The sequence below is a fragment of the Chrysoperla carnea genome, chromosome 2 (assembly GCF_905475395.1).
Source record: "Chrysoperla carnea chromosome 2, inChrCarn1.1, whole genome shotgun sequence".
NCBI lineage: Eukaryota > Metazoa > Arthropoda > Insecta > Neuroptera > Chrysopidae > Chrysoperla > Chrysoperla carnea.
The window spans coordinates 71,448,756-71,520,844 of NC_058338.1; the positions used below are offsets into that span (position 1 = coordinate 71,448,756).

At 29.4% G+C, this 72,089-nt stretch overlaps 1 protein-coding gene across 1 annotated transcript; it reads left to right on the forward strand.

The window, feature by feature from the left end:
* The first annotated feature begins 14,717 nt into the window (after positions 1–14,717).
* On the forward strand, positions 14,718–15,818 carry LOC123292904 (testis-specific serine/threonine-protein kinase 3-like). The gene has a single exon (XM_044873618.1). The coding sequence runs from the start codon at positions 14,805–14,807 to the stop codon at positions 15,816–15,818; it is 1,014 nt and encodes a 337-aa protein (XP_044729553.1). The 5' UTR covers positions 14,718–14,804.
* Positions 15,819–72,089: the final 56,271 nt, after the last annotated feature.

Sequence of the window (72,089 nt, forward strand, 5' to 3'; positions counted from 1 at the left end):
ATTCATATACAAAAAATGTTTGTTTTTAAACATACAACTTTTATTTGATACATATTTGAAACTCAGCTTTATAGGGTTATATGTAGGGTACACTTGTGTACCTTGGATTATCCTTCATTTTCTGATCAGCTATGAGATGTTAATTGTAATAAGATTTACAAAAATTCAATTTTGAAGCATGGTCGTGATTTTGCCTTCGCTTTCACCATATGCTGTATACAAGCCTTTTTTAAGGTACTAAAAATAAAAATTGAATTGCAAGATTCCACCCAAACAAACATTGTTACACACATACATTGAGGTGCTCCGAATCATTGTTGATATTTTATAGTGAGCGCCTTAAGCTTGTGTTGTATTAAGCTCATGTATGAGTGATTCCTAAAAAAAATTATTTTTTACTCTTATGTACATAAAAGCTTGGCCTTAAAAAGTATTTTTAATTTAAATTTTTATCTTCATTGAATTTATCGAACTTTATACACTAAAAAGTATTTCAAAATGATTTGAAATGATTAAACGAAAAAAAAAAAATTTATTTTATAACTTAAAGTTTTTCAATGTTATCTAAAAATTTTCTGGAAATATTCCAGAAATCTAACTAGTTGAAGAACAGAGACAGTTTTTCCCGTAGAACAAAATAAACTTTATATAGATATTATATTTAGGTTTTAAATAAATTACACAAAATTCAACTCAATTTTTCTAAATTCGATCATGAAATATAAACCCATCATCTTGTTGTACTCCCCAAGCTCTTCTTCCAACAAACATATCAGTTGAAACGTATGGGAAGTAATACTTACTTACTGTTGGCTCTTACTGCTCACCGCTCGGGTTGTGACATATGAAACTCATTTATGTTATAAAATACCTTTCTGTTTATTGGTTTCTTCTTTTTTTCATCGGTATGAGTATATTATTTTCTGATAACTATATTACTTCGAATATTGCTTTTACTTTATTGCAGTTATTTTTGATAAATTTACGTTGTTTCAGAATAAGTTTATGTCTATTTGTGTACAGGATGATCTGAAACGATTTAAATAGTTGAAATTTTTTAGAAATGAGTGAACATACACAGGGAAAAGTTTGCAAAATTTCTTGAGGACTTTTCAAAACTCTTTTGACGTGATTTTGTTAAGTATATATATAAGAAGGGCTTCCACGAAGTCAAAAAATTTTACGTCAATAATTTAAACATTTTTTTTAGCTTAAAATGAAAACGAAAATTCCAAAAAATTTTCTGAATAAACAATTGTCTAACTTGTTGGAAAATTAACTTTAAGATAAATTTATAACGCTAATAAATTCTTAGTGTATAGAATACACAATTATTTTTTGAAATTTTTAAATTATTATTTAACAGCTTAAAAAATAATTTCGTGTGAGATACTTCGTTTTTGACGATATTACAATAATCTAAAAATGATGCAAAAGGACCTTTTTCCAGCGGAGTGGGAGTTTTTGATTGGAAGCCTCTTCTTTAAGAATTTCTTAAAAATAAATATTTTAGGAAATATTGACGAAAATCGAAATCTTTAATTGTTTATTGATAACTGGGAGTTGCAATTCGCCAACTTTCGATAATAAATCGTACTAATTAAAATCAGAAGTAGACCCGAATTCAGTAGTTACAATTTCGACTAAAAGATGGCAATACTTGTACCTACAATTTTTTAAGGTCAATAAAAATATTCAAATTCAAATCGCATAAATTCCGCACACTGGCGATAAAAATTTGTACTATTAAACAGGAAGTGGATCGCTTTTTCAGTAGTTGCCATTTAGACCACCTGATTACTTAATATTTATCAATAGCTTTTGCAATTTTTTATGTGCTGAAAAACGACGTTAATACATACACATTTTTCTAGACATTCCGAATCCAACGAGCTATCACACGTATTTTTACGACCAGTATTTCTATATTTCACCAGGTTGAACTTATCACTGATACAAATCGTTTTTCTAATTGAAGGTACTTAGCTATACATATTTTGAAGATTTTTGTCCTGAAAATTTTAAATTATGTTTGAAACTGCTCATCCAAACTTTGCTCTAGCACATTCAAATAATATCCAATTTTGATAATAGCACAAAAGTGATTGGAAGGGAAAAACCAAAGATGAGAAGTTTGATTCAAAATTGATGGTCAAAATCCAAAAATTTAATTGTGTTCGGTCACTTCCAAGTTATATCAAATTTGGATAAAACAACAAGGTATGTAATCCTATTAAATTTGGGTAATATTTATAAAATTTCTTGTTAAAATTATTTTATTTTTAGTTCCAAGAATCTGGATTTTTGACCTAGATTTTACCACAAGAAATTTTTTGTTTTTAGCTTGGAAATAATAGGCAGCCAAATCTTCATTATTTTTGGAGCACTATGGTTTTACCTTCATTTTGTTGTTAAAATAATAATAATGTAGGTACTGATATCGCTATAGTGTTACAAGCACCTATTTATATTACAGTGATGCTGATGTATAATCATATTAACAGTTATAAGCAATGAGATATAATTTAATTATTCTATGACGAGAGAGTGAAAAAGGGGTGTGTATTGGTGGGAGTGTTGAACTAAAGTAACTTCAAAGGTTTATATATATATATATATATATATATATATATATATATATATTATCATTTCTATTTAGTTGATTCCTATTAGTAATAATAGGGGAGAGTGTAATACCGGTAACAAATGTTTTGTTTATATGTTCGTTTTAAAGCTATTTATTAAAATATTCCAACGGAAATTGAACCTCATTATACAATCTACATACTATATATTTTCGAACTATGTTCCTTATCGCACATTATGATTTGTTTGCTGCTTAGGAGGTAAAACCACAAAAAGTGCAAAAGAATCCAAAATTGGACATGTAGTTTACTTAGGAAACTAAAACTTTTTTAATCGATTCAGCTTGAAAAGAATTTGTAAAAGAGAATATGAAAAAACATTTTCCAATCTGTCAATTTGTATTTTTTTCCCAAAATTTATGTTTTTAATTCAAAAAAATTAGTTGTAAGTTATCAAAAGTAAAGCATAATAGAGATAATGTAAAGTAAGTAAGCACAAGAAAATTTTATGTGATGTCATATTAAATATCTTGATCAATTGAATTGTGGGTAATGGACGCACATATTGGGTTGACTACTAAATCAGAAGTATGTCTTTTTTAAACAAATATTACAATTAATTCATAAAGCATAGTGTTAAAGTAGCTATAATATTTAATTCTTTAAACAATAAAAAAAGTATTTGACTTCTTAAATTATCACTTTAAATTTTCAGAATTACCAATGCACAGATATGCAAACAGTATCGTGCAAGAAAAAATGAAAAAAAAAGCAAATAAACAATTATAAGAAACTAAGGACACTAACCCTGTAAGGTAGCGTTCCAAAAGATTAATATTTTTTTTTTTTAACTTCTAATATTTATAATTAATTACTTATACAGTTATTTGTACGAAATCAACATAGTTCCTACCGAATATCCCAAGACACCTTCCTTTTTTTTGAGAATTAAACCCTACAAGTTTCTCTTACAGGCATACATTTTTCGTATGGATGTCAGACCCACACTGGTTGGCGATATTACTGATGCTAACATAGATACTATATGTATATGTTTCTATGCCACACCACCACACCAGTATTGTAGTAAACGCAATGGATTTCTTACCGTGCAGTAACAGCATCGACTAGTATGGCTATAGATTCTGAATGAAAGTGTTTTCTTTTTTCCACTTGTAATATGAACGTATACATGATAATCAATCACAAATGACAAATTAATTGCATAATTTAGTTTATAACATTTATCAGTAGTACAGTACGTTGTTTGATCCAAAATACATGTCGGTGCGTCTTTTCAAAAACTTCTTAAGATTTGAGTTAAAGCAAGCAGTGATTTAGGCCGACTGAGATATAAAACACACACAAAAAATCTGTAAGTGAATGAACACAAAAACAGCTTGGTATTGTTCCAAAGTATATTGATATCCGGGGTACTATATCTAAACCCTACTATATGTATGTAAGTTAATTAGTGCCGCTTTGATCGATGTTACCTTTACCTATTCAGTACCAGAGAAGTAGCTTTACCTATATAAAACAAGCTATTGTAACTCTAGGTAGATATACATTAACTATTATCATCACATTTCATTTGAAATTTGAATAAAAATATTTTATGTACAATGTACCTATTATTGGAATCAATTAATGCTCTTAGTCAGGGAGCTACAGACAATCTGTAATGTGACAATAGTCATAGCAGAGAATATAGTAAGAGAGCTGGAAAGTTTTGCGAGAGTTTATTTTAAGACAAGTGAATGTCGTATATTTTTTTCCATAATGAGCTTAAGAAAAGGTTAAGTACGTCTAGAAGCTGAAACCAGAATCACATAGTAACAACGCTTTATGCGCCTCAGTGAAGCTACCGAATTTCTATTTGGCAAACATCATTGAAAGTAAAGCTGAAAAGACCCTGGTACAAAACCCAGTTTGGGGGCTCCATAATAAATCACTCTCTATAATAATGTTATGGAAATGCAAAGTAAAATAACCGTATTTTGTAGATCTAGATATTTTAACACACTTATACAAACTTGTAGAAAAAATCATTATGCTCATAATGTTGATATATTCACAATGCTTTACAAACGCAGGTGAAATCTTAACGTCATTTAACTTTTAAATGTCAAAACACTTTTTCGGATTCGAAATAATTCAAACACAAAGTTCTAACTTTTTGACGATTCGAATAATAAGTTCCAAGTTAAAGAACATATTGTAGAATAGAGTAAATAGTAGAAAAAAGGCTTTCAAATTTTATCCCTTGAATCTAAAATTACTATATGTACTTTGTTTTTCTACGTTACTCGTTTCTGTACTTTTGGCATTATTAGTCTCATCGATTTTTCTCTTTTTTTACTGGAAACAACTGAAGTGATAACCAAAACTGAAACCAAAATTGTACTAGAATTATTGAAAACAAAAGCGTTTATATTCTTAATAAAGGTACCTGGTATAATTTTACCACTCTTCCAGAATATAGTTCACAATCGAGCATATGCTAATGCTATCAATATTTATAATATTTATTTTACAAACTTTGCTTTTATCCTTATATAGGTAACACCTAAATTATATGCTTAGATTTAGATACATAACTGACGTTTATTCATTGAAATTGAAGTGAAGTTGGAAATAGTTGATAGAGAAAACGCTAGGGGCGCTATATTTAAATTTAATCTATGGTATCAACAGCAAATCATTTTGTCCGCCAAAATAAAAAAAATTTAAATAATTGATTTGGAAAAATTATTAAAAAGGAGTCCATATCGAAGTTTTGGTCCTGTTTACAAATTTAATTTACAGCCACACTAAAATGATTTTTTTTATAATTATTAGAATAATATCGTGGTGTTAGCAGCCGCAAGACTGTCTGACAATTTTAGTTTATATTACCTAAAGGACATGAAAAATGCTGTTTTAAAATGAATTCAAAATCAGCGATCTTAGCAGTATCTCTCTCTTCTCACTCTCAGGTGCCCGGCATACTGTCTTTCTACCTAATTTTTGGATAACAAAAGAAATATCCAAAATCCAACCGTCGTTAAATATACTTTTCGCGACGTTGCTTGGTCTTATTATTAATTACAAATTTATAGGCATTATACGGATACTAAATAATGGTGTTTCACACCCAATATTTTAATTATTCGAATACAAAATCGGTGGTACCTGGTACATATCCGAAAAGTTTGTTTATATAAAAAACGGAAATTATTATTTATTTAAAAAAAAAAAAATTGATGCTGAACGTATTTACTAGCCGTAAGCCCATAGTCAAGTAAAATTTCTATGATCATTTATGGTTACCAGTTGAAGGATTGATAAACTGTAGTTCGAGTATCGTATTTATGGAAATTGTCTTTTTAGATTTTCATTCTTAGATATTCTTATTTTGACAATTTGTTGTTGCTTATTATATCGGCCGTTTATGTGAAAAGAAAATCATTGACAGGATAACACGAAGAAAGAAGGGACAAGAAGTTTGCAACTGTTAAAGAGGGTGGAAAATGGAATACAATTTTCAATTTTTCGAAACTATTTTTCAATGGTTTTGACATTTGCAAACATCTTGTCTTTTGTTTCTACTAACTATGAATTTCTCTTAACACTAAAACGAAAAAAAAATTAAAACGAAATATCGTTGAAATAGAGCACTCTAAATCAAATAAATTTGGCTTGTTTGTGGGCTCACGGTCTGTTTTGCAAGTTAATTAATGTTTATTCGTTGATTGCGTGTTTAAAATGAAATTATTAACTAATAAAAGTAATCGTTTTACATTTTATTCATTCAATAATTTACATTTTATTTTGTACAAAAAAAACATTTTTAGACAAAAGTTTTAAGTCCTTTGTATTTCCCTTCCCCACTTTACAAAATATGATATTATTCTTATTAATTATTATGTTGAAAACTTTGGATCAGTTGGATTCGTGCTGGTACGTAGAGAATATGCAGGGAGATCGAAAAATGAAGATTCCGCACGGGCTACAAACGAATTTTCTTTACATAATATAATAATAGTGCAGTCTAGAAATAAAATTGGTAGTATTAAAAATATAAAAAGTGTACTTTATTTTATCAATGTATTAGGTTTGAGTGAGGGCAAATTTTTCAATACGAAATTAAATATTTAAATTAGAAAAATTTCTATTTTTATTTTTCACTTCACAGAATTAATACAAAATATTATTAAACAACAGCTACTACTGTGGGAAAAATAGACGATTCGATGGAAAAACCAACAACAATCGTTTTATACGTCAGCATGGCGCACGTAATGGATGGTGTAATTGGTGCATTTTTCTACTCAAATAGAAAAAAATAAATACCTTCTACAGGAAATATGAAAAAATAAAATCACGTCTATAGTAGTTACATCAAATATTGATCTTTCGAGAAAATCTTTTTTGCTACGAAACTTGATGATACTTGTTACACATAGTAATTTTAACTTAGATAAATACAAACACAAACGATACGGAGAGTAGTTTTTGCGAGATCTTGAGAAAACTTTTATTTTAGAGATTATCTTCAAAATTACTCAAAATATATCGACAAAAAGATCTTTGTCTTATGAGCAAAATTCTTATGCTTTTTGGTTCTAAATTATCCTATATTTGAGTGAATGTATTCTATTTTGACCTATAGGGCTTTTCATTTTAAAATCACGAATCACTTTTGTTTCGTACTAAATGGTTTATAACTAATGTGATAAAATGAATAACAAATATCTTCTATCTTAGTCCAACTTATTGCTGTCAGTACGAAAAAATGAACCCTGCATTTGCGCCTATAACATGATGAAAAGGCCTATTGGCTAAATATATTGTTTAACCATTGTGAAATTTCAATCATTTCTCGTCAAATCAATAAATTTCTTCGATTTTATATTTTTTGGGTCAAAATTACTTTTGAAAATAATAGGAAACCCGACTGTCAATGTATATATGTATGTATCAATTTAATTACATGTACATTTGTTTGTTTTCTTTATAACCTCGTTTCTTCACAAACGCTTGGATGGATTTCGACAGATGAGGCATCTTTAATTTTAAACTTTTTATTATCTATTATTTATCTTATTTATCTCATATATTTAAACGAGCAATTCTTGTATATATACCTGAAATCTCGGAAACGACTCGATTTTCATGAAATTTAGCATGTGCGGGATTTTTAGAGCGAAAAATCCATCTAGTTACGTTTTATTTTTAGAAAACGTCGTTTTATCCATGTTTTCAGGAAAAACTGAAAAATATGACTCTCCCTGATATCTATTGGAGAGTAGTAATTTTTTTTTTTAATTCGGAGCAACTCACTGTTTTACCGACACAGCCGCTCTGAAGCTAGATTTCAGTAGATGGCGTTGTTAAGCAACACACGATTTTCTCGGTCATCCAGGTAATTCAAAATAATTCAAGAAGGGCCATTCAATACTTTCTATACAAGGAATTACAACAATTGTACTTGTTTTATTTCATTTTTTCCTGCCTCCTTTATTTCATTTGTTTTTCCTCCTGCCTCCTTTATTTCGTTTGTTTTCTGAAATCTCTGAAATCCTGCACTTGTTTATAGAGCTTATTATGGAGTAGAATTGGGAATGTTTACATTGGAGAACTTAATATGGAGCAGAATTGGGAATGTTTACATCTGTATGAAAAATAACTATAAGAGTGAACGAAAAATTTAATTTAACGTGTCAAAAACAAACGAATTTACTTCTGAAAACAGGAATCTGCCGAAGGAGTTCCTCTATACATAAACCAACTGTCAGTGAAGTTCCTCTATATACATGAATCACACTAAACATACCAAAAGAATTTAATAAAGTAAAAACACAGACACAGCGTTATACATCCACCGTCACAAACATCACAACATACCATCACAGAATTTTACGCAATGTGTAAGTCTAAGGCCAGGCGTAGTATTTGATATTTTAGAACAGTTGGAAATTTGAGAACTGATTTTTCTTTCAGGTAACCGGGCATCTTAGGGAATACTGAAGTTTTAAGGTTTTGGGCAACGGACCTACCGGTCTCTTAAGAGCTGAACAAAACGATTTGTGCATTTTTGGAACTACGTTCCTTATCACACGTTATAAGTGCAACAAAAAAAATTGACACAAAAAATCGACTATATATTTTCTTCATATATTTTCTTCTAGGTTACCTAGGAATCTAAAACTTTCTCATTTCATTTAGCTTGCCATGAATTTTGAAAAAATGCATAAATATTTTTATAATTGCCAATTTGTATTTGTTGTTAAATTTTTATGTTTTATCATTTGAAAAAATTGAGCTGTGAAAGTTATCAGAAGTTAAAAAAAACAGAGATAATTTAAAGTAAGTACAATGAAATTTGTATGTTATGTCATAATAAATATCCTGATCAAACCAATCGCAATGTACGCACATATTGGATTGTCTATTAAATCAGAAGTATGTCTTTTTTAAACTAATACTACAATTGTTTCATACAGTTTCATAAAAAATAAAAGTAGCTATAAAATGAAATTTCTTGAAGAATCAAACAAGTATTTGACTTTTAAAATTAATACCTTAAATTTTCAGAAAAATATCTTAAATAAATATCGTAAATAAAAAACTAAACAAATAAATTTATAATGTACCAAGGTACGAAAAGAGTTGAGTGCGAATTTTTGTACCTTCACTACTATTTTTTGATTTAATTTATTTAACATTTACTATATCAATTACATGTAAATAATTGTAGGCGTTTTTAAATAAAACGTGTGGTTTATTGAAAATTTTATGAGACTGCACCGGTGTGATCAATTTAGCTGCCCCTTCTACCTACTTAGCACATAACAATTTAGAATTTCGTTCTCAATTAACAATCATAAATTTAATCTAGAAGAGAAGTTAATGAGAACTTACCCAAACAAAAATTGTTATCAAAAATTACGCTCTGAACCCAGGACCAGGGTTGTAGTACATATAAAGTCTAAAATACAGTTGGTTTTTTATTTACTATTAGAACAATTTTTATACAAAACAATAGAAAAAAATTACACAGAACACATCATAGTTGATGGTACGTTTTGTCTGATTGTGAGGTTCAATTCAAAGGAATGTGTGGTTTTTTTTTTAGAAAACTCTACTGTTGAATCGAGCATCATACAAATCATACAAATTAAATATTTTGTTCAATCAAAATAGCAGTGGTGTTAAACAAATGATTGTTTACGAATGGAAAGGAATTTAATCATTTAAAAGAAAAAGAAGATTGGTTGTCTATATTTTTATCGTCATATATTCTGGGTAATGAGGAATTTAAAAAAAACTACTGGAATCGTAGATTTAAATTGCAGAACATGCCACTATTGCACTGATATTACGGCTCTTTGGAACCGCCAGAAAAGTTTGGGTTGATGATTTTTATGAATAGAAGGAAAAAAATTATCATGTAACAAATTATTTGAAATATCCTTTGGTAATGCATCTCGACCAGAGTAGATGCATCCAATTTTGGCATTTTCTTTTGAAGAATTACGTAATCCAACTTATTCACGCCATAGTATAACAATTATGGTACTCGTACATTAAATGTAATTTAAAAAAGAATATATTTGAATTATTGTTCATGGATAGACACGCAGATAGGCAAAAAGAAATGGTAGGTCGATTCCATATCAAAACATTTTTTCGATCAATATTTCTTAGCGGTACAAACTTTGTTAGTTTATATTTCAATTTCATTACCTTGAATAATTTTCCTCGAAGCGTCGACGAAAGTCACTATTTGATATTAGTAACTTGTTTAATTTTATATGCAACAAATTTTAAATTAATTATTAAAATTAAGAAAACAAAATTTCTCAAACGATATTAAATTCAACGGTTAGTCGTTTACTAAACGAAGTCGTCTTTAACTATTCAGGTATAAGATGACTACAAGCGTAGTATGTACACTTCAAGTAAAAAAATTTGAAATTATACATTGATATTTTTAAGCATGGAGGCGACATGTCTAGTGATTATTGTAATTAAACGAAACTACCAGATTATAGAGTACCGAATAAAAGTGTAGTGTGTAGTGTAGTGTAGTGTAGTGTAGTGTAGTGTAGTGTAGTGTAGTGTAGTGTAGTGTAGTGTAGTGTAGTGTAGTGTAGTGTAGAAAGGGAAGTGAGTTTTAAAAGCAGGAAAAGGCATAATAACAAGAGACTCAAAACCTTATGTCAATCAGGTATAAATTGACATCGTTGTGTAATAATAGGAGTTATTATTCCTTTATAATGAAAACAATTATAGGAGAAACAATATATATTAGTAGAACATGGATTTACGTTTTTGCGTTCAGCTCAACCCCATTAGTTGAGCGTTCTTCTTTTAACGAAAGTTTAATAATTTTCCATGTGGCATATTTAATTTCAAAGCTCTGATGAAGTATCTAAAGCTCGGCTATAGAGCCTGCCGTTACACTAAATCAGAAATAGGTCGTTCAAACTCATATGTAACATATAAAGATCTACATTTTTTTCGTGAAGTACCAAAAAGTTTTTCGAAAAAAGATTTAAACAAAATTGTAAATATTTCTTCATAAGAATCAACTTTCTAATTTAAAGTGTTATTATATCTCTTAGCGTTTAGAAACTAAATTGTCTATTAAAGAAACCCGAGGAACAAGGTCCAAATGATGTCAGAACGAGCTGATTAGGTGTATAGATTAAAATGGCTCACCCTGTATATATGAATCAATATCTTAGAAATTTTTCCACGAATTGAAAGAAAAATTAATTTTTGAAATATATGGTTGCATTTTTACTAAACTAAACAATTCTTCAGTACAATACCTAAGAATTCTTTACGATACGTTGAATTTTGATGGCACACATTGTATTTAGCCTATCTAACTAAAATTAAAGTGGTACAACAGTTGGAGTTTAGGGAAGAGGGAGAGGGTTTGGTTGATGGTGCATCATTTGATATGCACTAAAATTTTGTACTCTTATAATATCTTCTGTTAGCATATAGCATACATACATAGCAGTAGTTCTCTAAGATATTCATTATAGATGCACAAGATAGAATAGAATGAATTTCTTAGTACTTTTACTCTTACCTTGCTACACCTGATCTCATTAGTGTATCTATGTATTATAGTGAGTAGTTAGTTTGTATTATTACTTCACTACTTTTATAATATTCTCATTAGTTTACATCCGCAATAAATATGACAAATTTCAATTTCCTTACTACTTATATTACACTTCTTAAACATAGACCGAATTTATTTCATAGTAACGTTATAATACCCAAGGGAAAAAAATGTCTCCTCGCACACGGTAAGAAATGCAATGCGTTCATTACAATGCTGGTATAGAGACAGATACTATAGTGCCTATGTAAGCATAAGTAATATTACAGTATTAAATATGGCTAAATATATCAGAAGTATTGTGATATTGCCAATCAATAGGGGCCTGACTGAAGGTACTTAAAAAGCGACGCTTACATACAAAACTGTGTTTTGCCAGAAAGAGACAGGCTACGATCTTTGAATTCTTAAAACTATTTCGTTTTTTAGTACGAGCGCCAAGGCAAGTTTAGACTTGTGGTAGATACTATTTGTACCTTATTTTCAACTTTGATGATGAATTTTGTTATAACTTCATGAATGTATACAAAAAATAAGAATAAACTTTTTCGATATATCCCTTGGTTTTCAGATTATCGAAAGCTAAATTATTAAACAAAATTTTTAATTTTCGATATTTTGAAAATTACTCCAGATATCCAAAAATTGTATTCTTACTTTTCGTCTTATATTGTTGGGTTATAACATAATTCACCAACAAAATATATTTTTTAATTTGTGTCCCCACAAATTAATTAGTCGGACACAACAGTTTTTTTATGTTTTCAATAATTTATTAAGGCTTTAACTTTAATTTATGTAGTTTTTTTGAACTAGTTTGGGAGAAGTTTATGAAAACATTTCATCCATGTACCGTTTTCCCATAAGACCAATGTTAAATAGGCCTTTTTGAAGTCATTTATTTATTTAAATAATGAGGCAACCCTTCCTCCTAAAATTTTCAGAATTGATTTAGACTTAGTCCTACTTCATATTAAAAAATTAAGGCTTTTATCCAAGATTGCCCTGGCGCTCGTACATCCTTAATCAATTTAAATTTTTTATTTTGTTATGGTATCAAATCTTCTTTTACATTTTTATGGGTAATGCGGCCATGTCATTATCAGCCATCAAACCAAAGTTATTGTAGTTGGAATAAAGTCAATGGCGTTAGAGATAAAAATCGAAACGGGTGACACATCTAATACCATAAACGCTGTTTTTCGTGATTAATTACCATAAATAAGCCTTAAATCATTAAGAATCCTTAGCTTATACTAACAAATTTTCAATTTTTTAAAGCAGATGTTTTCGCAAAATAAAATTTCAACACTCCCTCTATAGAAAAGGAAATTTTTCCGATTTTATGTGTGTTGAAATTTTTTTAACTGAATCCATCATTAGATGAAGCGCTCATGTGATAGCTTGGACCATTCTGTACAATATAATTTCCGGTATGTATAATAATAATATATTTCGTTTATTTAAATAAAGATAAATTAGTAAGAATTAATAAAAACAAATAAAGATGTTGAATAAAGTGAATGAATAAAAAAAAAAAAAGATATAAAAACAAAGAATATTGGTAGAGTAGGTATTAAAAGAATACATTTATAGATAGGTACACAGTCTTATATATTTCCCAATAGTATATTTCAATGTTATATTGCTGAATGACTTTGTGTTATGATGAAACAACCAACCAACTATTTATCATTTACAATTAAATTTTATCCTTCTTGAATAAAAATACTCAATGATCTATACAGGATGATCCAAGTTATAACAGCAGTACCTTAATAAATAACGGGGAAACTGTCTATTTTCTACAAGGTGTTAAAATTTTGGAAAATAAAGATATTACAGTGAATATTTCAAAAAATGTTTTTTAGAAAAATTGGAAATTTGACCATATGAGCTAAGGATTTCTCATAATTTAGGCCTATAGTGATAAATTTCTATAACCAGCCGTAGAGATATGCATGTGACATCACATCGTTTCCAGAAAAACCTCTCACGATACTGATTTTATTGAAAATACGACATATATAAGCACAGGAATATTAAGTGGTATTACAGGAGTAATAAGTGTCAAATATGCAATTTATTTTACACAGTGACAGTGTTGATTACGCAATCGTTTATTTTTTAACGTCATGTAAGTAAAAAAAGAGAGCCACTCTTACACACAACGTAATAAGAGTATCTTTCTTCTTACTTTCTCAGTGGATATAGTTTATACTGTGAACAAACAAACATATCCATAAAATATGTAACGTGTAAACTTAATATATATAAATACCTGTATACATGCTATATGTATAATGTTCTAACCTAATTTGCGCCCTCGCGGATAAACAGTAATGTTTACAAAAAATATTTCAAACAAAAGTTGTTTATTTTTTTATAATGCAAATTTTTTACATTTAATTTTTTGATCTATCTCTAACGGTTTACAAGACGGCCCTTACGGACTTTAGATCCAATTGACCTATGTTGTTCATTTACGAATTTTATCTCACTTTTTACGTCCTAAGCAAACTGTAAATATTTCAGCATGATATTTCTTTTCGTTTTTGAGTTATCGTGTTGACAAAAAGACCGATAGACAGACGGACGAACAACCGGAAATGAACTAATTAAGTGATTTTATGAACACCCATACCAAAATTTTGTTCGTAGTATCAATATTTTTAATCGTTACAAACTTGAGACTAAACCTAGTATATCTTGATTTATTTCATATCGTACATGGTATAACAAAATAGAGTATATTGTTACATATTGCTACAGTATCACATTTGATACTGTATATTACTACAGTATCACATTTGATTCAATGCGTCAGTCTTGTCACATACTTGGATGATTTTAATTAAAAGTTTTGTATGTCAAATGAAAATTATAATGATTGGCAATATTTAAATAAAAATCAAAAGAACGAAGATAAATAAATTAATTGAATTAAATTAAAAAAAATAGTTAATTCAAATATAATGAATGTGGTATTTAATAGTTTAAAATAACAATGCTAAATATAAAATTAAAAATGAGTTGCAAAGTTCATCATAATAATTACTCAAAATTACGATTGCGATTAAATTTTGAATGCTATGGTCTATATCAAAGACGTACCCAGATCACAGTATGAAGACACTGCATCACTTGAATCGACGGCATTAGCAGCAAAAGGTTATCATTTAATAAAAGAAATTGGTTCTGGTTCTTATTCAAAAGTTTTTTTATCGGAATACGTGCCACCGAATGCTTTAGTGGAAACAGCACGACAAGTATTTGCATGTAAAATTATTGATACCAACAAAGTACCAAAAAATTTTTGTAAACGTTTTTTACCACGTGAACTAGAAATTATAAGTCAATTAAAACATCCACATATAATACATGTGTGGAGTATTTTTCGACGTAAATCAAAATATTATATATTTATGCGTTTAGCAGAAAATGGTGATTTATTAGATTTTATACTAAAATTTGGTGCTTTGGATGAGCGAAAAGCACGTGTGTGGTTTAGACAATTAGTATCAGCAGTACAATACTTGCATGAAAGAAATATTGCGCATCGGGATCTTAAATGTGATAATATATTAATTACCAGTAATTTTAATATAAAAATAACTGATTTTGGATTTGCACGATATGTTATTAATATGGAAACCGGTGCTAAAACTTTAAGCGAAACATATTGTGGATCACTAGCATACGCAGCACCCGAAGTGATTCGTGGTGAGCCATATGAGCCATTAACTGTTGATGTATGGTCTATGGGTATAATATTATTCGTTATGCTGAGTAAAGTATTCCCATTTAACGATAAAAATATTAAAAGAATGTATGCAGAACAAATGAATCGAAGTTTTCGTTTTAAAGTAACTATTGCGGATACTTTAAGTGTAGGAGTGAAAAATTTGGTTAATTTTATCCTAGAACCGGATTTAAAAAAACGTTTAACTATACAACAAATTGCTGAAACTGAATGGATAGCTGGATTTCAAGTCGATACAAAGCATCATACCATACCGAAAAGTAAAGTAGTCGAAAATAATTTAGTTGCAGGAATTTTTCTTAGTGATAGTATGGAGTCTTCCAAGAATATTGCAAGGAGATAGAACCAAATAAATAAATCGTCGTTTTGAATTATTAAAAATAAATAATTGAAAATATTGAACCATTGTGTGAAATCCATGTGTCTGTTAAAAAAAGTTAATCATTATAAATCTTCATTTTGTATACACAAATGTTTAATTGAAATCATTTTCCAATAAAAGAATTTGAATAAAAGACCATTAAATTTTATTATTAGGACAACGCAATTTTTTTTTGGAAAAAATACAATCCAATTAATCTTCTATACCACAAACCATAGCAAATTGTAATAGCGTTCACTCTGGGATCCACGCAATAGCCATGACTTTAATGGTATCGACTTGGCACGGGTCTTTGGATTTTTTGCTCCTTGGGTTCATGTGAGCATCCATACTGCTAATGTAATGCAAAAAATAGGTAAATATGTACATAAGTTTTTTTTGAGTATATTTCTTTTGATTTATTGAAATAGTTTTCTCTTTTAAAAAATTTTTCAAGATTTTCGAAAGCACTCATTTATTATTTAAATATTACGCCCCTGGGAAAATGAAAATATCGACTTCTATACGACGCTAGGTTATTAAATTTTGGCAATCATTCCCTTTTTTGTCAATTGTTGGGAAATCGTTTGTGCGCCTAATTTATCGTTTACGCACCTAAATTACAACTAAAAAGCGTCTAATTTTCAACTAATTCAATTTCAGTATTTTTAAGGCTCTGCTTAAACACAGAAATTGCTTCATTTGAGGTTTCATAATATACAGTTATTCAAAGCAACAACATCTAGCTAGGCAATTAATTAATCACTTGAATTAAACAATGAGTGAATAATGTTTATAAATTTTATCTGTACCCCCTACGGACTCTCCCATGAAATTTTTAATTGGTCGTAATTTCCCAGGTCCATTTCTTACAACAAAACGTTAATAGCAATTTTAAGGCTTAGTAAGTTAAAAATATATGGCCGTTCGTTCGTTTACGATAATGAAGCCTTTTTTATCAATTTATCACTGTAATTAATACTTTTCTGTCAAAGAAATTAATAATAAATATGTTCTTAAGCAGCAATTTACAAAAAAATAACCATAACTATTTATTTTAATTTGAATGATTTTTCCATTATAACACTCTGCTTATAAAGCTTGTATGTATGTATAGAGTGTGTACCTGTTTTTGGTTTGACTTGATATATCAAGAAAACGGTAAGAAAAGTTACTCAATTTATTTCAACTATATTTATATAGGGTGAATCATCAAAATCGTTATACATAAATTTATATAGAGAAAAATTGTCCTCTAGAGCCCAAGTACCCGAATAAACGGATAATATTGTCACCGCTTACTTATACAAGTAAATCGTAAGCTAATGAGGAAATTCGCAATTCTTTTGTCAAAGATTTTTATCATTTCATTTCAGCCTTAACAGCTATTTTGCGTTCTTTATATTATTTTTTCAGTCAAAATCGGTTTTAACGATTGTGAACAATTCGGCAAACTTTATGAAAAAATGAGAATTTTCCTCTGTTTAAAGTATTTGACTAAAAATTATCTCAAAAAGAAACAAAGTAAAAAGAAACAAACAATCGACAGAGTTAATTGTTGAAATACTCTGCTTAGAAAGTGATGAATATCATTGCTTGCATAAATTAGAAGAGTTTAAAAAAACAACACACTTATGGCGGCCTTTCGGCCACCTTTTATTTGATTTTCGAAAATTTCGAAAATTTTTGAAATTATTTTCCTAGAAATTAAGCTACCTAACTCTTTTATAGTTTTGGAGAAAATGGACACCAAAGTTTTGTCCAAGACTCAATTGACCTATGCTATATATATTTACAAAAATAGACTTTATTTTTACGTCTTCCGTTCGCAAAAAAATTCCAGGTTGACATCTTTTTGCGTTTTCGAGTTACCGTGATTATAAACGAGCCGACGGATAAATGGAAATTGACAAATTAGGTGATTTTATGAACACCTGTATCAAAATTTAGTTCGTAGCGTTAATATTTTAAGCGGTTCAAAAATGGGACTAAACTTAGAATTCCTTGATATATATTACATATATACGGGGTACAATGACTTCAGCCCATACAATAAGCTTGTGAAGCGATAGATACCTATCGAAAATTTCGTTGGTGAACATATTAATAACTCTTGCTCCCGTGAATCTACTGACATATCGTGATACTAAAATTTTTACCTCGAAAACTTAATTTTTGAGCATTTTGTGTAAAGTGTATAAAACTCTGTATATGCAAGCAATATAATAACCGCAAAGCCCACTCTGTATATGCAAGCACTAATAATAACATGGTCGTAGTTGGTTGGGTTGGAGAGTTGGTTCGTATTTTCGTAAAATAAGAACGAAGAAGTATAGAGACGTAGAAGTGGATAGGATTAGAATCCCATGGGAATGAATGTATCTTTTTCACAAGCTGTAGATTACTATCCGCGAAATTGTTGTTGTTCCACCTGGTGATATAAACATCAATACTTTTCTTTTTCTTTCATTTCATCTCACACTTGTTCTTATAAATAACAGACGCAACACAAGTTAGTTATCTACTACCTATCTTTCGTACATGCATAGCCCTTGTTTAGGGTAATGTCTCGTGCCGAGGACCTGGTGTAACCCACTTGAATCACTTTTGTAGCTATATCTGTGGAGAACTATGTGAAAAAAATATCAAAATATTTTTTCTCCGGTTTCCTTTTTTTCCGGTTTAACGTCAGTTAAACAAAGTCAGTTACACGTATTTCTCATATCTTATAAATTACTAAACCGATTTTAATGAAATAATTATCAATAATAATAATCTCCTAGAGGGTATACCCTTTCAAACAAAAATATTTTCAAAATCACACAAATGAAAATTCAGAGAATAAACAATAAATCATTTTTTATTTTTTCTATATACCAATTTCAAAGAATATTCTACCCAATAAAAAAGAAATTATCAAAATCAGACAGCTCTGCAAATATAAAAATTTACGGGTTGACTAGAGAACATCTTTCTTATTGTCGGTTAATTACTGTAAATTTAGATTGTTGGTACAACGCCTTCCCTTACTTTCTATTAGGTCTCTCATAGCTCTCTTTCTCAAAACCACTCTACAGTTGTTTGTTTTTCAAATAATTCTCCTGCAATGTTATGAATTTATTGATGTTTTCTTTAATGAACACATCCATAACTGATACTGAATGGAAAAATCAATGTTTTGTTTTCCATCGATAACAATAGAATTCTTACGAAATCGAGAAACTGTTGTCTTAAAATTAAAAATTATCTATTTATATTTAACTATTAAATATGTTTGCCTTAGACAGAGGTGTAGGCGTATGTAAGAGTTAGACCAAATGTAAAAGCTTTTTTCTGTTAGGCGTACTGCAATGGTGTAGTCGTGATTTCATCTTACATAGTTGATTTTACTCTCTCAGCTATATGCAGAATTATAGTCGATTGTATGCAGTTGGAATTTCATGCGGATGTTAATTACTTGGAGTCTGCAACATCTCCACTAGATTCATTCGAAGTCACAACTGCTCATGTTTTACCTTTCGCCTGATAGGGACCCAAGACTAAAATACAATGCTTAGAATGAAGACCAAAGACAGTCAAATATAATAGGGGATCGAACTAAATTTTTTTTATCACTTCTTCAGAAAAATTATTACTTCACGAATAGAAAAGTGAAGTTGGTTTTTAAAAATCTATATTAGTTTGTAAGAAATGAACGTTTAAAACAAAAAGGAAGATACCCACTAGTGACGCCATACGTGGGTATCATCATAGAGATTACATATAAAAGTTTGTTTTGCTAAAAGAAGATGGGCAACCTGTGATTGCTTATAACTTCTTTGTTTTTAATCAATTTTAATTTCACTTTCAAATTCATGGTATCAAGTCTAATTTTAGATTTTTGTGGGTAATATGGGAAATTCGACATCAGGATTATCCCCTATTATGGTCTTTTTTTCTCATATATTTTTTGTCACAATTTTGGGAAAAATAATTTGAACTTGTTAACAAAATTATCGTCCAAATACAGATAATATTGTACGCCTATAAATGTGCGCCTATAAAAGTGGCTTCGGCGATGTCAAAAACATACAGTTTGACTCACCCAATATGCACTAAACCCTTTGGATATACAAAAATTTTAGACACAATAACCTCAAAATTTGAGTTAAATCAAGATAAAAAGATTTGATGTTTTATTGCTTTTTTCTCTGATTGAAAGCAATTTTAAAAAGTAAAGTTTTTGCATTATAAAAGTGAATCAAAATTTGTTCTTGCATAGAATGAGTTTTTTTTAAATTAGCTACTTTACGTCTTATGTTTGAGAATTGAAATAATAAATATTTTAAATTCAAAATGTTTACGTAATTTAATGTAAGCAAACATATACACCGAAGGTTTACAAATAAAGGTAATATTTTAAGATCTTTGTTGAATTTTTACGACTCACAATATAAGCTCTAAATTAAAAATTAGACAAACACAACATGGTTTTAAATTGTTCGAAACTAATGCAAATGAAAAATTCTGTGAAAATAATTTTGTATAAAATATTTGTAAGTTCTTCTAAGGCTGTTTTCACACCTCTAAGATAAAATGTGATGTACTACGCTTGTAGTGATAGAAGTAATTATGCTATAAGCATCCAAACGTGCTATAAGCGCCGCATTAAAAAAAATTACTCGAAAAATACAATTTTTCTGTGAAAGTCATTTTTTTACTTCAAGCTGGCCTCATTTTTCTACTCTATTATCTTAAATGTGCTCAGAACGTGCTGCTTTGTACATAGGAAAAAAAATCAAACTGGTTAATCCTGGTCCACGATTAAAAACAAATATTATCTCTCCAGTTGACCTGGCTTTCTCAAATTACGGTAACAGTGACACGATAATAAGGTAGGCTAGTATGCAAAATGGAAAAAATGATAAATAATATATTGAGAAAATTATTGAAAAAAAGAAGAGTCTAGTTTCTTGCGAAACTTGCGTTTTATATTTTCCTAAATCCAAAAACTTAAAAAATGAAAGAGTGTCTTGATCACAACTTCGACCCTGATTTGCTTTGGTGAGCGCATTATTCTCCGGTCAGAGCATATTATATCACATTCAAGCGGAAAAATAGACAATTATTCTTCTTCAGCTTGGAACCAATAACTTTTGCTTTATTTTCTACAGCGTATTATTCTACTGTCAGGGTACATTTAAATGGGATAAAGTTTCTCTGGGTACGGATCAAAACTGATCAATTTTTACTACTAATGAGTTTCTTTGTCCTAAATAATAATGTCCTCTCTTTGTTTGGTTTCAATCTTTTTTTCTTTTTGAACGGCTTAAGAAATCATGGTCAGCGCACTTTCCGTTCTTTTTAAGATTTTTTACATTTAGGACAATAGAAATCATGTGTTAAATCAAAATATTTTTCGCTCCAGGATTCTCTAAACGTATTGTAGTAATTAAAGCAAAATGGTCTAGGGGAGCGATATAATTCGTTTTTGCTCGTGGTTAACCAGTTTGATTTTTATACCCTGTATATATGAAATAATTATGAAGTTATATAAATTTCAGTCATAAGTTTATAACGTTTAGAAATAAAACACCCTAAACACTTCTCTTTCACTAATCAAAGTGGATACGCGACATTACACTTAAGATTTCAAATTTATGATTTTGATTTTCGTGGTGAAAAAACTGCTAAAATATGGTGAAGTGTGAATAATAGATCCTTTTAAACAATATTATATTGTATGTACTTATTTCGTAGAATGATTCTGATTTTATGTTTTAAAAACTTTATTCTAGTTATTCAGTTGTATAAAATTGTAGTAAAATACCTAAAATTAGAAATAATTTGTTATATTAAAAATACAAACTATAACTTTACAAATAGAATAATTTAGACATTTTGTAGGTATTTTATATCAATACTTGTAGGTATAAAGCTAGCGTGGACATTTGGATTTTTATATAACAAGCATATGAGCATAGTCTTTAGGTAGTTTAAAAACGTTGTGAAAGACATTCAACAATGCAGCATGTTTGACTTCCGACACTTTGATGACGAAAGCTTACGAAAGTGTCGGAGTGTCAATTACAATAACAATAAGTTGGACATACGAGTGCGACCCATAAAGTCCACACTTTCAACTTTATAGATGATGAAAATAGCTTTGTGTTGAAACATTTTTGTGTTCACCAAATTATAAATTGGGTAAACCCCTTATTAAAATGGGCAACTCTCTCAATATCGCCCTTGATCTATGTTGATTACGTAAGGACTGCACATATACAATAATATTTATTAGGTAGATGATGATCGAATCTCAAAGCTTCTTTAGTATAGATTAAGGATGTACGAGCGCCAAGGCCCTTTTTTTACATGAAGTTGGGCTAAGTCTAAATCAATTCTAAAAATTTTAGGGGTTTGTCCGATAATTTAAATAATTAAATGATTTCAAAAGTAGGCATATTTAACATCGGTCTTATAGAAAAACGGTCGATGGATGATATGTTTTCATAATTTTATCCAAAACTAATCGGTGGAAATTAAAAAAAAAAAAAACTATTTAAATTAAAGTTAATAAAAAAACAAGTGAAAACAAACAATTGACTGAGTTAATTGTTGAAATCCCATGCATAGTCAGTGTTGATTTCTTTATCACATTACACATACAAACATGTGACACATACATAACTAATAATCAAGTATAGTACATATTATAAAATTTCCGCCTAATTGGCGCCCTCACGGGTAAATAGTGATGTTAACGAAAAAATGTTTCAAACAAAAGTTGTTTAATTTTTGATAAGGAACATTTTTTACATTTAACTTTTTGTTCTATCTCTAACGGTTTTCAAGATGGGTCCTGCGGACCCAAGACCCAATTGACCAATGATGCTCATTTACGAACATGACCTCACTTTTTACGTCCTGAGTACGCTGTAAAAATTTCAGCTCGATATCTTTTTTCGTTTTTGAGTTATCGTGTCCACAGACGGACGGACGGACGGACAACCGAAAATGGACTAATTAGGTGATTTTATGAACACCTATGACTAAATTTTTTTCCCAGCATCATTATTTTTAAGCGTTACAAACTTGGGACTAAACTTAATATACTATGTATATTTCATATATACATGGTATAATATACATATATTTTCAATTTTGATGGTGAATTATGTTATAACTTTTGCTTTTACATGTGGGAATATAAATGATGAAAAGCCTTAAAATGGGAACGCTACTTAAAAAAATGATCAAAAATAGGTTCGAACAAATTAAGTATTAAGCAAAACCTCTCTGAAGTGTCAAATAAAGAAAATATATAATCAAGGATTTTTATACCGAATATTTACTTAGAAGTTTTATTTATTTATATTTAAGTAATTTCGTAAGTTATTTCTTTTGTTTATAATTTACGATTGTTGTTTCTTTTAATCTCAATTTATTATTATTATACCCTGTATGTATGAAATATATATCAAGGTATACTAATTTAAGTCTCATATTTGTAACGATTGGAAATATTGATGCTACAAGCAATGATCCGTCTATCTATTTGTCCGTTCGTCAACACGATAACTCAAAACGAAAAGTGATATCACACTTAAATTTTTATAGCATGCTCAAGATAAAACTTGAGTGCGTAAATAAATAATATAGGTTAATTGGATCTTGCGATCGTAGGACCCATCATGTGAACCGTTAGAGATAGAACGAAAGTTTGTTTTGTTCGAAAATTTTTTTTGTAAATATTATTAATATCCCGTGAGAAAAGAAATTAGGACAAAATTTTAAAGTCCGTCTTCTCTATAAAAGACCAAGAGTTGAAAATGTACAGATAGAACAAATGGAAGGCGGAAAGCCGCTCGCCATAAATGTCTTTGTTTTTAAACTTCTCTAATTTATTAAAAATAATGTAAGCATGGATAATCAACATTGGCTATACAGGGTATTTCAACAATTAACTCAGTCATTTGTTTAATTTCTCTTTTTTTTAAACTCTTCTCCCACCTAGGTATATGTAAATTTTTTTTTACGAAATTGATAAGTGGGAGTTGCAACTCGCCAACTGGCGATAATAAATCGTACTAATTAAAATCAGAAGTACATCCGAATTCAGTAGTTACAATTTCGACTACCAGATGGCAATATCTGTACTTACCATTTTTTAAGGACAAAAAATATTTTCAAATTCAAATCACACAAATCTTGCCACTTGGAGATAAAAATTCATTAAACAGGAAGTGAACCGCTTTTTTAGTAGTTCCAATGTAGACCACCTGATTACTTACCATTTATCAATTCTACTTGTACTAAATTTTGACTTGGTACATATAAGTTGAAAAATTATACGCTAGCCTTATACTTATTACCTCCCTTCTTTCTGAATACCTACCTACTAAAATTTTATATTACAAGTTTTCTTATGGTTCGAAAATCGTTCGTTACTTGAATTAAAGATTTTATAAAGTTTTATTTATTCTAGTTATTTCTTGAAAAAAGTTTTTTTATCTTATAACCGTATACCTTCATAAATACTTTCATCATACATATGTGTCCGCATGCCTGTCCGTGTCCGTTGTGTATTTGGACAACTCGAAAGTAATTCAAATGAGTAGTGGTAGATATCGAATCGATTTTTTCATGTTATCAATATACTTTTGATTTATTTGTGTTAGCTAGTAAAGTATAGTTTATGTTGCTCTCGTTTTATTTTGAATCCATTAAGACGATCAAAAAAACGGCAAAACTACGAAAATCTAAAGTAAGATGGATCGAGATGTATTAGATTCTAGAAGACATTTGTAAACTGTGTGAACATTGAAAACTATGGGGATATAATTTTCCTCGTTCGTGTATTAAAAAAATATAAGCTTTGCAATGCACTATTTTAGACAGTTGAAAAAAAAATTACTCTTCAAATGTGCCAAATGAACTGAATATGGTTACTCACGGGGTCGCTGATCCGGTGTCTGATTTCAAATTCCTCGAAGTACCCGGAGACCTGGGTATCCTGATTTCAAAAGCAGAAAAAATATTCTTCAACTTTTTTTATTTCATAAAATTTTTTTTTTATTTCATAGAAAGAATGCAAAGTTTTGAAAAAATACATTTTCTAATTATTATTTAAAATGTTATGTGTACAAAAAAGATTTTTTTTAAATGCACAAACGAGGAAATAATCTCCCCATAATTTGCAATGTTTACAAAGTTTATAAATACCTTCTAGAACCTAATGGAAAAAACACAGAATCATTTAATGCAAAAAATCTTTCTACACAAAATTCGCTAATAATCTGTCGAAAACAAGAAAAAAAAGTTTTTCGATATAGCTTGATCACCTATTCTTTTAAATAAAAGGCGAAAAAATGATTTTGAACGTGCTGGTGTGTCTGTAATGTGAAAAATATCACTAAATTTTTGTTTTTACGAGGTACCTCTTCAGTTTGTCTGAGTAGATTGTGAATCATCTATGCTAATAGATACGAAACAAATTATGATTGTTTCATTGATTTTAATTAAAACAAGTGAAAATACATAACTGACGGAGCTAATTGTTGAAATATCCTGTATCGACAATGTTGAATATCAGTGCTTACATTATTTTTCATAAATTAGAAAAGTTGAAGAGAAATTTTCATCTCTTTTTTTCTTTTATAGCTTTGAAGAAAATGGACACTAAATATTTTCTTTAATTTACACCCGTACGGGAAAACAATGATGTTTACGAAAAAAAGTTTCAAACTATGATAGGCCCTTTAAGCTTCAGCTTGATATCTCTTTTCATTTTTAAGTTATCGAGTTCACGGATAGCCGGACAAAGAAACGGAAATGGTCTTATTAAGTGATTTTACAAACTTAGTATACATATGTGATTTTACAAAAAAGTATTGGTGAACTAAAATTATTATACCTTGATATATATTTCATATATATAAAGTACTAGCTGTTACCCGCCCGCTTTGCTGGGCACATCCCCACTTGCACCCCTCCCTCCACATTTCCTTGCGTTGGATAACAGTTTTGTAATGTACACAATGTACAGTAGAGCTGACCTCTACTTGGCAAAAGGAATATTCCTGCCAAATTTCAAGTCTCTAGGTCTTATAGTTCCAGAGATATCGTGATGAGTGACTATATCTATAGAAAATCTCCTATATATTTATAGATAAAAAAATAGTAATCTTAAAAATTAGTAACTAGTCAAAAAATTAAAAAATTCCTGATTTTTGAAAAAATAACTAATAAATTCATAGAAATTTATAATAAACGTAGATAAAACGTTGAGCGTTGAGCCATTCATTTATAATAATAATAATAATAATACAGTTCATTTTGATTGAATACATAAAAATGAAAACATAAATGATTATAACTGAATGTAACACGTGACTCAATTACAAATAAAATGGTCAAGTGGGAATTTTTACATAAAACAAAATAAATTGAGTATGTAGTCAACAACAGTTGGTAAGTAAACTCGTAATGAAATCTCTTAGTTTTCGCAGCACCTGATGCAAAATTCTTTATGATTCTTATCATGCAAAAAATTTTGTTTTAACATAACCCTTTCTCTGCATTTTTGTGATGCGTTGCGTTAACTCGGTGAGCCCAAATGAAATATGAATTTTTTTCGAGTGTCTAAATATTGTAGAAGCTTTTAAATAAATCTTTAAATTTGTTCTAAGATAATAAAAGTTTTGCTTAAAGGCTTCTCAGAAATTTCTCCTAAACCTTTTAAGCATATTAAAAGTGATTACAAATATGAACAAGTGAAAACAAACAATTGACTGAGTTAATTGTTGAAATACCATGCAAAGTCAGTGTTGATTTCTTTATCACATTATACATATAAACATGTGACACATACATAACTGATAATCAAGTATAGTACATATTATAAAATTTCCGCCTAATTGGCGCCCTCACGGGTAAACAGTGATATTTACGAAAAAATGTTTCAAACAAAAGTTGTTTAATTTTTGATGAGGAACATTTTTTACATTTAAACTTTTGTTCTATCTCTAACGGTTTACAAGATGGGTCCTAAGGACCCAAGACCCAATTGACCTACAATGCTCATTTACGAACTTGACCTCACTTTTTACGTCCTGAGTACGCTGTAAAAATTTCAGCTCGATATCTTTTTTCGTTTTTGAGTTATCGTGTTCACTTACGGACGGACGAACGGACAACCGGAAATGGACTAATTAGGTGATTTTATGAACACCTATGACAAAATTTTTTTTCCTAGCATCATTATTTTTAAGCGTTACAAACTTGGGACTAAACTTAATATACTATGTATATTTCATATATACATGGTATAAAAACAGTGCTTTGAACCAAATCATTTATAACACACTTGAATTTGCTGTGCATACTGATCAAATTTGAATTTTCATTTGGGACACTTGGTATATTTTTCAATGCATTCACTTATATTTTGAATATAACAAAAATAAAAATATCAAAATAATTTTAGAGCAATCGAGTGAAAAAGTCAGAATGTGTTGACAAACAGGCTGATATGACAAATTTACTGCTTGTACCAAATATACATAAATCTACGGAACTCTAAATATGATCCTGAAAGGATAACATATTTCATTTTTATAAAAATACAGAGTGGAAAGTAATATAAGTAAGACGAACAAAGTCATTTTAGATACTGGTACGAGGATAGCAAGACGTGTTCTAGAATAATTTAAGAAGACTGAATTTCGGATTTTTTTTTTATAGAACTCTAACTAGGTAAAGATGAAATACGTCTAGCACCCGAGAGATGTTTCGAAAATTATCGCGGAGATGTGTGAGTGAAACAACCACATTTCTGTTTGGCAAAGTAAAATTATATTCTTCCATTTTTGCGGAATACCATTATTTTTGATATCTCTGTATTAATTTGCAAGTTGTTAATTTGACAATATTTGTCAAAGAAGTCTAAACTTTCATATAGATTTTAAGCAAAGCCAGCTACACATTTAGTGTCATCAGCATACAGAAAATGAGTAATACGACTTCCTTCGTGTAGTTCAACGACTTTAACAAAATTTTCTTTATAGAAATTGTCTAGATTTGCTAGAAAAATGTATAACTCCTTGCGTTACGTCGATATTCATAGATAAGCCATCATTTGCTTTTATTAGTGTTTTCGCATTTGTATAGAGATGGTTCAGAATGGATATAGCTATACTCATGGCTAGTGGATGCAGTTTTTTCCAGAGCAATGTATGATTTATCGTATCGAAATATTTCCGTAGATCGATAAAAGCAAGAATTGATAATATTCTAATAAATTGATTTTAAATATATATTTTTCTATTTCTGGTTCATCTTGTATTACAAAGAATAGTACATAAAAGAAATATTTCCAACGGCGACCACCCACTAGCAAAATAAATCATGAAAGAAAGTTTTAATTGTATTTTTCCGTACGCGTTGCCAGTTAGTGACACTTTGGGTGTACACTGAGTTTGTCTTATATGTTCAAATGTAATAAGACGTTCTTCGTATGATAGATATAAAGCCAGTTCACATTTAGGTATTAATTGCAAAAAGTTAAAACTTCTTACAGATCCCTAATCAAAATATTTTTTTAAATGGTAGGTTTAAATGGTACCCAATTATTTCCTACCAAAACATTCATTGTACAGAACATGTCCTAAATAGGATTGGAATGGCTGGCTTTATTAGCAACAAGAGTGAGAATTATCAATCCGAAAACTTTTTCGCTCGTGAAGTGCAGTATATTTTAGTTGGCCTACGACAATGCAATTTGAACCATATTTTAAGTCGAATGAAGTCATACAAATTTATTTCCTTAAATAAAGCATATAAAAACAGAATACTTGTTGTTTTTTGTTTTTTCAAGGTCTTCATAGGTATATTTCAGAAAAATTATCACAATATGAAATTTTTTTCGGAGGCTCCAGAGTGTAATGTTATGGCAACTATAAATAAACTAGCTTAATTTGCATCATTTCAAGCTTTTCTTCTAATATAATTGTAGCGATTTAATATCTTTGATTCTAGAATACAATATACGAGTGCACTATAATATTATCGCATAAAAAACATAAGTATTATTAAAACAAATTTAAAAAGTTTTGTGTTGAGAACACATCAAGGAATCAAATTACATGTAGTTTCAAAAATAGACAGTAAACTCATAAAAAGTGGAATTTCCTTGATTTTTTTTGTCTCGAGTTTGGAGGATTGGCAAAGGTACAGATTACATTAGATTTGAGATAGGAGTTAGTCTTAGAAGGTATTTTGTATTGTAACCAGTCTGACCTACTGTATTTTTTTTGCTTCAAAAGCCCTTCAGTTTTTCGATAAAGGTAAGTTTTAAAATATCTACAGAAAAAAGACATTTTAACGGTGGAGTTTTCGATTTTTTATGCTTCTTGTTTGTATTTAAAGAAATTCATTGACCCCACAATTCATTAACAAATAAAGTGCAATCCATAAGAATTGCTATCGTGAACTAATTTCTTGTGACTATCTATCCGTATTGTATTTCCAATAAGAATAGAAATTTAGCTTCATTATGGGCTCACGGTCGAATACAGGAAATACATAAATATTTAGTTTTTTTATTCTTGAATATAATTTTAAGTAAAAAAAAAAAATAAAAATAATAATGATTCGTAAAATAAATATTTTAAGTACTAATGGAACAAAATTATAAAAAAAGGAAATTTTTATTTTTCTACGAAAACAAACAACATGGAATATTGACGGAAAGTACTAACCGAATATGTGCCTACTTTATTTCAATAGTAAGTAGTAGTATGAAGAAAAACAGTATAATAAAACCAAATACCTCATAAAACAAAAAAGAACATACGTAAAGTGAAAGTAAAAAGATATCACTAGGAAAATGTGTTGTCAGAATGAACCCTTCTTCTTACAATAAGTCTTTTAGTACTTATAGTACAATTTTGGTTTTGTCTAAAGAATATGTATATCAAGTATAGACTTTCGTTTGCTGTGTTAAATGGTAAGCTTAAGTCATAGATAATAAATATTAATATTATAGCTAAAGCGGCTGAATCATGCAAAGTCCATAGTGATATCGTTATATTTGTCATTAAAACTAAAGTGTCCTTAGATAGGTATTTGAAAAAAAAATGCCGAATTTTTGGCTCAAAACAGTAATACGTCAATAAAAAAATTAACCAAACCTATCGAGTAGGGTGTCAAAATAAGGGAAATTTAAAGGGTTTCAAAAATATAAACAAATTATATGTTTATATTTAATAAGGAATGATAAATTGGATTAAAAATTTTAAAATAGTATAAAGAAGGATTTTTTAGTGCCAGGACACTAAAAAGTCTAAATTAAAATAAATAATTAACAGAATCAAAAATGTGACTCCAGAAGTCCAGTGGTTTACTTATCGACTTCAAGGATGTATGAGCACGGTAGTGGGAGCACAAATTTCAAAAGTTTCAAAAATAGACGAAAAGTAAGAATACAATTTTTCGATATCTGGCGTATTTTTCATAATATCGAAAATTGAAAATTTTGTTTAAATATTCAGCTTTCGATATTTGGCAAACCAAGGGAAGTATTGAAAAATTTTATGCTTCATTTTTCGTCTACATTCATAAAGATATACTAAAATTCTTAATCAAAGTTGAAAATAAGCTAAAAATAATTTCTGCCCTAAATCTACCTTGCTCGTACATGCCTTATATGGATGGAACACTTGGGTTTTTGTTTTCTATGTTATTGCAAATATGTTTACTTTCTATTAAATAGTTTTTTTTAAATTTGTTTTCATTCATTCCAAGTGAAAATTTTCAAAAAACATTCAAAATATGTCGTTTTTTGAGATTTCTTCATAAGAGCAATGTATTTTACATCATTTTTCAATGATATTTTCTTAAACATTTGCAGGGATATAGCTAAGCTGACATTTTTGCCATTCATTCTTTGAGTAAAAGCCTACCTATAAAAAAATTTTGAGCCTTTAAATCAATTATTGTTTCCATGCTCATACATCCTTAACAGTCGGGGCTCATTAAAATGTAGACCGATTCAAATCTTCCCAATAATGGAACACCCGGTTCAAGTAGCTATGTTAACTACTGCACTTGTTTGTTCCTTTTCAGATTTTTTGAACAAAGTCGGATTTTTGATTTTTTATAATTATAATTATATTTATTTTTTTTGTTTATACCATGGAGATAGATGTTTATACCCTCTTCAACATCCATTTAAATGCCACCTACAGTATTTTGAAGTCGCGAATCTCTTGCGATATATACGTATTGTATGGACCTGGTGATTGTTCTTCTTAATTATCGTAAGCAAGATCAACGAGATTCATGGTTACCATCTCGCATATATTACTTTTATTTCACGTCTGTGGATTACACTAACAACCATTTACCCCTAGAAAGTGGACTTCAAAACGTCAATCAAGGTGTTATTATTTCTTCTCCATTTAAATGTAAGAAATCTTACAGTATCTTCTGATTTGATTAATACATTGATAAAGTGTATTAAAAAAGCATTCTCTACATATAATTTGTCTATGGTAGAAGAGCTTATGCACGTACTATGTTCATAATATTATTACACTTGCGAGAATAGTTTGTAAGGCCGTTGTTTTTGCATGGATAATTTGCCGATAATTTATGCCAAAACTATAATTTTTAGTAAATAATCTAAATATATTTAACGTTTCAAAAAATAATTTTGTGGGGAGGACTTCACAAGATGTCCTCCATAGCTAAAAGTAGCATTCTCTCTTAACCATGTGCCAATAATTTGTTTCGATCGGCTATTTTTTTCATTTCGAAAGAAACTGACTCACTGGTCTCCTCCTTCTTGCTTCTGTACACATGCTTGCTATGGTGCTTAAACATTTTTTTTTAATGTGTTGTTTTTAAATCCTTAGCATGCTCATTAAAAATGGATGAAAAAAATGAAGCACAAAATAAGCTAGCCAAAAAAACAAAAAAAATCAGATCAAACCACAAACAATTCAGCAAACTTCAAATTCACAATATTCAGAAGCAACAACATTCATAATTTGTTGTATTTGTCAAATTTTTTCAGTAGCGAGGCGATACGAACCCTGAAACTTGACAAAAGATTTGACAAAAAAAATCGTAGATTTTTTTTTTAAGTAAAAGTTTAGCGTAAGTGTGTTAAAGAACCCCGCACGACTAGATAGGAAAATGGCACTTTGTGAAACTTTTTCTAACTGCCTCCAAAATGTTCATCGGATTGTTTTAATCAAAAGCTCCCACGACCACAAACTATTAATAGGCCCCAAAAACCTTCGAGTGTATTTTTTTGGTTCAATTTGTTGAATATTTACAGAATATTGCTGTTTTGGGCCAGCGGCGGGCAAATAATCCCAGAAGCGAGGAGTTTATCCACATTCGAACTTCGGAATCGTGATCAGTGACCCCAAAAATCGCCGAGTATGTATTTTTGGTCCAATTTTTAAAAATATTTATAAAATATTGCTATATTGGACAAGTAAGGAGAATTACCCCAAGAGGGGGGGGAGTATACTCACATTCTAACTACGGAATAGTGATCAGGGATCTCTAAAAAACCCGTATATTCGTTTCTTGCTCATTTTGTTAAATATTTTCAAAGTTTAAAATTTTTAAAAATCACCTCCGAAATGAATTCTAATAATTGGTCTATTTGGCGCATAGCAATGGCCAAACTTTCTTGCGACACCAAGTTCGATGTAGATTTTGATATATGAACCTTCATGGACATTTAAAAAAATATCCCCATAGGTCGAGGTACAAAAAAATTCTTCATTTTACACTTTTTCCATCTAAAATGATTCGTCTAATTATGTTGCGTTGTCTTGTTAGCTGTATTGTTGTACTATGTATCATTCTTAAGACGGTAGTCATATATTATAACTATCATATATGTGCAGTTTTGATCGCCTGTAGTTTGAAAACTACCCATAAAAAACATGGTGGCTGTAAGAGTTTTTTTGAATTTTGAACGATCCGAAGAACATTTTGGGGGTGGTTTGAAAAAGTTTCACAGAAATTTGGCTATCCAATCGCGCGGAGTGAACGAAAATTTTGCTGATGAAGCACTTGAAAAAAACTGGAAATAAGAAATATTAAACTAATAATTCTGATGGTAAATTATTAAACTGCGTTGAAGCAAAGAATAAGATAATAATGATGTTGTTATATTTCATGTTGTAAATTTATATGATTTGAGAAAGAGTTTATTGTTGTGACCTTTCTGTTCCCAACAATAAATATCGAAATAGCTAAAAATATTTTTGAGAAATATACCATAATCTACCATATCGATCGGATATGCGACATCTAGAGTAGTATATATTATTATTCGCTTACGTTTTTATGTATATAATTGAAATGAAAATAATATTTACATGATAAAATTTATGAGAAAGTTTTATGATAGTAATATTTTTTCAATGGATCAAACTCAAAAAAAAAAAGTATTACGACGTAGTGACGTACTCGTTCGTACTTTTGGAATACAAAAGAATATAAAATGCGAACATTTGATAAAATTTCATAGCAAACTTTTTACGATATATGAACACACATAGAAAATGAATGGAATAAAAAAAATTGTTGTACCTACCAAACACAAAAATACAGTTATTTTTTGATGTGCATACTTTAAAAAATATTAAAAAACCTGTGTTATTTAAAAAATAAAGAGAAGTATTTTTTTATGAAAATAAATATAATCAACTTCAAAAGAACCTTTTTATTTTCGTCAATCATTTTTACGGCTTGGTTACTCGTTACAAAAGTTAAAAAAACAAGCTGTGGGTAGCTCTGACCCCCAGACCCTCGAGATCCACACAAATAGCTTCCCAGCATAATAAAAAATAAAAAAATAAAAACTCGATCGACGTTAATACGTTTCGCAGATCAGACTACTTCGGCCAATTTAAATTATCGTAATTCAACGTTTTGAAGTGGATGAAAATCACGTTCAAAGATTCCCTTACATAGATACCCAGATACATACAGGCATACCAAGCAAAAAAATTTGTTAAAAATGAACCGTGAGGTGCCCTCACGTTTTATGATTTTTCAGTCCATTTTCGAAATGTAACAAATTGAAATAATTTTTGTTTAAAATTTTACGAAAAATTGAAAACAAAACGACTTTCATTTTTTAAAATCGGTTTCAAAACAAAATATCAGTAAGAACATATTAAATGAAGAGTGGTGTCGGAGACAGAGAGTATCTAGTGAATGTTTTTTTTTTTTTAAACTCATTGTAACATAATTTATAACCGTCGTTGGTCGTCTTACCTTCGTTTTAATTAGTTACCTTAATTATTTACGGGAGAGTAAATTACATTTGCTCACTAATGAAATTAACTTGAAAATTATATGACTACTCTCTAATATCGGTGTATGAGTACGGTATGGTAAGTAATATGTACCTAGCGTATCTGGAATTGCTATTCGAGCCAGTACCGTTTTATCAAAGTATTTATATACTACATGGATAACTCTATTCAGTACTTGCGCTAGTGTATAGTTTCGAAAAACTGCCACCACTGATACTTCGCGTATATTTTGAAATAATAATTTAAAAATTTTTTGAATTGAAAACTTTTTCGGCATGTTGAGCACTTTTTGTGCGAGCAAAAATAATAGGTCTCTCATCATCGTCAACGTCACCGTCATCGCAAGTTTCGAATCAAAAAATTAAAAACCTGGAAAATAAATGGTGGAAACTCATATAAGAAAAGTGTTGCATTATTACATTTTACTTTTCAAATGTATTTATTTGCGCTCCCACCATATTTATTTAGAATTGTGAACAGGTATGGATAGTATGTATACCATGTGTAAAACATCTCGTTAGCCATTATAATATATGAAGTAAGAAGAGTTTTTATGGACGTTCATATGTATAAGATAAAAAAAAAAACTCTTCAGACAATTTATTGTGTGTGATGCAGTTGCAATTATATCATTTTATTAAGGTCTTCCAAGAGTCATTTGAAGAGGCTATATATAATGACTAACGAGATGCTTTACAAACGGTATATGTATACTTGTATAATTCCCAAGTTGCTTAGTTTTCACTTCTATTGGCAAAGACTGCCTCGCATGTTTTTCTTGCTTTGTAAATTTTAACGGTAAGGAATCCAAAAATATAAGAAATGGATGTTTGGAGATAATTTATGATGAAGGCTTTTAAACAAAAGTCTGCGGAGAGTAGGTTTCCAAATTTTTTTGTTACTAATTCAAGGTAAGACGACTTGCTAAGCATTTTCTGTTTTGTAAGGAATAAAAGTGTTGATGTAGCGACCGAATCTGAGTGCTGATTTAATTAAACGGTTAAAAACCGGTTAATATTGGAACATAAGATATAACTTTTTTGAACTTTTTTTTTACCACCCTCTTTTAAGCTGATGTCCCAAGCCACGATAGTTGATGATGATGTTCTATTTTTCAAAATATTGGCTTACTCCACTGCCAAATTCTGATTGTCCAGCTAAAATTAACTATTAGCTGGAGTACTATTTGATTGACCTTTCTCCAAATAGTGCCATTTATTAGCTTCTGTTGTAAGATACTTAACTATTTGATTGACTTTTCTCCAAATAGTGCCAGTTAGCAGCTTCTGGTGTAAGATACTTTTGTCTCAATTTTCTTATTAGATTTTCTTCGAAGTAGAAAACTCATTTAGAAGAAATTGATAGTGTTAATCTTAGAGGATAGGTTGGGTTCCTCTTTCGTTTTCGGGCTCGGCATTCAAAGACAATGCCATGAATAGTTTTTTTTTTTAGTTTTTCAGACTTATAAAGGAAATTCGCTACCATAATTTATTGAGTAGTGTCTTCCATGTGTTGGTACTGTATGAACAATGTAATTAGTTGTGAATACTATTATCTGAAATAAACATATCCAGTGTTACATGGTTGTGTAGCTCCTTCTTGCAGCCTATTTGATGGCTACTATAAGATATTACCTATGTTTTATAAACGTCTTCTATACCTTACTATACACCATGCATGTATTAGTGACGAGGTAGTAGTAAAAGTAATAGATCGTCATCTTACCTACTACCTAGTGCTTGGCTGTTAGTTCTAGTAAGTGTGTTAGTTCTATAGTGTTGCTCAAACTAATGCCACTTACAAAATTACAGCTTTGAAAATTATTAAATTTATAATAGCTTAGGTATACATATACTGAATAAAATGCTTCATACCAATTTGAATTTTATAGATCATTACGAATTAAATAAAACTTAAAAGCTTCATACATCATAGATTTTATTACCATTTCTTGTGTATACAGAGTATCAAACAAAAACAAATCACCACCAGAATTTCAATTTTCACTCCCTATTTTAAGGACAAAATTTTTTAGATTATTTTGTAAGTAAGGATCATATTCTGTTTTCTTTTTCTTCTTTGAAAGTGACATCGGATATTAGCACTATACAGAACGTATTATTTATTATGTGCATGTCACAGAACTATTTAGTTCTTGGTAATTTAGATGCTGATTTAGCTTACTGGAAGTAGGCTAGAATCGTAGAAAAAAGTTTCAAACTTTAAACAAACCGGAACAAACATGATACAACTTGTAAATTATCGTAAAAACTTGCTAACCGTTAAGTTAATGATTGGTGTTTTTGTAATTTTTAATTCTTTCTTATACCAAAAACTTCCCAAAAAATTTTCTTGTACGAAAGTTAGCGATAAGTTTTGTTAAGTATGATTTATGCCTATGAAATTGTTAGCCTTCGATCTTCGAAATTTTTACTAGTACAAAAGACCATTTTGTTTGGATTTTATTAGACGTGCGTCGAGTTAATATCACTGGCTAACTGTCCTCACAGATCACACTGTATATTTTAAGTGCGTACGTACTGTATTGTTTTGATGTCAATTTGATTGCTTTACTCAAATTAAGATATATTTTTCCAGTTAATATATGGTATATTTGATTTAAGGTCAAATTTTATAATTTATGTAGAGTTTAATCAGGTAAGATTTGGAGAAGTTTACGAAAAATCAAAATTAACAAAACTGATTGTTTTAATAAAGTTTCTATAAACCAGACAGGATATGACCCTAAAAGGAAAACAACTTTGCTTTTTATAACCCAATTTGGTCCATGGAGTTTATGTTTTTTTAAATTTTAAAAGCAATCACTTTTTTTTTCAAAGAACCACAAACAAAGTGCTTTTGGGCTGGACAAACATCTATTACGTTTATAAACTTCTGACCAATATTATAGACATGATATAAAAAAAAAATTTGCAAATTTTGTGATATTAAGATTTGAAGATCACAATAACAAAAGATGGTATTAGAGATCGCGAAAGATAAAACTAACTTTCTTAAGAAAAGTATTGATTTCACATACTCAAACATATTTGTTAGTTTTCTCTTGTAAAAAGGATTTTACTGTTTGGCATCGCAAAAAAAAAACACCTTTCTCATTTCAAAACAAGCTTTAGCATATAATATAAGGTCGATAAATTTCTCATATTTAAAAATTCTACGACTTCAAAAGGTCCTTGCTAAAATCATTTAAATAATTTTCTAGTGAAGCGAGCAGATTTAAAAACCGTTTTGAAGTCTTTTTTCCAACCAGTAAAAATATTGGTAATGTAATAGACTTTTCCGAATGTTGAAAATTATGAATTATGAAATTAAAATCAATAACTTTAATATAACAATTATTTAGCAACAACATAAATATTGACTTAAATGATTGTTGTATCTTATTTCACCATTGTTAAATTAAATTAATTATAATATAACTGAGCTTATTAATTACTGTTATTATTTACTACCACAATAAACAGTACAACCTTAGAATATAGTATACCTTCGCTGTCAAGTAGAGCAGGTGAAAGTAAAAAAAGAGTCATTTTGAGATAACTTGACTTCTTGATTTATTTCCTTTATCTCCTGTGGGAGCATAGTGCATCCAGAAGGACTCTCTACCCGTCCTTGTCTTCAGCAAGCGCCTTCACATCGCCCCAGCTCGCTCGCATTTTGAGATAAATTTATTAATTAATACAAACTGGTACAATTTGGTACAAAAGAGATACCGATCCAAAGCAGTCGTAACAAGAAATGGTCTTAAAATTTAGCCATAAGGACTCAAGTTGAAATATGTTTTTGCAAACCTGCATAATTTTGAAACCGCTTCTCAAATTTCTTACAACTGTTCTGAAATGACTGTTAAATATCACGCCTGACTCCAATCTGGTAGACCAAAATAGTTACGATGCATATTTGGTCTTGACTGCCGGATTCCTTTTTGATTGTTGATTCCTTCATAAAATAAGAACATAAGAAATGAGAGCTAGAAACGGTGAAAATTTGGTTGATATAACAATATAAGACTATCAGATGGAAAAAGTTTGTTAAACTCCATAAACAACACATCTCTGTAATCTAAATTAATTAATAAACCGTCCCGACCTATCAATAAAATGTTCGAGTCTAAAGGATTTTTCACGCTCAATGAATAAAATATTTAAAAAACAAAAACACACAAGTTATAATTTTAAAATCACCTAAGTTCACAGTTAAAAATTAAAAATTTTCCAAAAAGCTGGATTGGCATTTAATTTTAATGTAATACAAAAAACTAAATTCAAAAATTATGAAAGCTAATTTTTAGAGCCTTGAAAAAGACTCAATTGAAGTGAAATGTCGGCAAATAAAAAATTAAAACCAAAATAAACTTTTCTACACTCCCAACTAAATAAAAAAATTTAATAATATTTATCTTTGAATTATTTTTGACTTAGTATCTTTCTACTTCCTATTGAAGATATATCCTGTGTTGGGTTTTACCACCATATATTGCATTACATATTACGGTATTGAATCATATATTAAGTACATATATATAACGTTGTATATACATTATATAATGCATATAATAGCTATCTATAAATAATATTATCCAAATTCAATGTTATTAAGCATAACTTTACAATAATTATCTAACTATATTGTAACTAAAATACTATTTATTATAAATAGATAGATACAAGGAATGGAATGAATATCCTTTAGCATTAAATTAAAGATATTTATATATCGTTTAATTAATGTGGGTGATTGTTCAAAAATATAAATGCCAATTTAGTATAATTAGTCTTTTTTGAAATAATAAAAAAAGTCTTGTTTTAAAACTAGAAAATTAATTAAGTTTCAAAAGTCATTTTACTATTAGTATGTTGTTAAATATGGCTTGAAATACAAGGTTGTTCAACTAGAAGTTACCACGTAAATTTCTAACCGTAAAATATTTTCTTAATATAAGCTATTATTTTATAGTTATTATAAAATATTTCTTTATATTATGCTATATAAGTAAATTTATCCCCCGTAAATTTATCTAACGATAACCTTTAATTTTTCCATGAACTTGACTTTTAAGTTCATGGCTAGGGCAAGTTGAATTTTTAAATATAAATTGAAAATTGGTTTTAAATGATTTTTTTTAATTTTACCCTAAAGAGATCCTTAAATATTAAAGAAAGGTCAGTTGATATCTAATTGTAAAATTAAAAATAAAAAACTGGTTTTCCTATTTAAAAAATTGAACTTGCCCTTGAAATGGCCTTCAAGATCAAATTCAAAGTTATCGTTAGATGACCCAAATAGACCGGCTCAAATCTTCTCAATAGTCAATCAGCCCCGACTGTTAAAATCGGTAAGTAAACTACTGGACTAGTTTCTTTCATGTCAGATTGATTTTCTTTCAAACACAGTCGAGTTTTTTATTTTTTTAATTATTTATTTCATTTATACTTTTTAGTGTCTCGGTGTCTCGGCACTAAAAAAAACCCCTTATTGTAACTTTATAATTTCTATATCTATATATATATATATATATATATATATATATATGCTTGGGTTTTTATGACGAATATACGATACCTTAAATGCCGAAATCCTTTGAGATGTTCGGGCATACATACATACATACACACAAGATACGCAGGAAAAACATAATCACTCTTTGGCAGCCGGGTAAACAAATGCATAGAACTTGTTGCAATCAAAACGTAAGACTTATAATAATAATATTAAAAAAAGAAAAGAAAAACAGTCAGTAAATTTATGATAGTTTATTTGAAGATTCAACTAGTTCTTTTTATGATAAAATATACATTCTTGAGTTAATAAAACTGTGGACACCACATCAATAAGAGCTTTCCTGATGATGTTCATTATTTTCGTAGACATAGTTTAGGCTATACTTTACCTGTAGTATCAACAATATAGATCAGTGAATTCGACCTACAGCTAGTACACTTTCAGAAAACGTAAATGTATTTGACACAGAGTATACTCAATTGGTTTATCGAATTTTACAGCCGTTGGTTTGCAATCACGTACCTTTAAAGCATTTTAGATTGTAATTTGCGTATTATCGAAATTATTTCCTATAGGGGAGACATTGATAAAAATCGAAGAGAATTTTAAGCATTTCTTACTTGTAAAAAGGCTTGAAAACATGATTTTTTAATGCAAAACATTACTCATAGAGTAATTTGATTTCAATTTCTATTAGATTAGGTAAAAAATTTTAACTACGAAAATTAAATAACATATTTCTTGAAATCATGCTACAGGTTTGGCTGTAATAGAATGAAAAAATAATTATATTTCGAGTTCCCTTTCTTGAGATTACAATGTAGTACGGATTCTTGTTACCTGTTGAGCCACACTTCAGAGTATATATTTTTTAGATCCCATGCACACATAGATCCACGTATCTTCCTACGTTTTTTGTGGCCAAGATGGCTACACACAGAGTATTCTAATGTGTATTAAAAATTTTAATTCAGTGTTAATTAAGTATAAAAAAAACCAAAATCAATTGTTAGTAAAGGTGTTTTACCTAAATTATTACTGAAAAGAAAAGAACACATATTCGATAAAAAGCAATTATTGATTGAATTTTGACTCATACTGTATACCTACAGTTTTGTCTTTAATGTGTTTATAATTAAATATATATACAAACAGTGGTATAATTGCTCAATTATATATATAACAAATGTATGGGTGTTTATACCACATATTATAATTATCCATATGACACCCACTCACACACACATATAAACATATGCACACACCCGCCCACACCCAACAAAAGCCAATATTGACAATATTAACTAAATTCATAGAATAATAATTATTTCTGTTTACATTAAAACGTTCTAAACAAAGATTTATACGAAAATAAACTACTCTAGGACCATTATATTTGAATGTGCGTATCAGATCCTGAGCCCATAATAAAGCGAAATTTTCATGTTTATTCTTGCCTGTCATGTTGAGGATTGATAAACTTAAGCTCAGAGTAAATGGAGGTTTTAACGGTGGCTCCAGTGTCAATTTTACGGAAAAGTAGTCGTTCGATCTTGTGTTTTTCGACGTTTTTATACCATGTATATATGAAATATACATAGTATTATAAGTTTAGTCCCAAGTTTGTAACGCCTAAAAATATTGATGCTACAAAAAAAAAATTGGTATAGGTGTTCATAAAATCACCTAATTAATCCATTTCCGGTTGTCCGTCCGTCCGGCTGTCCGGCCGTCCGTCTGTGGTCACGATTACTCAAAAACGAAAAGAGATATCAAGCTGAAATTTTTACAGCGTGCTTAGGACGTAAAAAGTGAGGTCAAGTTCGTAAATGAGCAACATGGGTCAATTGGGTCATGGGTCCGTAGTACCCATCTTGTAAACCGTTAGAGATAGAATAAAAGTTTAAATGTAAAAAATGTTCCTTACAAAAAAATAAATAACTTTTGTTTGAAACATTTTTTTGTAAACATCACTGTTTACCCACGAGGGCGTTAATTAGGTACAAATTTTATAGTATGTAATTAATATAGGAATATCAAAGTGAATATCTTTTGTTATTTACATGACGTCAAAAAAAACAAACGACTGCGCATCAACACTTGCGCATTATATGAGAATATCAGTTAAATATGTCAGATATGTATGTATGTGAAATGTGACAGAGTTATCAACACTACCTATACATGGTATTTCAACAATTAACTCAGTCAATTGTTTGTTTTCACTTGTTTTTTGTCTGCCTTGCATGTGAAGAAAAAGTCATTGAATGCAATTGCGGAACTTTGTTCCATATCGTTCGATATTTGTTTGCTGGTTGGGAGTTAAAAACTACAAAAGATACCATAAACCGACATCTAGGTAACTTAGGAAACTCAAACGTTTTCAATCGATTCAGGTTGTCATGAATTTTGAGAATTTGCAATATTCTTTTTATAACTGTCAATTTGTATTTTTTGTCAAAATTTTATATTTTATCATTTAAAATAATTGAGTTGTGAAAGTTATCAGAAGTTAACGAAAACAGAGCTAACTTAAAGTAAGTAAAATGCAATTTTTATGTTATGTCATAGTAAATATCCGAATCAAACCAAATTTAATGTACTCACATATTGGGTTGACTACTAAATACGAACTAGGTATGTCTTTTTTAAACTAATACAACAATTATTTCATAAAAAACTTAAAGCAGCTTTAAAATTAAATAATTTAAAGAATCAGCCAAGTATTTGACTTCTGAAATTAATACCTTAATTTTCAGAAAAATATCTTGGAAATAAAAAGTAAGCGCTGCATTTATAATGTACTAAGTTGGGAAATGAATATATTTCTTGTCGGTTGTCCCACGATTTCTCTCGACCTTTTTATAATATATTTATGTAACAACAAAAAGAGATCATGAGCTCATAATGGATCGAAATTTCCATGATTCTTTTTGCTTTCCGTTTTGAGAATCAAGTAATAATGAAAATTAAGTTTTGCAATTTTTTTGGATTTTCATGTTTTTAAAAACTGTTTTTGTCTTCTGAAATTTATCGACAATAGGATATCTAAAAAAAATGACTGGAAGCCTCAACCATGAAAGTATTGCAATTTTCAAAGTCTTCTGTAGTTAACAACTTATTTTAAGCTTGTGAATTGTCGCCAAAAAACATGAACATTTAAAAACGTTACAATTTTTTTTCCCTTAATCCTCAAAAAGACAATAAATAATCATAGAAATTTTGCTTTATTGTGGGCTCCCGGTTTAATTTATGTTATTAGATAATTATATTATAATATTGGATTTATTTATGTAGGTAACTACCAATTATTTTATTTTATTACAAATGGAAAATAAATGTAAACGTAGGTACAAATTAAATGATTTATTGTGTGAAATTATTACAAATTCATAATTACCCAGGCAATTATAGAAAATGGTGTGAAAAAATTAATGTTTTAATTGAATTTGTCACAAAAATGTCCATTTTAACCACGTTTTTATTTTAATAGCCCATGAAAAAATACATAATGGTGATAGCTTTTACCTGCGACTTCGTTGGTGTATATTTTTGAAATTCTCATACAAGCTTCTTCCTTTACTTACTCCTCTCTTATAAATGTTCGCTCTATTTAAGATGTTCCGTATAAAGGTTACAAGAGACTGATACGATAAACATCTTTTCACTTCAAACATGGAATTAAAATCGGCCTCCTTCAGAGGCATAGGTAGGTACACGCATCATTTGGAATTTGTGCCGATTCCATAGGGTATTCTACTTTATCTCGAACAGATTAGAGAGATAGAGCAAATCGTTCGAAAACTGCAATGGAGCTACTTATTGCAATAAATGTTTTTCATAAAAATATTAATAATTTTTAATGCAACATTATTCAAAAAAATTTCAATGAAATTGCCACTTTTTATATAACGTTCTTCATTCAAGAAATTGAGATATTAAATGCGTCAAGAAATCAAGAAAACAAACAAATATACATTAATAACAGGGCTTAACATTTAAACAGTCAAATTCGAAGAGGGTTCCATTTGAAAGAACACATTTTCACCTGCTTCGCCAGTTTTTGAAACACCAGATCCAATCAACGGATATTATTTTATGGATAGGATTTTGGAAAAATAACACAAAAAGTGGATGGTGTATGGGTTACCATAGTTCTAGTTGTTTTTGTCGGATTTTTCACGCTCTAATGCAGCCAAATTCTTTCAAGTATTCTTTATTTTATTCAGGAATTGAAATTAATGAGGAATCAAATCACGAATGTCGAAGAAAATCATATTAAGCTAATAAGAGACTTTTTCTAGGTTTTTTTCGTAATCTTAAAATGGAAATGGTATGTTTTTCTGCAATTTGTCACACGAAGACAGGTCGCGCTTATTTAAGGTATAGTTAATAGAAAAGAGAGAGAGAATGAGAAAAGCTTGTAGGGAAACTGAAAAAGTTTAACCTTGCTTCCAGAATCGATTCACCTTCGGGATAATAAAAGTCACTTAGGACAGGATCTATTCACCTTCGGGATAATAAAAGTCACTTAGGACTGATGAAAATAAAAGCTAAACACAGTTTTGTTATAACTGTTTACCTTCAATTATCTGTGATCTTCCGCGTGCTGGAAATCCTCGTGCAGTTCTAAACGATGTGAATATTGCTCAGGTGTAAGCAAATATTGAATTTTTCTTCAACAACCCAATTCAATTCTAACTATCAAAATAAAATTGAACATCTTTGGTTTTTTGTTCTGTGCTGAGGTTCCCTATCAAAAATTTGTCAAGTTTTTCAAAATTAAACCTAAGAATAAATGTAAACGAAAAATTGATTCTCAAATTTAATCCTAACGTTACTTATGCGCCATCCTTTATACGGATTTAGATTCAAATCATTGACAAGGAACCAATTATAGTCATTTGTTTGAATCGGACTCTATACAATGCTATACGAATACTGTATGGGATGTAGATTAAAAAAAAACTATTTTATGGATATAAAAAAACACATAATGAATTTAATCAGAATTGTATATAATTCATCGTAATTTAGTATTGAGTGTATTTGTTAAAATTTATTAGAAATTGGAAACGTTATTATTTCTCTTGTAACACCATACACACACACACACATACAAACACCACCAACCATTGCACAAACGTAACCTTACCATTGCATTCGAGTCTGTAGTTATAGTTGAGTCAGAATCTAAACGAGTTGCTCTGGTTACTAATGTTCAATGTGAGAAGGTATTAACAACTCAAGATGCATGGTAGTTATAAGCTTATTACATTCATAGGATCCCGCAATATTAGTAAGGAAAATGATTTTCTGTGAAACTTTTTTAACTCACCCTAAAATGTTCTTTAGATCATTCTGATGAAAAGCTCCCACGGTGTCAAAAATTTTTAACTAGTAGTTTTCGAGCTACGAGCTTTTATAGCTACGAATATATTACAGTTTCAGTATATGATATTGAAAATGGGTTTCTGCGAAACTTTTTTAAACCACCCTCAAAAACGTTTTTCAGATCGTTCTAATCAAAAACTCTCATTTGGTTATTACTTTCCTAGCAATAGAAGATGTGGATTTTAGTCAACAATGAAGAACTTAGTCAAAGTTTTGCAACTTTCCAACTTTATTAAGTATTTAGGAACTGATGCCTCATGAACAGTTTTCTAGTAGGTATTCTCATGATGTAAGAAACCATAAAGTGTGCTGGGTACCGGGACTAATTTGTGATCACTGCTCTTATTTTCTGCCATATTATCTAGTTACCCTTATTACAATGCTGGATACATATTATGTAAATATTATCAAAGATAATAAATGAGATTTCTAGGATATTTCGAAATAAATTTCGATAGGGTCCCAGTTTTTTAGATCAATTTTTGTTGTTGTTTTTATAAGTATACATATTTCGATTACCAAGTAGTCATCATCAGTATGAATAAGCTAACCGTAATTACTCTTATTGTGTATGTTACCCGTTGCTTATTTGGTGGCGGACTGCACATTGATAGGGTTTCATGTTTAATTTATACTATTTAAAGTATCTGTTGAATTGTAGAAGAAACTATCAATGTGCAGTCCGACACCAAATTAGTAACATACATAATAGGAATAATTACGATAAGCTAATTCATACTGATGATAACTACATGGAAGTCGAAATACGTATTTATATAATACAAAAATTAATCTAGGAAATTTGGGCAAAAATTGAAATTTATTTGAATACATAGGTTTTAGCTATTAAATATGAAGTAAGTGAAGTGAATGAAGTAAGTGAAGAGAATCTGAACTGCCCAAACTCACCAAATTTTTTATTCTATGGAACCGAGTTCTCTTGTCTCCCATGGAACTTGAAATAACATCAACTGATATAGGATAAAAGAATATATATGTTTGATGAATATAATATAATATGTTATACTACATTTCTTGCATGTGAAGCGGACGGAGCAGAGCAGCATACAGTCATTTGAAACGTAATTTTAAAAAAAAGAAAGAAAATGAAAATAAAAAATAGTAAAAAATAAAAAATAAAAAGTAAAAACAGAATGAGGACGTATCTAGACGTAGTATAGCGTAGAATAAAAGTTGTTAATCTATGTAATTCCTTTTAATTCAGATAAAATCTTTGAAATACCATAAAATCCAGTTAAATTTACTATATACAATTTGTTACAAATGTTCTAATCTATACCACCAGTCAGCTGCTCTATAGTTATAGATCATAAGCCCACGCCCGAAAACTCATAGTTAAGCCATATATATTTTGTGACCTGTTGGACAATATAATAAATTGTTTTTGTAAACGGCATCGGACAATTTTTAATTACCTCCGCAAGTTTCAAATTTACGGATATCCGATTTTATTTTTATTTTTGTTAAAAGGAAAATAATCGAATAATAAATGGAAAAATCATTTTGTCTGACATTCAATAATCCGCGATTTCCGATAACCGACACTAATAATATTGTAATTTTCAAGGTACGTATTAAATTATAATACTTTTTAATATCGGGTAATCGGTAAATTTTTTAGGCGTGAGCTTTTGGCCTATATCCACTATTATATAGAAATGATTAGTAAAAGTTTAACATTTACTATAGAAAAATTTCAAAAGTAAGTGAGTGTTTTTAAATTTAGAATCTTATATCTTCGCATAACCTTCCTGTAATTTGAATTATGAAATGATAGCAATAATAGTAGTAATTTTTGCTAATAATTTCTAATATTTATGTGTTTGAGAATGATACTTCTTATTAGTTTGCTAACTTGATAATACCAAAAATCGTTTTATTGCAGGATAAATATGAACTTTTCGATAGAATTTTTCGAGTTCGTAATAATTTTAAACTTTTTATGTTCTTACTTTCTAATTTGTTTTGTGTTTTGTTGCACTGGATCTTTGGTTTACTGAAATAAAAACCGAATATTTAGTTCATTTTGCGATTGAACTATGTTTAGATTGATTTAAAATTTTTGCATTTTTACAATTTTTTGCAATTATAAGGGTTCTCTTTCACAAAATCGGGAAAAACACAACCAATTTTTGGATTTTTTCTAATCTATTATCTTTATTGTACCTTGATCCGAAAAAAGGAAGAGTACGTAATTGCTTCACTGTGATGCTCAATTACCAAGACCTTATTCAAAACATCATTCTATTCTAACTTAAACTTGACGATAATGGTTTTCTCGATATAACAGCTTCACAGGACTCAAATTTATAATCAAATGATTTTACAGCGTTAAATCACGAAAAGACAAATAATAACCGTTCATATAAAACCGATTTTGGTAATATTTAGATTAAAATTACCTAAATAAATAATTTTCATTAAAAATCTTAAAAATTTTTTTTAAGAAAAGTTTTTCTGTGATTTCCACAAAAACATCATTTTAGGCTAACAAAATGAAGACCTAGACCTCAAATTAAAAAACCATTGAAAAGTCAATGTCATGCATTGAAAAATATGGATGATTTATTTGAAATTTTTAGATCAAAATGATATTACATTAATAAATTTAAAATTCAAAGCTTGATAAACATGTCGCTTAATGCTAGTTTGAATCTGACGAACGATTTTGTAGCCTAAATACCGTTTCGAATTATAGTTCTCGAGATATACAATATAATATAAGCTGCACAAATTTTATCACTTGAATTATAAAATCTAGAAAAACATAAAGCTGCTTGGGGGGAAAATAAAAACAATAGATTGCAGCTCCAAAACATATTTTTTTATAATATATTATACTAATTTGATGTGTGTGTATATAAAAGATGTTAACCTATACTTTGATGTTATTTATTCTCCGATAGAAATGCTTTAGAATACATACTGTATGGGGTAACTTTGATCCAAAAAGTACAAAATTCGAACTTTTTTAAGGATTGGATGAGTAGTTTTTGAGATATAGTCTAAAATCCTTTACGAAAGCATTTATTTTGGAAAGATTCTCGAGATATGTGGAGGGATATCTATCGATCGTGAAGTGGGCGTTAGTAAGATTTTTTAGGCCTTAGACAACCAATAAATACGAAACCGGGAAATTCTCAAGCGTTTTACTTTACATATGCCAGTAAAAAATGAAACAACTTCCTAGATTTACTGTTATTAAAAGAGACCTATATAAAATAGACTTATTTAAGTTTTTTTTATGTTTTTCACTGTGCCCAATCCTGTCCATTCATGTAAATTATAGTTACAGAATGTAGAAAAAAAGAAAAATTTAATTAACACTAAATAATTTTGTGTGCATGTTAAAAAAATAGAACATTTTTATAAATCACATCTAGGCAATTAAATAGTTTAAATATTTCCAAAGATTAAATAATAAATATATCCTTATAGATGAATAAACTATATTTATTATTAATTTATTTTGGATATGTCTTTGGATTTCACATCACATGAAATTAAATGTTTACGAGGTTGCAAAGAGACAAAAGAGCACTTAAATTTATAAGGTTGTTCGTCATAAAAAACAAGAATCGAAAATTGAATAATTTCGGTAAAACTACGACTTAAAATATCAGTCATAAAGAAAATATCTAAAATATCTAAGGAAAGAAAATATCTAAAAAACTTGAAATTGAAATTAAAACCCGTATCATTAATTCAAATGGATAACGATCATTGCCCTTGACAACTTTTATTCATCTGTATACCTCTTTTATTAAGTAATGGCTGATTTTTTAACGTATTTCCTCCGAAAGTATTCGAATTTCGAAAAAAACAAAATATTTATTGCTGGTGTATTTAAGCAGAGTTTTAAATCATAAAGGTAAGAGGGGCTTCTTGCATCTGATTTTCTCGCTTCTGGTTCGAATGTGGTTGAAATTTATCACGGCTTTGATAAAAATTATGAAAAAATTTCGAGGGTCCTACATGGCTCTTCCATGTTTAAAGACTCAATTCTATAACAGAATTAGGAATTGGAAAACAAGAGACCTAGAAGACAAAAGGAAATTATTTTTATTCTAGCCAAGGTTGATATCCTTTCCTGTCTGAACCGAAGCATAACCGAGAAAATCAAGCTGCATTTTTATTTGGAAAATAAAAAAATACTCTGAAAAACTGTCTCTATACTTTCCTGTTAAGATATCGCTTTTGTAAATGCGATTTTAATAGACTGGCAGTATAAAAATAATAATAGCGCACTAAATAGTATTATTCTCGAAGAATACAAAACTAGAAAATAGTGTGAGCCATAAGCGTCGTTCTACCTAAACGACTTTTTCTTGTGGTTTTAGCCAACTTACTTGGTGCAGTTCTTGTTAATTATGTTGGCATTGTTTTATTTTAATCAAGATAATTTTCAACCATATTAAAAGTTCAAAGAATATTTCATTTATGAATAAAAATAAAACTAAATGTGTAGATAATTTTCAAGCATAACAAATAAAGTCCAGTAGTATAACAGTATAATAATGATGTCAAAATTTTGGCCATAAAACACTGTCTCTTTACTATTGAATTCGTATACATTTCAGTTACTAGAATATATAGGAAATGTCGTCTCTATTTCAAACCGAATATTCTTAATACAGGTTTTGTATTTTAAGATTTGGGTTTAAATGAATACTTCGTTTAATCCAATTATCATACAATGGTAAATTTCAGGCTAGGATTATCGAAAATTAGACAGTAATTTTAATGCCAAAAAATTCATTGTCTTGGAAAAGTCCAAATATATTTGAAAATGGGTATTTGAATATTTTATGATAACGTTTGAGAGGTGACTGCTATTGACTTATTGTATACTTTATTATAAATTCTCTCCTTCAAACATTTACTGATAACATTTTTATTCCATGTAAATGAAATATATCAAGGTATACTAAGTTTAGTACCAAGTTTGTAACGCTTAAAAATATTCATGCTACGAACAAAATTTTGGTGTTGGTTAATAGTGTTCATAAAATCACCTAGTAAGCCAATTTCCTGTTGTCTGTCTGTCTGTCTGTCAACTCGTTAGCTGAAAAACGAAAAAAATATCAAGCTGGAATTTTTATAGCGTGCTCAGGCCATAAAAAGTGAGGTCGAGTTCGTAAATGAGCTTCATAGGTCAATTGTGTCTTGTAAACCGTTAGAGATAGAACAAAAAATTAAATGTATAAAATGACCTTATAAAAAAATTTTAAAAACAACTGTTATTTGAAACATTTTTTCGTAAACATCACTGTTTGCCCGTGAGAGCGAAAATTGGGCGCAAATTATATAGTATGTATTATATGGGAATATCAGTTAAGTTTGAATGTATGTATGTTTGGCTATTTTTCTATACTTATACGACATAAAAAAATAAATGATCACGTAATCAACAGTGTCTTTATATGGTATTTCAATAATTAACTCAGTCAATTGTTTGTTTTCAATTGTTATTTATAAGTTTTAGGTATACTTTTACAATTCTTGTAAACTAGGATAACCTAAGAAATAAGGAAGCTGTTGTAAATTCGGGATATTCCTTTGACGATCGTCACATTCAACAGAATATTTTAAATACAGAACCTTTTAAATTGCATCTTACTTTAATGGTAATTTTTTTTGTTGGAACGGATTAAGAGCTTGGAAATCCCTATTTTTGGGCATCCATAATAATATTTTTTGGTTCTTTATATTGTTTCAAAGGTCTAGAAAAATAAATAAAATTGTCTGTATGTATACCGATACAGTATGCGAGCTTTGCGGTAATACTCGCGAATCTATTAAATTTTCTTTCATCGAAATAATTTCATTTATGACACTCTGTAATGTATTGAAGGTTGATTTGTTGAGTCGCAATCTATCAGCTTTAAATTTTTTTTTCTCATCTTTGTTGTGTCTGAATTGAGTTACAGGAGATATTGAAATGACTGGTGTGCTCGGATCTAAACTACTATAGCATTTTCTTTCAATTTATCAATAGTTTTGACGTTCGGAGTTATTGAATTTGATATTTATTCGATATGTCTATAATTAAAGGTAGCTCGTTTGGATTTTGGATTTAAATTTAATGTGTAATTGTCGTTTTTTTCTCCGATCGCCCGTTCTTAAAATGTTCTTTATCTTTGTTACTTGCAAATGTTAAGAAATGAATTGTCATACATTTAGCTTACAATCTGACAGGTTCTTATTTCGTATATACCCAATAATTAATTACACATACTGTACCGTACAATATTATGTATAAGACTGTAGTAGTTTTTATTTGGTTGTACGTTGGAATAACGCCAACCAAATATAGTATAAAACTATTGGTTGAATGTCTGCATGCAAGTTTGTCGCATTCAAAGTGATTTCTTAATCTTATCTAAAATCATTTTCAAACATATATTTTTATAAGATATAAGATAGGATGGATGGATTTGTCTACACAATATCTTATTTCGATAAAAATAATTCAAGTTTTATTTAAAATGACTTTTCTGTATGATATGGTGTGATAGATATTTTTCTGAATGAGATTTTTTCAGGTAGTACGTTAGATTATTGGAAAATTTATTAAATTGGTACTAAATTCCACAAGCAAAAATTAGTTCGCCCGGTCAGTATTTTTTGTACAAATTTTAACTTAAAAACAAACAATCGACTGAGTTAATTGTTGAAATACTATGTTGTGTTGACTGAAAGACAGTGTTGATTCCACATTCACATTACACATTCATATATGTCACACATAACTGATTACTATATAATTTATGCCTAATTTGCGTCCTCACAGGTAAACAGTTATGTTTATAAAAATGTTTCAAACAAAAGTTGTTCTTTTTTTTATAACAAATATTTTTAACATTTAAACTTTTGTTCTATCTTTAACGGTTTACAAGACCCAATTGACCTACGTGGCTCATTTAAGAACTCGCCCTCACTTTTTACTCCCTGAGCACGCTATAAAATTTCAGCTTTATATCTTGACGGACAATCGGAAATGGACTGATTAGGTGATTTTATGAACGCATATGCCAAAATTTTGTTCGTAGCATCAATATTTTTAAGCGTTACAAGCTCGAGATTAAACTTAGTATGCCTTGACATATATTACATATATACATGGTATATAATACTTAATTGAGTACTTAATTTTAAAAAGCTAGTACCTGCTAGTTGTAGGAGACAAGGCGTTTGGGTATGGGATGTAGGAACCAGATAAATTTTTTGTCTAGCATAAATTGTCTTCAATTTTAATAAAACAAGTTTATAACTTTACTAAATTTGGATCAAATTTTTCGAATATTTTATGAATTTTGAATTTAACAGCAAAATTGGCTGCCAAATTGAGAAAAAAAAATTGTTTTTGTTCTTAATGATGTTAACAGAATCAAAATATTGATTTCGGTCTACTTTATGCTAATTTTATCTAATTTTAATGAATGAAGTATGCAGTTTCAATTTGCTCGATTAAACATGGCTCCTTTATATTAGGAATATTTGGGCTTACCCATAAATACAAGTTAAGAACGTACATGATCAAGATGAGTTATGAAAATATTGAAGTATAATAAAATAGTTTTTAAACGGATACAGAAATTAAATTAATATTAATATAAAAACTATTGTTATTAATGAGTGAATAAAAACATGAAATGAAAATAAAGCTAAAAGAAAATTAAATTTTCTACTATCTATAACTTTTACTACACGTCTTGTAAAAGTAGCAGTACAATATTTTTCATAACACATACACACACACACACACGCATGACGGTCAGACAGAGTAGCGTTGGATTTTGAAAAGAAAGAAAATGAAATTCCTTCAATTATACAAAAGGTCGAAAATTCCTTTTAAGTAGTATATTTTTGGATAACTTTAGTTCATTAAGTAAATTGTGTTGGAAATCTGAAGGCCATGTTTTCTTCTTAGGTAGGAACCCTAGAATCGTCCTTACGCTGTGAAATGGTTCTCATGGTTATCAAAACAAGGTGGAAGCACTCAAATAACATATTCTACCAAGAGTGGTGTAAATTCTAAAGAGAATACGGCGACATGTAATGAATACCTTCCAGGCTCGCTTGTAAGTGTATCTACACCTAGACGGACGTCACTTTTTAAGGAGTTTCTATATCTATTAGGAACTGAACTTAAAACTATCTTTTGCAAATAACCTACAATTAACAGCTAACCCAGCCCATGTATATTTCGGAGTTCCTTACAACAGTACACACAGTTCAGATTTATAACGAATAATCTAATTAGTCGGATTGCAAGAACATCCGCAAGAAAATATTTCGGCATACGGGGTCGGTGGTCTGTAATCCGACAAATTTGATCATTAGACAACGACTTACAAAACGTTTGTTGTATTACCGCAGGACTATCTACTGCAATCCCTATATATTATAAATGTGAAAGTAAGCATGTTTGTTTGTTTGTTTGTTTGTTACGCTTTTTACGCTTAAACTAGGGAATGGTTTTTAATGAAACTGTACAGCAATATAGCTGATATATCAGAATATCACATGAACTATAATTTATAATGATATATTAAAAAACAATTAAAAAATTAAATTTAATTTAAAATAGTAAATGTCAAACAAATCATGGCCTACTATTCTACAATTCTGATATACTCAATGAATTATGACTATTTTACATATAACAAAATTGAAAACTGTGTATATCAGCAGAGAGTGGAGGCTATAAAGCAGTGGTTTTTACTTTTAAACCCAGTGAAGCGGGCGGGTATCAATCTAGTAAGTTCATAAAAACTAATGGGATTTTTTTTTTAATTTTCAAAATCGTACACTCCTTTGTACCACTTTGTATATATACACAAAAGACATTTCAAACTGAATGAAAATAATTTAGTATGGTACTTTTGAAAACTTATTTTAATTTACATATTTCATATTTTTTGTGTATTTAGTGAAGTAGGTTAGGTGAGAAGGAGGAAGTACATGTATTTGTCTCATAAGGGATTCAATTTTTACTGCTTCTTACTTGCTGTACATTACACCACTGAAAATAAAATTGAAAGATGATAAAGTTTTATAAAAATAAAAACAGGAATAATGGAACACGATCTGAATATTTAATGAGATTAATTTTTTTGTTGAAATTGCGTATATCATAATAACAGCTACACAAGGATTTCATATTTAGATTTCAATTTAAAAAAAACAAAATTTCTTATTAATATTAGAAACAGCTTGTTGAAAACGGTCTGATTTAAAAATAATTTAAATTAAATAACTGAAACAAAAAAAATAAAAAATTTACAATTTCCACATTTCGTCTAGTTTAGGTTCAAATTTATAAACTTGGAAAGTTTTATTTTCGGCTAAGTTCATACGAGCTTGAAGTTTAACTCACATTTGAACTGTCATAAGATCTAAGTTTTAAGGTGAAAGGTAAATTTTTTTACAGCTAATGATAAATTTGGTATAATTAAGCAAACAAATTGCCAAACTGCAGTACGCTGCAGTAAATTGATAATGGATAGTGGATAGTCGATACGAATGCAGGATTAGTTCTAACTTTATGTTGCTTATTTCTAAATACAACAAATAATTAGAATATGGAATATGCGATTTATTCCTGTAGATTCAAAGAAGACTACTTCCTAATACATCTTCTCATTACCAAAATATTTGTTACGGTGTAGCCAACCATTCCGTTGAATCACAAGATGTGTTCTTGAAGTCACTGTCATCATGTTTCTATTTTGTACGGTATTTTCGGGTTTCAAAAGGTTCAAGCGACTGAAAAAATTTCAAATTTTAAACCAGAATAACATGTATGTGTACAAACAAGAGACAATTTTTTGATAATTGCGAATAAAATTGGCACAAAAATTAAAAATTATTCACCACCATTGATAGTTTCAATGAAAAATTAAAAATAATCACATATATTAATTTAAATATGATAATTTTTAGTGGAAGCGATGCGGAAACAATTGTATGGGCAAGGCAACAATAGAGTAGAATTTACTAAAACTTTTTTAATTTTCGTAAAAACGCTGTCAGCCATTTTGATGATTTAATGTTGGTAAAAACAATATTCGTGTATGTAATTATTATATGTATAAATAAAGTTTATGGTAACATAACCTACAATTACTATGAAAGCCATCAACAAATTAGTAATTAATGCATATTATTTTTGCCTATATGATGTCACATCATGGCGGATCGTGTTTTAGGCCACAAAGAATATTTAAGTATATTTCTACATAAATTTTTATTTTAATCAAATTTAAAAACTTATTTTTCACAACTAAAAGTACCCTATTGTAGAGTATTATGGCTGTAACAGAAATAATTATCGGAGAAGTAACGTAAACAACTGATCAAACACTGAATATTGTGTGTGTGAAGCCTTCGCTAGTACAGTATTAGACAAAAATTATACTACACTACAAGACAAAATTATCACTACAAGATCATATACTCTGATCGTGGAAATTATCCAAAAGTTTGACAATATTGTAGAGGAGTAACATCCTTAAATAAAACTTACAAAAGCTTATAAAAAACTAACCTTCCTTATTATAAATAACATTAGTGAATAAGTATTTGATATGATATTGTTATTATACCTAGAATGAAGGGCCATTAAAATGATGAATGGTGAATTCTAACAAAATATTCCTATACATAATTTAAATTGAGAGCATTCTTTTCTAACGTATCGTTTTCTATATTGTATGTATGGATTCGAACACATCTAATCCAACTATTCGAACCTACATATGAATAACAACTTTAATGCGAATATTTGATTGTTATAAAAGGTCTGCTCTGACTTGCTCGTTGCTAAATTGATCAACGTTAATCCAGGGATCGGCAAAATGGATATTTCTATTCGGAAATCAAAAATTTCAATATATGCTCGTACAACTGTGTACAAAAGGGAAACTACATGTTGCGACAGTCCTTAATTCAAATTTAAAAGATTTCGACACCAATGATAAAGCTCAAATGCCTTAGTTGCTGAACAATGTACATACGTCTAAATGAATTTAGGAATGAATTTTCGTTAAAAACTCAATCTCGATTTTTTCGTGATCACAATCCTGCTTTTATTTTCAACTACTAAATAATAACAATTAAATAAAACCATAATTTCAAGAATATAAATAGTTAATTGTTTAAATACTCAAATTTAAGCCATTGTTTTCTCCCATCAAAAGATAAACCAAAACGAGTAACCTGATTATTCCAAAACTTTTCCGATTGATTGTTACCATTATTCAATTCAAATAGGATAATAGACGGTTGGAGAAAAGCAGATTGGGTAAAGACTAGCAAATGGTAAGTATTGTGTTTGCAGCCAAATTTGAGAGGAACTATGCTAACATTAAGATATTTCCAGCATGAAAGCACTTCGACAGATATGGTCAATTTTTTTCACAGATTCGGAATAATGTTGGCTATGATATCCCTACGTTGAAAAATTCACTGTCCTAACAGCTATTTTTTAAGATATTAAGTCCGATCTCGTGTTTTAAACGGTCAAAATTTCTGAAACTTTGGGATTTAATAGCAAACCATATTCTCAGTCTGTGAAAAAAATTTCGGTTGGGATAAATGGGATAAATCGTAGGAACTGCAAATACCATGTTCTATGAAGGAAAACTGTGGAAAATCTTTACAAAACTGCAACGTCAGTGTTGTTCATCTTATCACCATATTTATTATAACCAAATCTAAGCAAGATAACGCAAACTTTAGGGATTGGGAAAATAACGAAATTCACGTGATGGTCGAAACTAAACGCAAAAATTTTAGCAAGAAGTCAACTTGCATGGTGAAATTTCCTGCCATTTGTGTCATTCAAAACACTTACGTTTGAAACTCAACCCAGTCAAAATGTTTTGTTATTTATTATTGATTATAGTTTTATATCCAAGTTAATTATTTCAATTTACAGATTATGAAATTTTAGCATCCTATTAAATGCATACAGATTACAAAAAATGTATTCGATTGGTTCATTTTAAATGAATTATAGTGTATTAGGATGGTTGCTATAGCATACCTATGATATGATGTTGTACCTATGTAGATGTTTGGATGTTCAAGTTATGGATAGTTGAATTTTGTTTGGTCGTTTTCCATTCATGTAATAGTAGAGATTATGGTAAAATATTTCTTTACCTGAGGTAAAGAATATTCCACTTATTTTGTTTGGTATGTTATTGAAAGCGCATCAAAATACTATACAAGATGTAGAATTACCAAGGCAAAAAGTTTATTCAAGACTAGCATATATAGATCGGTATTCAGTTTAAAAAATTTGTCGGGACTCGGACTTGAATTTCTTCGATATCAATAGCTGAGATTCCTTCAAACAACATAGTAAGATCGTGAAAGATTTGGATGTCTCATTTCATCTGTCTGAGTTAGGGTGGTTCCATAATGTATTCCAACATTAACTGGAAGGAAGAAAAATCGAAGACTTGATACCAATCCTTTTTTGGAGCAACTCACGATGTCCGTTTCTGTACTTTTGATTGACAGAATACTTCAAAAATATTTCTAATACACAGAAAATTGTATTTCCCTGAAAACCAGGTTCTTATATTAACTCTTTTGCCGCTTCCTAATGGTTTCTAAAATTATATCTATAAATTCTATGTAAATTTCATTCATCTAACATAATACAGCCACCAAAACCGTGGCTGCGCCGAAAAAATGAAACCGAAAAATTCAATAAGTTCACTATCCACGCGGAAACTGGGAAATGTTTTTCCATTCAAAATTTATAAACAGAGTACGGATTTGTATTCATTTAAGGGCGGGTGGGGGTGTCATGTGCAATGTAGCAAATAAAAGATTATGAAAATCATATTCCCGATTCTTTTTAAAAATCGCCAATTTTTGAAGAATTTTCCGTTTTTATATCAAGGTTTACCAATTTTCGTCCCGAATTGGTAGCACATGAAAGTTGATGATACGAAGAAAATTTTGGTATAGATGTTAAGAAGATCATTTAATGAGGCCATTTCCGTTTGTCCGTATGTCCATCTGTTTGTCCGTCAACATGATAATTCAAAAACGTAATGAGATATCGAACATTTTTATGGCAAGCTCAGGGTCGTAGGACCATTTCATGTAAATCGTAAAAGATAGAACAAATGTTTGAATGTAGAAGTTGTTCTTTATAAAAAAATTAACAAAGTTTTTGAAACATTTTTTCGCAAATTTCATTGTTTTTCCATAATAACGGAAATTAGGACAAAACTTTGGTGTCAATTTTCTCTAAAACTATCAAAGATAAAGAGTTGAAAATTTGAAGGTAGCTTCAACTAGTGGTCTTGATAAAGAAGACAAAAATGATAAAAAACATAAAATTACTTTCGAAAATTTTTGAAAGCAAAACATATTGCGGCCATATTTGTGAAAGCTTTTTTAACTCTTTCTAATTTATTAAAAATAATGCAAGCAGTGACATCCAAAACTTTCTATACAGAGTATTTCAACAATTAACTCAGTCAATTGCTCGTATTCTCTTTTTATTTATATACTTAGTGAACCTATTTAAAAAGTAATTCAATCTTTTTATTTGCTAAATAGACGTTAATGTAGAAAGTAGCTATGATTGTTTTCAGAAATTAGAATAACTGATGTGAATGATATCCAGAACAGAATCACCACTCTTTTCGATCTAAATACCGGACTAATAAACATATACTAACATAATATATATGTCTGTATTGCTTCTGTATTCTATTTTATCAATTTACTTATCGACATTTTCTATCAGCGCTTTGTGAATAATAAATTTTAATAAAGTGCTTTTTTCTATTGAAAACTATGTTTTTTTCTTCTTTTCAACTATTTTTATAGGAAAAAAATCAGACGACTGTGAGAGCACTCACTCATTATTGAAATCTATATTACTTGGAATCTATACCGTTTGCAGGCAATTCAATAAACTGTCTATGAAAATGTCATTTTGTAAAATATAGAAAATGTTTTTTGATCTTCTTAACCAGATTTTACTTTCGGTATAAAAGTTGCAGATATTTTTCTAGCACGTTGACACGATTTAATTGATCTTTCAAAAAAAAAAATAATTTAAAAAAATATATATAATATCGAAATAAAATTTATTTTTAGGTAAGTATTTTAGATTTGTTAATTTAAACATATTTTAGTCAAATAATGAAGAACACTTAAGGAGATGCTCCCGTCCATAAATTAATTCCTTAAAATGTGTAGAATGCTGTAAAATGGTTTTTAAAATTCGTAATCTTTATAAAGATGCAGCAGCTAGAAGAAACAAATGTTGGCAAATTCAGATGAGTACTTGAAAACCCATTTTTCTCAAAACTGTCTTTTCAACAATGTCTTTCTTCATAATTCGAGAACGGTCAAACCTATTTACTTGAAATTTGTAATGTAGGCTCAGCGTATGTAAACGTACAATAGAATCATCTAAAAGTTTCGTATACTCCTTTTTGTTTCGTTACGAAAACAAAAATCATGACATTTGCATTTTTTTCAGCAGTATGCCAAAAACCCTAATTTTTAATATTTTCACCTGATTCTGAATCAATCGATATATTTGTACTTCTAAATTTAAATACCGTTTTTTTTCCAGCCAATCAGTCGACTTTGCAGTAGTACATCTTCCGTTCCAATGAAGATTTGTTTTATATAACCAAACCTTAAAGGTCTATCATATCATTGTTCGTCAAAAACAATTCCCAAAAATGCTTTAAAAATAAATCGTCACACTTAACAGTCAATTTTGCTAAACAAAGAAAACAGTTGAATAAATGTGGTGAAAGCGCAAACAAATCAATAATACACAGCCACTAGAGAAATTTGAAAATCTCTAAAGGAGGCCTTAACCTTCGATTAATGAAGGGTTCTTGTTTTTGTTTTTATGAGTAAACATTTCATTTATTTTTCTTTTTTTTTCTTAACTTTTTGTAATTATTTGATGAAGAAAGTGTAAATATAATTCACCCTATTAGCTCAGTTGGTTTTGGCGTAATCAATTCCGTCCGCAGTATGCTTGGGGTAGTGGGTAATTTAATAGTTGTGATGGGCTGGTGCATGGTATATGCATGAAGGAGGTACTCAGAGGCTGCCTCTGAAATTGAAAAGCTGATAAATGAAATTATCAGCAGAAAGGTGTTGAAACACATATATAATATCACAATGGGCTTTATAGCCTAAGTGTGTCCTTCGTGAACAGCTAATATAACCTAACTAAAATTTTAAAATTCTTATTTACCTAGGGTTGATTTACATGAGTGTTAATTTTTTTAGTTTTGCCAGAGTACTAGCATCGACAGCATATTACGTATAAAAAGAGAAGAAAGTTGGCGAGTGATGAAAAGTAGATTAACTATTCATTAAAAAAATGCATTTTCAATTCTTACTAAAAAAAGAGCCCAAAATATTTAGAAAATAATTTTAATTTTAATTATAGTGAAAAAATCTCTATTTTATAATTTTGAAAAAATTTAATGTCAAATTATTTATAGAACATAAATTGTGAAATAATAGTATGAAATAAAATAATTACATTTTATTATTTTTATTAGTATACCGTGTACATATGACATATATCAAGGCATACTATACAACTTTAGTCCCAAGTTTGAAACGCTTAAAAATATTGATGCTACGAATAAAATTTTGGTGTACGTGTCCATGTAAAGTCTCTCTTTGTTTGTCCATCTGTCTGCTCGTCTGTGAACACGATAACCTAAAAACGAAAAGAGACATCGAAACATAGGTCAATTGGATCATGGGTCGCTAGAATCCATCTTGTAAACCGTTAGAGATAGAACAAAAGTTTAAATGTAGAAAATGTTCCTTATAAACAATTAAATAACTTTTGCTTGAAACATTTTTTAGTAAATATCATTATTTACTAGTGGGGGCGCAAATTAGTTCAGATCAAATATTTATGTACACATATTTTGTATTGCAGTATCCATGTTTTGTATATTTGTGTTTGTTTATGGCTATTAACATCAGTTTTAACGTACGGATGTCAATGATTAGCAATAAACTGGATATCTGCCAGAGAAGAATGGAACGCTGTATAATCAATATTACCCGGAGAGATAAAATTGGATCAGGACAGGACACATTTTACGATATCGATGGGAAAACCGAATTATATTCTGTACACCAAGAATGAATAGTAGAAATTGTGGGAGACAACGTAAGAGATGGTCGAATGAGTTTAAAAACTACGGTGGAAACACATGGTCAAGAATTGCTACTGACAGACAAGCCTGGAGAAACGCATTAGACATTCTACCCTTATTGTGATTACATTCACATTTTGAAAGGAGAGGCCGTTGCCCATTTACTGGGATCAGGGCTTATTATTATTGTCATGTACACCGAGGAATTGAGAAGAATGATCCTCTTATCACTTTGTGTGTAAGAGTGACTACCTTTCTTTACTAACATGACGTATAAAAACAGACGATTGGGTCATCAACACAGTCTATACATGGTATTTCAACCATTAACTCAGTCAATTGTTTGTTTTCACTGGTTTTTTATTAAATTTATTAGTTATCATACATCAAATTGAATATGGTACTCCGTAGCTCGTAAAAATCTCGTAGATTTTATGAATTTATGTATGAAAAATTGAATGATTAAATAGTCGCGTAACAAACAAATCCTACATAACATTGACGTCATAAATATTAATTAAAATTTTTATGATTGTAATTATAAATCATGAAAATATTATAAATATTATTTATATATCCATGGATGATATAAGCAAAGTCACCTGTTTGTTCTATAATTTTACTGACCTAGTTTGGGTAGCTTTGTAAATGATTTTACAGTGGTGCCTTTCAACAAAAAATGAAAAAAACAAGTGAAAACAAACAATTGACTGAGTTAATTGTTGGAATATCATGTATAAACAGTGTTGATGACGCAATCGTTTGTTTTTTGTCACATAAGTAAAAAAAGATATCCACTTTTAAATAGACACACACATAACTGATATTCTGATATTATTACATACAAATTGATAAGGAACATTTTTTACATTTAAACTTTTGTTCTTTCTCTAACGGTTTACAAGATGGGCTCTACGGACCCAAGGCCCAATTGACCTGTATGGCTCATTTCCGAACTCGACCTCACTTTTTACGTACGCTATAAAAATTTCAGCTTGATATCTCTTTACGTTTTTGAGTTAACGTGTTGACAGACAGACGGACAGACGGGCAGACGGACGGGCGGACACCCATACCAAACTTTTTTTCGTAGCATCAAAATTTCTAAGCGTTACAAACTTGTGACTATACTTAATATACTATGTATATTTCATATATACATGGTTCTTCTGAACTTTCTCAAATAAAACCTGCAAATTTCTACAAGGAAAGTTTGAATTTTAAGAAAGTTTGTTGTAAGAATGATTATTATAAGTGTTAGAAGTAAGATGTTCATAAATGTTAAACTGTCTTAATCCTTCCAAAGAAGGTAGGTGGAGGGACATGTTCGGTAGCGTTGGCACTCACATGGAAGTCAGGGACCTATTGTGATCCCCCCTGTGCGTTTCATACTTTTTTCGTTGATAACTCCCACTCTCAAATTATTTTAAGAACCACATGCGTGACAGTAGGAATCAAATGCTTAAACAATCGTTTTATTTATTTGGGATACCTTCATTTATACTATTTAGATATTTTTGAGCATTTATACTCTATTTACTTATTTGAATTTACTCCTCAATCTGATATAAAATTTGTTTATTTGTACGGAGTCTCTTCGTTTCCCGTAAGTTTCGCTTTGACTTTTTATTTAATTTAATAAGTTACGGACTTCCAAAACTTCTTTCCATTTTTCTTACGACTTCCCTTTTTCAAAACAAAAATTTCTATATTCAATAAATTTAATAAATTCATCGGTCAAGCCTTATACTTTTTCTTATTACTAATATCACCTTTTACAATCTCCAAAAGGCAGTAAAATCTTAGGTAGAACTTTACCTTAATTATGAACTTACGATGTATATCCAAGTAAAATTATTTTTGACTAGCTTTATACCCACCCGCTTTGCTGGGCTTTAAAAACCACCGTATTATAGTCTCCACCTCTCTTACTCTTACTTTTACCTTATCCATAATACACGAAATGTGGGTAGGGATTGCTTTACACAGGTAAAATATATGTAATGTTATAAAGTCTTGATTGATCGAGTGAATCAGAAAAAGTGGCCATGAATTGTATTTAGAAATAAATTCCATGAACTACAGTTCAGACAGAAATCTTTAATTTATGGTTAAAAAAATAATGCGCATATGTGTCATAGACTAAATATAAATGTTTTTGTAATATATTTTTATAAACTATAGCTCATGTGTGTTATTCTAATGTATGAGCTATGTTATTGTTAAGTTTCATTCAAATCCATTCATTAATTTTTGCGTGAAAGCGTAACAAACTCAAAAACAAACAAACAAATAAACAAATAACCTTACTTTCACATAAAGAATATATAGGGAGAGGGATAAGTGTTTTAATAACGACATAATTAACTTAAATTTGGTAGCCTTGAACCTTTGGTGACCTTAACCTTCACTAGTTTATTTAAATAAACAATTTTATATATATTAATTAAATATTACATTGAAAAACATTATATATATTTAAGACATAATTTAGGGTTGATCGAATCATACACTGCAATTCTACAGTACACCCTAAATTTTGTTTGATACCAATTAAAAATTTAATCTGCTAACTAATTATTTAATTTTAGATTGTATCTTACATCACTGTTAATCGGATTATATAATTATTTAAATACTAAAAACAATAAACAATCGCCTTTTGACTCTACTAAACTTAACGGCGGACGAAAATTTTCGTGACGTTTTTATTTTTATACCATGTATATAAAATATATCAAGGTATACTAAGTTTAGAACCAAGTTTGTAACGCATAAAAATATTGATTCAACGAACAAAATTTTGGTATAAGTGGTCATAAAATCACCTGATTAGGTGATTTTTGGTTGCCCGTCTACCGGTCTGTCCGTCTGACAACACGATAACTCAATAACGAAAAAATGTATCAAGTTGAAAAAGTAAAGGCGAGTTTGTAAATGAGAAACATAGGTTAATTGGGTCTTGCTTACCGTTTGAGATAGAACAAAAACTAACATGTAAGGAATGTTTCTTATAAAAAATAAACAACTTTTGTTTGAAACATTTTTTCGAAAACATCAATGTTTACCCGTGAGAGCGCAAATAAAGTTCAAACATTGGATAGTTTGTATTAAATGGGAATTTCAGTTATTTGTGTGTGGCTTGTCTATCTCTCTTTACTAAAATGACATAAAAAAACAAACGATTCCGTAATCAATACTGGCTAGACATGGTATTTCAACAATATACTCAGTCAATTGTTTGTTTTCACTTGTTTTAATTAACATATTCACACACAAGCGTGAGGTTTGTTTTAATTTTAACATAATGTACGAGATTTAATTTGTAATAGTAGAAGTTTTTTTCATTTCTGTAGAAGGCGGTGCCAAATTTTTCAAAACATTTTTACAAATTTTGTAACGGAAAATTACATTTTGTTACAAATTATACAACGGAAATTTTGTTCAAAAAATTATATCTTACGCACGCAATTAATAAAATATCAAAAATTCAAATTTTTATCTATGTTACGTATTCCCTTAATGTCCGGTCAACCTTAATATACCTTAGTAAGATATCCTTGAAGTTCTTTACTGGTAATAGTTGTTACAACCCTAATAAAAATACACTAAATAATATTGCATGCATACAAGTGGAACAATTCACCCAAAAAGCTTCACTTTTAGAATGGTACACAAGGGTGTTGTTAGTACTAACTACCCACACACATACACACTCATACACATATCGTGTTGATATGGATCACTGGTTCATATCCCATCACTGGTACTATTTTCTGCTGGTTCTCTATTCAGTTAGTACCTATACGATTCTACTTTTATCACTTCATAACATCTATTTGTAGTTAGAATACAGAAAGCTACCGTAGAGCTTTCTTGTACGGTAATGTTCAATAAAAATGGTCCACTTGATGAGTAAAGCAGGTGGAAATACTCTTCTACTGCTAATGGTTTGGTTTTTCCAACATAGTTTGATTTTTGCAAAGAGAGGTACATGTACCACAAAAATAAAAAGACACGTACCATAAAAATACCAAAATTATTTTTATTTGGTGATTGGATAGGTACATAGATTCTAAGATATGGTAAGAGTTTGCTCTTACATATGAAAATGCTGAAATATAAAGGTGCACGAAGTAATAAATCGAACTTCAAAGTATGATTTTATTAATCGGAATCATGATTTATACAAATTATGTTGTTATGGTGAATGCAACGGCACAGCCTTCCTTGTACTATTAATTACTTGAATAATTAATAGCTAACGGAAGGATGTGCTCGATACATCTATCCCCCCCCCCCCTCCCACAAAAAGATAAATAAATATTATGAGAATAATAGATGTGCTCGTTACAATATCATCCAAAATCCTATACGACAACTGGTTTTAAACCCATAAATCAACTTGATTTGTATATATTTTGGTTCCAAATAACCTAATAAACCTTGATGAGTTTTATCAAGTACGGGAATGAAAACTTTCCATTTTTTACTCTCAAGTTCATAAGATCAAATACAACTTCTAATTGTGGCCTAACTTGGTTGCATAATTTCCGAGATATAAATCAGAATTCCATACGAATACTGATTTTTGGAATGGATTTTAAACGAAATCTTTAAGCAATTTTTGAGTTCCAATATTATTATACTTAAAAGTAATGGTGTTATAAGAAATTTCCTTGGGTCAGAACAAAAACGCACCATTGGTCCATACCTTGATTTCCTATTAGGTGTGTTTCATTTAATTTTGATTTACAGGCTGCATGCAACCATAAAAGATTCATATTTGTATTTATAAATAGCTATTAAAAACTTGTTTTTCATGGTCAAACATACAAATATCCATAAAAACTTTTATAACCTATCTAAAAAGGTTTCTATACAAATAACAGTAATAGTAAGAACAAAGGATTCTCCGGGATTCGAAATAAGTGAAATATCTTGCAAATTCATAATTATTAATATTTCTTTTGGTAATGCTAAACGCTCGTGCTTAATCTCAAAATTGGAGCGAAAACCTAAGCTTTGAAGTAAAAATTAAATTAAATAATTTAAAAGTTTTAGTCGATTTTTACATTCAATTTCTATTGAACCAATTCATCTTTCGAAAAAATGTTTTAAACAAACATTCGCGTTCTTATAAAAAACAACTTACAAACTGGAGTTCTTCTACCTGTAACCTGTAACGAAAATTGTATCTGGCCTACCTTAGAATATATTATTAGGGTTAGGGCGTCTTAAAACTTCTGGTTAACCCATCTTTCTAACCCCCCCTCCCTTTGCCCGCCCACTTAACACAACCATTACTCCCAACTCTAGAACCATTAGATCTATGCCTTGAAGCTTCAATCCATTAAAGGCTTACTACTATGCTTGGTCCCGCTTAGTCCGCACGATAGATACTTCCATCTCTTGGACAATAAGATGGCCTTCGGTTTGGCTTAGAACTTCGGCGGTGGAGCTCGCTGCGCTCGCATAAAAATTTCAATTCAAAAAACTTATAATATGCTTTGCCCCGCTAGAAATAAAATTTACCTACATATATTTGTCAAGTAGCTGGGATATTAGTAATAATAAATAAAAATTTCCATCTCACTTTCCCATTTTTTTGAAAATACATAATAATTTAATTAAACTATTCACAAAGATCAGAATGTAAGCTTATGTAATAATTTTAATATCTAAGCAAAGATCAGAATCAATAATATTTTCAGAACCGCAAAAAAACCTTTGTTGACTAGTGTTCTAGATGACTTTTGAAAATTTGATTTCCCATAATTACGGTCTATTCTTTTGAGATTTCTCTAATATATTGGTTGCTAAACGTTCCTGAAATTATTACGAATATTTCAATCATCATAAAATTATTGGAATCGATTAAACCGTTTCTGAGCCTCATTCATAAAGCTGTACATTAAACACGATTTTACAAGCTTCATACGTTTGTTAGGTTAGTATGTAAGGGAACTTTGAATATTATTTTGACCCCTTCAAAACATTGGATTAAATTTGGCATATTTATCAAGGACCAATGACAATAAAGGAGCTCCAGGAATAACAATTTCCATATATGAAAATATATGCTTTTATTGGCGCTCGCACCATATTTATACTGAATTTTGATAAACAAAAAAAAGCGTGGGGTGCTTTTTAAGATATTTTTTAATGGCTTTACTTTTACCAATTTCTGTCTATAAAATATTTACAATTTGAATTAAAAGAAATTATTTTCTTCCATTTAGTTCAGGTAGTTACAAAAGATTGTTTTTTAGTTATTATTGAACTAGCGGGTATTATATTTTATTTTATCCAGCGATAAAATCTAGTATGTTATAAGTTTGAAACAAAGAAAATGTAATATACTAACAAATCATTGAACATTATAAATGTCATTCACTGCATATTCAACAATTTTCCCTTGAAGTATTATTATTATTATAAATAAATATGTATGTATATATGTATATATGTATGTAGTACCTACTTACTATAATACTACTATACTTTACTACATTAGAATATAATCTAGTAATATTTTTAATGGAAGAGCTAGCTGAAGGTACGTATTGTAATACTTATTTGTTTCTGGTTACATACATGTAATTATAGAATTAGAATGACCATCACACACTGTATACAGTATGTCTATGAAATGTTCGGACAGTGTTCTGCCACGTATAGTAATTCCTTGAAATAAGTTTGATTTTCCAAAATTTATCTTAAATATTTCATTAAGAATAAATAATTAACTATTAATTGTTTAAGGGGAGCAATTGCAATCAAAGATTGCATTCAAAGGTTACCCATCTCCTTTTTTTTATGATGATACCAAATGTCACTAGTGAGTATCTTCCTGTTTGTTTAATTAGTAATTTTAAACATTCGTATTTTGCTTACTAGTAAAGATTCTTTAAAACTTCATTTTTCTACTCGTAAAATGAGAATTCTTCATCTAAAGTGATAAAAAAAAAAAATTTAGTCCGATCCCCTGTTGGGAATTCAAATTTTTAATAGTGAATGAGTAACTAATTATTTAAGTGAAGTAGCAATTTTTTTATATATATACTTAAATATTTATATTATACTAGCTGGGAACTACCCGCTTTGCTGGGCAACATCCCCACTTGCACCCCTCCCTCCACATTTCCTTGCGTTGGATAACAGTTTTGTAATGTACACGTCATGCTCTTTTATTTGATACCCCACTTAGGTATATTTGTAAATATTCGATATTTCCTTCCCACTTTCTCGCTACACCTTTCTACCCTCCGAAGGTTAAAACAATTTCTAAATGTAATTTAAAACATTCTGACCAAGTTTTGAACTATTAAAAGCCATAATTGAAAAATATGAATTTTTTATTCATGAACACCCCCGCAACCCCCTTTGTGGGTGGAATTTCGTAAAATCCGTTCTTAGCTGACCTCTACTTGGCAAAAGGAATATTCCTGCCAAATTTCAATTCTCTAGGTCTTATAGTTTCAGAGATATCGTGATGAGTGACTATCTATCTATATCTATAGAAAGTCTCCTATATATATAAGATATAATTATATATAGTCTCCACCTCTCTTGATAACACTTATACGCCCTCCATAACACTCGAAGGGATTTTTTTAAACAGCTTTAATATACGCATAGTTGTTATATAACGTTTATTATATATCAACGCAGGCTGAAACCTAGTTTAGGCTTGTTATCGTAGTTTCATTTGAATAAAAAATAATAAATAATTTTTCCAATACACAGTAGAGCATTGCTTCAATCTTTTAGATTACACCCTGTTTACTAGTCCTAGATGTTTCTTGCTAATCTAATAATTACGGTACAATGAACAACCATCATCATTATATAATTATTATCAGAATAAACCTAACACAGAGAAATGGTACACAGTTGTAAGAGAATATAGTGTCCTAAATTATCAACAACTCACGTGCTATGGTTGCGAATATTATACTGGAAAGAATATTAAAAAAAAAAAAAACTCCAGGTTGTTCTACAACCATACGAACTTGAAATTAAATTAATATCAAATAAATGTTTAAAATAACATTGAAATTAAAGTTTTCTTAAATATGTAGGTTGTTCGCAACCTTTAGGAACTTAATTCTTAAACAATTTTAAGCCGATGAATACAAAGTTAATGACTTTCGTCCCAAGCTCATAACAAATATTTAATATAAGTTTCTTTGTAAATATCTCTAGTGGGCCGTACCAAGCATCCATATACGACCCAAATACTCTTCAGAGAATCACCCCTTATCCAAAATCTTCGAACTATCATTGCCGCGTATACTCGCCAATGTTTGCAGAAGTGAAGCCCTCATTACCACATGTTATTCATGTTTCTTACAATAAAAAAATATATTTTTAATACCCTGTATAAAAGCAATATATATCAAAGTGTACTAAGTTTAGCCTCCAGTTTGTAACGCCTAAAAATATTGATACTACGCACAAAATTTTTTCATAGGTGTTCATTAAATCACCTAATTAGTCCATTTTCGGCTGTCCATCTGTCCGTCTGTGATCACGATAACTCAAAAGCGATATCAAGCTGCAATTTGTATAGCGTGTGCAGGACGTAAAAAATAGGCTAAAATCGTCAATTAGCAACATAAGTCAATAAGGTCTTGTAATCCGTTAGAGATAGAACAAAAGTTTAAGCGTAAAAAATATTCCTTATTAAAAAATAAATAGCTTTTGTTTGAAACATTTTTTCGTAAACGTCACTGTTTATCCAAGAGCAAAATAAAATAAACAGCAACAATTATTTCCTTTGGTAAAGAAAACCTTTTTTAAATACCCGTTCTCTATAGCTCAATATGAGCAAAAAAGTTCATCAAAACGAATATTCTGAAATAATTTATAACTGGTGACAGGGTGAATAACATCACGATGATTCTCGACAGTTGTTGCGGCTTCCACGATCCATTATCTAAAATTTTTCATGGTATTTTCGACCAACCGTAATCATTTCTTTGATCCACCCCATAGGCTAAAAACCAAGTCTACTTATACAAGTAACCATCTTTAATTTAATCTTCTTAAACCACGACTAGTTAATTTTGCACTTGATTAACACCTGGTTTCACAAACATAAGTATTTAATCAGCTGTATCTCGGAATAATAAACTATTATCGACCAATATATCATCTTGTGCTGTAAAATATTATAATGAAACTAATGATTTTATTTTTATAATCTACCTATACTTTCTTTCTCATCTTTCATTTTATTTTTAATTTTTTTATCGTTTATATTATTACTTACTCTATACTACTATCATTCGTTCTAGATTACCTTTATTTTGTTCTAGTAAAGTGATGATGTGTTGATATCTATAAAATATAATAATATAATAGAATAATTCAATTGAAATAATATTATTAGATGTATCCATAATTTAATAAAATAACATACTTTTTTTTACTGTATTTTATTTTATTTATAATAATCATGTTTTATTATTTATTTATTTATTTATTAACCTTTTTATTACTTAATAACTGTATTGAACAAGCAATAATAATAATTTTACATGAAAAATGGTGAAAAGTTTTTATATTACTATGTATGTTTGTCCGGGTGGAAACTTGCAACTAAATTTTGAAGCAGTTATCGTTAACCGATAAATGTGAAATTTTGCATGCACTCTTAGTTTGGATGACAGTGCAAGGAAAGGTGCGTCCTTTTTCCACCGTATTTGATATATATGCGGTTTTTATACTATGCATATATGTAATATGCAAGGTATACTAAGTTTAGTCCCAAGTTTGTAACGCTTAAAAATATTGATGCTATGAATAAAATTTTGGTATAGGTGTTCATAAAATCACCTAATTAGTCCATTTCCGGCTGTCCGTCCGTCCGTCCGTCCGTCTGTGGACACGATAACTCAAAAACGAAAAAAGATATCAACCGTTAGAGATAGAACAAAAGTTTAAATGTAAAAAATGTTCCTTATAAAAAAATAAACAACTTTTGTTTCAAAGATTTTTTCGTAAACGTCACTGTTTACCCGTGAGGGCGCAAATTAGGCGTAAATTGTACACATGTATTATATAAATTGTATATGTATGTCCAATGTGATAGAGTAATCAACACTATTTATGCATGTTATTTCAACAATTAACTCAGTCTATTGTTTGTTTTCACTTGTTAGTCTTAACGTAGTTCCAGCATGGTATTTGCAGTTTCTATGTTAAAGCAATGGTACAATTTTTTTTTCGACAGAATTTAACGAAAAATTAAATTTAAGAATTTAATAATGCTTACTATTAATTCCCAAAGTTTCAGAAATTTTGACCGTTTAAAATGGGAAATAATTATGCCAACGTCCCAATTTCGATCAATTTACGTCAAAATTAATATCTCGAAAGTGAAAATTAATTTCTAAATTTTTTTTTTAGAATTTTATTGTATAAACATTTTTTTCTACTTTTTCTTCAATATATAATAATATCATAAAAAATAGTTGGAGAGACCGGACATTTTACATGCTTTAAATGGGACATGACCCTCAAAATCGCGAACTTTGTCTTTAAATATCTCGCGATCTAAACGGTCAAAAATTATGAAATTTTAGGAATTCATAAATAAAGCTATTATAAACCCGAGAAAAAAAATTCGGCCAAATCTGTCGAAAAGTGATTTCATGCTGGTACTACCTTAAATTAAAAGTTTAAATAAAAAATACTTTTAAAGTACAAGTTTTTAATCTACTAAAAAGTAGAAAGTATTTTTTCTATGAATCACTCATACATGACTTTACGTAATAGCTTGAGGCGCT

Excerpts from the sequence above, each read along its gene's own strand:
- LOC123292904 (XM_044873618.1), top strand. The coding sequence starts at position 14,805 with ATGGTCTATATCAAAGACGTACCCAGATCACAGTATGAAGACACTGCA.